This window comes from Mytilus galloprovincialis, chromosome 13 (assembly GCF_965363235.1).
Source record: "Mytilus galloprovincialis chromosome 13, xbMytGall1.hap1.1, whole genome shotgun sequence".
NCBI classification, from domain to species: Eukaryota; Metazoa; Mollusca; class Bivalvia; order Mytilida; family Mytilidae; genus Mytilus; species Mytilus galloprovincialis.
The window spans coordinates 64,918,555-64,984,726 of record NC_134850.1 but is presented as its reverse complement, the minus strand read 5'-3'; the positions used below and the strand labels follow the sequence as shown (position 1 = coordinate 64,984,726).

The window sequence follows — 66,172 nt, the reverse complement described above, 5'->3', positions numbered from 1 at the left end:
CCTCCTAAAAAATATTCTATTACGTATAGACGTACATAAAAAGTAAACATAAATAAATAATAATACGTGATATCAAACCTGAATGAGGGAAAGGTTATTACTATGAAGCCCAGATCATAAAAACACAATTTGTACTTGATATCAAACCTGGATTAGTAACATACACTTCATACTTGGAATCTAGATGGAATCATAACCATATTATTCATGCTTGAAATAAAGCTTGGGTCAAAAAATCATTTCATACTTGATATCTTGCATGGGTTAGAATAAATACTATTTATACTTGATATCAAGCATGCATTGGAAACATATAATATATATTTGAGATCAAGCTTGGACCAGAAAAACACTATTTATACTAGATATCAAGCCAGTATTAGAACATACAATTCATGCTTGACATGAAACATGGGTCGATATCAAGCCTATTTGATATACGAAATATTCAGGTAATAAGCGTACTTTACCATTGACAAACGTATTACTTTTCAGAAAAAATGATATCGGGAGTCGTTTTCTTGACCTGATAAATCACTACTATGTAGAAGACGTTACCAAGTATGCTGTAAATTTGGAGTATTTTTCTGGTATCTCCATCAGATACGCTCGAGACCTGATGTTCTGTGTTATTTCTAAGGTGCGGTCGTAGTTTATTTTGTAAACAGACGGAAGCTAATTTTGAACATGTGAGTAAGCTCAAACTATGGGTTATAAATGTCAGAAGAAAGTAGTGTTAGTCGTACTCTAACTTGGTGACACTGAAATCCTTTTCCAAACACAAACACAGATATATCTATAAAGCTGTGATATTCGTTTCAGATGACTGATTTCAATAAATATGTATATTTCCTTGCATTAGAAATTAATATTATGTACACAGATGTTACCATTTAAAGCTATTTAAAGCGGTTAGAGCGACCTACATTTTATAATTTTGTTTGTTCAAACACTGAAACTTTGCACTCTTTGTAATATAGTTCAATTCTAAACAAATAACAATTTCACCAATCGGAACCAACCATCGTTTCAGTAAACTAGTCTTGCATCAATGTATGTTATATAAGTTGATTCAAAAGTAGTTTACAAAATCTCAAACAGCAATTAAGAAGATACAAAAAAGTAAAAACAAAAAGTGAGCATAATCTCCAAAGTGATGAATGCAGGTGCAAAAACTTGAAATAGACAGTTATCGAAACTATAGCTTTTGGAATAGTATATCAAAACTGGTTTCATTCAGTTTGGTTTGCTGTGTTCATATTCATATTATTATATTTTTTATCCCCAGACTTGATATTTTTTTACTTTTACATGCTTAAGAAACGTGTGTTCTATAAAAACATATAAGTCATCAATTCTGCAGACGAAATGCCATTAATTAAATAAACCAGATACATTTTTTATATATATGCAAATGTTTATATAAAGTTTAATTCAAATAGTGAAGAACATGTATAAAAACAGGAAAATATACAAGTTAACGCAATCAGTTTATAAATGTTCGGGGCATGAGCATTCTTGTAATCGTAGACGCTAAAAATTTATAGAGTGGAAATTTCTATAGGACTTGGTCGGGATCTATACGGCTTCAAGTAAACTGTTAGTCTAAGTCTTCGAGGGTATCACCAGCTTAGTAGTTAGAATTTCTGTTTGGGCATGATTCATTGATTTAAAACATTCCTTTCTTTAATTCGTTGATTGATTCAGATTTTTAGGAATATAAGGTTTCGACTCCATGAGGAAACATCCACCTCATGTGAATTGACTATTCTTGTTAGATCCATTTGGTTGGTCCTATTTTAGCTTTTAAATTATTTGATGAAATTGAGAATGGAAATGGGGCATGTGTCAAAAAAACACCAACCCGACCAAAGAGCAGAAATTATTGAGTATTCTTGTACATCCTTCCTTTTACCATTTTTTGGTTTGAGAATTTCTGATGTAGATAAACCAGCGCACTGGACTCTTCAAATTTATTGACTTTTTTTTCATTCATCATATAAAAAACAGCCCAAACTTACATATAGACATAAACACACAACAAAGCAAGTTATAAAATCGAAATCACGACAACCAACAAGGATATGCAAATATTAGATAGCTTTCATAGGCAAGTTTTTGGTTGACTTGTATGCATTTTAAATTTCGGCATGCATTGTTATCATGTGAACTTTTGTCTTTTTTATCATACTTATAATGTTCAGGTAAGGAAGTGCTTACCTATAAACATTCAAAATTCGAATACAGTGTGCATGCAAGGTAAATTGTCAGTTGTGGAAAACAACATAAAAAATGAATAACAAATATGCGGTATTTAGAAGATTATATTAGCTATGCAACTATTGAATGAATTTGTATCAGATGTGAAATTTTATCAAATGTTTCCGCCTGGCTATAAATTGCGCGGTTTATTCATTCACGGTTTAGATATAAATTGACACTGACCTTCCTTCTCAGCCATTTTGTTCACATTATAACGACTAATCAATCTAGTATCTAAGATTGTCCTTATCACTACGGAAAAGTTGAACGCTTGTTGTCCCACATAATTCCTTTATAGAATGGCACGATCGCATGATGTTTACTAAATACATTCTTCTCCAAACAATATTAGTGACAACATTAGATCATGATGGTTGTAGTTTCATCATAATAGTAGAGTTATTATGATCATCATGAAATGTTTTTACTTTACAGAATTGAAAGATCAATTTCAAATTTTATTCTAAACTAACCCCACTCGTTTAAAAAATAAAAATTCGGTCGTACTGTTTAATGACAAATACCGGGAACCAGTACTGAAACATCTGACATTTAGCTTCAGGAGTTAACTACGGTAGTATATTAATTTTAATCATGAGATAGATTACAATTGATAATAGTACCCTCCAATGTTATGTTATTAAATACAATGACCTGTCGGATATTGAGCCTGCCGCGAGTTACATTTATCATATGATTATTGTAAACAGATGTAAAAATAAAGGACAGAACAAACAAAAAATAAAAATATATAATTGGGAACAATCGTATAGAAAACTTAATAGTAAAAAGGCTTAAGCGATACCAGCTTGTAGTATTTTTTGTTTGTTTTAGGGATCTCAAATTAAAATACCCAAAAAACCCTATTTCAATGTCGTTTGAAACAAACCGAAATCATTCAATTTGCATTTTTTGCACAATCTACTTCGTCTTGTAATACTAAACTATAATTCCGAAAACTTCATAGGAAGATGAAAAGCTGCATGTATATATACATAAACAAACATATTTATTCTAAAATTTATCTGACGTTGATTTACTTATACTCGCATAAGATCACATAAGAATTGATTACTTTTGTTTATGAATGCTTGCTTCAATTTAATATTTCTATCAGTTTGTATAGAAGAAGACTTCATTGGTGACCAAAATGTGTTATTGATTATATTTAAATCATGATCGAATAAAATAATTTAAACTAAATTTTCAATGGTTGCAATTCAAATCAAATCAAAATAAACAATTTTTATGAAAAATATGCTCTTTTTTTTTAAAGGAATTTTATTGTTAGAATTTATATTGCCAAAGATATGACCTTCATCAAACATATTGCCAAAGATATGACCATCATCAAACAAAGTGATTTTGTCTATTTTCTACCCTCTTTTTGAAATAGGTGTTTTTATATTCAATTTAGCTTTATAAAATGTGGTATGTAGGTTTTTAATTAAGAACAGGCAACCGACATACATATACCTCTACCTGGAGTAAAAATACAGATATATGAAAACATTCCTACTACTGAGTACATGGTCTTGTAATCCCTTGAAATTGTCAAATTTTATAGAGCTGTAATGATGAGATACATACGATGCACAGGCACTCGTCTCAGGAAAAAAATCCTATATATACCTTTGTTATATAAAGCTATTTAGGGAAAACAAATTCTGAGACGAGTGCCTGTGATACGATGAAACTAATCGACTCATATATACCACTTCGCGGACAGCGTAGAGTATAAGAAAAATTGGATAACAGCTTTTTATTCATTTGAAATTAAGAATACATCTTGAAATGCCTCTATCAAACAATATGTGCATTGAAGAGTGAGTATTCATTCAATATATAAATACAAAGATGAGGAATCATTGCCAATGAGTCAACTATCCACCATTCATTTTTCATACATATATTAGGCCGTTAGTTTTCTCGTTTGCATTGTTCTACATTGTCATTACGAGACCTTTTATAGCTTACTATATGGTATGGGCTTTGCTCATTGTTGAAACCAGTACAGTGACCTAGAGTTGTTAATTGCTGTGTTATTTTGGTCTCTTGTAGAGAGTTGTCTCATTGGCAATCATACCACATCTTCTTTTTATATAGATGTAAACAACAAAGGGCTAGTGTACATCTATCAATCATGAGCTATTACTCATACCGTATAGTCAGCTATAAACAACTTCAGTACAATACTAGTAGATTGTTTGGACTGTCTAATCAATATGCCCAGTGGTATACAATTATTAATTTGTTTTATGTATATTTTATTGGGCAATTTAACCTTGACAGATGTATGCCCTTACCTTAGGATGCTGATGATTTTTTTTTCAAAAGTTTTTAATTATTATTAGCAGCTGGTTACCGGAGAGCAATTATTTTATTACAAAATTGCTTGTCTCCGTCGGGACTAGAACCCGGGTCCACTCTATAATTATAAGGCGGCGCAACAACCGACTAAACCAAGGAGGTACTTCCATAGCATAACCGCTTACGGCTGACTAGATATTTACCACATTTCTAAGTGAAGCAATCCCGTCACAGCTTTTGTCGTTCAGGACAATGTAATTTTATTTTCTCCACTTTTGGGGGAATACTTATCAATGCTATGGAAAACGCATAATATTGCAAATCCATCACGATGACACTTTCGTCATAATCAGTACATTTTTAAAATTAAATATGATTTCCTACTCCGTTTTTTCTTATTGAGTTCCTGTTGATTTTTAGCTTTTAGTTTACTTTGTGATATTATTGTGTCTTTTTTCATGTTGTCTGTTTTAACCGTGACAAGGCTGATCGTTTAGTTGCTTAACGTCCAGTGGCAATTATTTCATACGCCTTTACGTATCAAGAATAATGTTCGGCTAATAATTTGTAGTGTCCCCTAGGGATATTTTGCCTCTTTTTATCCAATGTCAATTTAGAAATTATTTGATAATTAGGGACTGATCGAAATATTTCTATCAGTGAAAAAATAACCTCAAAAATGTGGTAGCGGGTTATCAGAAAGTGTGCACCACATATTTATGTTATGTCGAATATACAGAGAGAAAAAAAAAGGTTTTATGAACGTCATAGCTTTAGCCTGAAGTCAAACACAATTTCCGTATTTATTGATATAATATTAGTAATTGTTCAAAACAATGGTAATTACCTAGTTTAAATTTTTTTCACAAAACCTGAATTATATTTGATATTTATTTTAGGTATTAGGATTGGGTATAACAACGCAATAAGTAGCTTGATATTGTCCTTTATGGTTATTTGTACAACACGGCGTCTAGATATACATAGTTCATGCATTGATGGTGCAGACTTTGATATGTAAAAAAAATATGCAGAGTACTTGAAATCTTTTTCCCTGGTGGTCCTTAAGGGAAACCTTTGCGTTATAACGCAAATATTTAAAATATAACGCAAACCTTTCTACAGCTCAAACTTTTACGGTTAAAAAAACGCAAACCTTTGATAATTAAAAACCAATTCTTCAGAGAACAATTGAAGGTCTTTCCACCTCGATAATAAGAATGAAATTTAAAAAACGATGTTAGAAAATGTCACTCCTTGTTGATGTTATTTGGTTCTTCAAATTGATATAAAAAATAAGACTAATAGGTATATGCAGAAGACTTGAAATTATTTTTAGCAAAGGTCAAAATCTAGAATGTCAAATTGACCTTTGACCTTGACCTCAATTTCAAGGTCATAGGTCAGGGATCTCAAATCAAAAGACCCCAGGTCAATCATTTGTGTGGTTGTGAAGAAATACTGATTTCAAATACATAAGGGGAGAAAACTCCTATAAGGGTTAACCAAAACACTTCGACTGAAATAGATTGAAGTTGCGCCTTTTTGTAAACAGCAATTTGGCAAACAAATCATATCATTTACTGTAACAGTTTCTTTTGAATAACGATAACAAGCAAAATTCAAAATTTATAACATGACCTTGACCTTTGACCTTGATCTCAATTTCAAGGTCATAGGTCAGTGAACACAAAACGGAAGACCGGAGGCCAATCACTTGTATGGTTGTGGAGAAAAACTGATTTGAAATACATAAGGGGAGAAAACTCCTATAAGGGTTAACCAAAACACTTTGACTGAAATAGGTTGAAGTTGCGCCTTATTGTAAACAGTTATTTAGCAAACACATCATATCATTTACTGTCACAGTTTCTGTGGTATAACGATAACAAGCAAAATTCAAAAATTTAGAACATGACCTTGACCTTTGACCTTGACCTCATTTTCCTTCAAATGGACCAAGGATTTCATATCAAAAGACTGTAGGCCTCTACGACTTATAACGTATGAATTGATCCAACAAATCGCCTATCTTAAATTTTCAAAGGGAAATAACTCCCTTAAGATGTCTTCCGATCACTAAAGTCAAAATAATTCAAATCATTCTTAAGAGTAGACGACCAATTTGGTGAAAACAGTTTGCTAAAATCTTTTACGGTTTTAGAGATATAGCGATAACAAGAAAAAGGGGACGCAGGGAGATAACTCCTATAAGAATAAGTGTTCGGTCACACAGGGTGAGTTTCGAAACCCCCATTACTGTACAACATCATTGGCCAAAAAATTCATTCTATATGTTGTAAGACAAAAAAGCATCTCAGACGGCAGAAGAAAAAAAAAAAAAAAAAAAAAAAAAAAAAATAATCAGAAGAAAAACAAAAGGTCTTTCCACGAAAAGTGGAAAGACCTAATTAACGACAACTTTGCGTTTGCGAAATAACGCGAATCGTTGCGATGTAACGCACACATCCTGATTTCAATTTTTATTAAGTTTAGTATAAATGTCTATCTTTCATTAAATTTCGGTTGTGATTTAGTTAAGAAAATAACAATAGATACAAGGCGAAATCTTTATAAATACAAATATGCATATAGGAATAAGCGAATATACTTGAAGTGCAATTATACACAAATTATAAGAATGGTTTCATTGGCGGATCCAGGGGGAAGGGGGGTTCCGGGAGTTAGAACCCCCCTTTTTTGGCCGATCAATGCATGTGAATGGGGACATATAGTTGGACCCCCCCCCCCTTTTTGTCCTGGGTTGGGACCCCCTTTTTAAATTGGCTTGATTCACCCCTGGGTTTGGGTATTACCAAAGTATATAATTCAACAAGAAAATAGAAATGGTATCATAGGTATATATTTATTGAAAGGCAAAATATGTCATTCTTGGTAAATGTACATCCGCTTTCACTGTAACAGTTGTTCATCTGTCACTTTATAATTATACTGTCAAGTACCATGCTTTTGTTAATTAGATTAAGATACCTTGCCCTTTCTAAGCAAGAACTGGGCTTCGTCTGTTCGTCATCACTCCACCACCCTTATTATTCAGACAGTCAGCATATACATTACAAATGCTCTCCAGATTAACAAATCTAACCGACATCAAACTTGATAGTTATCATAAACATAAACTCTTTTATAGATAAATTGCCAAATCGTTTGAAAACTTGCCTTTTCGTCATCACACCACTTTTGTTATGCAGACCTCTAGATTCAAACAGTCACCATAAACATTAAACAATAAGTAGACACATTCAAAATTGAAAGATATAAATCTTAACCGCTCTTTTTAGATCAAAAATATTAAATTGCTTGGAAACTTCCATCCCTGTTTACATTGATATAATACTTGGAAAACTTCCACCCCTGTTTACATTGATATAATACTTGGAAACTTCCATCCCTGTTTACATTGATATAATACTTGGAAAACTTCCACCCCTGTTTACAGTGATATAATACTTGGAAAACTTCCACCCCTGTTTACATTGATATAATACTTGGAAACTTCCACCCCTGTTTACAGTGAAATAATACTTGCCTATAATTACTCATCAGTCGTATTATTCATTATGGACTTCACTGCTTTCTATATAAATTTGCAACGTCAACACAAAAAGTTGTTTTTGCACGTAAAGCATACTCTTACAGATTTCTGAATTAAGTCCTTTTAATCACGAAAACTTTAGTTAGATTTTGTTTTTAATTGTCTATCCAGATACCGGCGAACATATATCTCCAGGTATAATTTGATATCCCATAAATCTTCGATTTTCCTATGTAATATTTTTACTTATTTATCTATATTGTATCCATATATATGACTCAGTTCAATGCAAGCTGTTACCAGATGTCGCTTTTATATAAAATCTATACACATGTATTTTTCATGTATACTTATCAATTACTTTAACAATATAAACAAACATTTGATACTTAATAATATTTTTAGTTTAAACAAATTTGTTTAAAATCTTATATCTGCACAGAGATGTTGTGACATCCAAGTTTTGGCCAATCCTGGTTTCTGCTACAACTCTCGTTAGATCCAACTTATAACTAAATAATACTTTTGAATGATTTTGGATTTTGGTTTCATATTTCAATAACTTATGTTTAATTATATTTGACTTTATGCATCATTTTTATAACATAAGGCAAACTTTCCAATTTAAACTAAGAAAATTTTGTTTGTATATTGTTGCTTTTTTCGCATTATTAAAATTATTTTCACAAATTTTTCTGATATGTCTTTTTTGACCTGGATAATTGATGTCAGAGCAACGTTCTCTCAAAAAATGTGCAGTGCACAATTTGGCAAATTATTACTTTGGCTATTATCTTAGATACCAAAGAAATGTTACGGTGATATATGACTCTCTTCATTTCTTATAGTTTTATTCTTGAGTTTCATAAGTTTGATTTTGATTTTCTCTAAATGCGTAACTCATCCATTCTCCAATGCTAAATTGATTCAAATCGATTTCATCAATCTACGATCCCTGGAATTCTAAATTATTTGCTCACATTTAAACTCTATGGTTGAAACAGAATTTGCATTAAAAATGAAATGAACGCGGTGCAATAACCGTCAATGCAAACCGACATGGATTTTATTTTTCTCCTGACTCATGTGTACAGTATATGATTAACTTGATAAGTCATGTGTTACTTTTCAGTGCAATACAGTAATATTTGAGAAAATCATCAACACTGCGCGCAACGTCAAGAACTAAACGATTCAATAGAAGAAAAAAACTGTGGATGAACTACTAGAATAGAACATGTCCCAAGCCAGCAGTCTCTAATTCAGTTGTTGTTGTTTGCTGTATAACAAATCTGTTTTTAGTTTAGTGTTTTGTACATGCATTAGGCCTTTGGTTTTCTCGTTTAAATTGTTTAACATTTTAAAAAAAATTTAATTTCAGAGCCCTGTTCGATTGCTATGTAGTATGGGTTTGTCTCATTCTTGAAGGCTGTAAGGTGACCTGTAATTGTTAGAACTACTGAATTTAGTATTAAGTGGCGATTTGCCTCATTGACAATCCAACCATATCTATGGCACGCCTGAACCACTTTAATAGATAATCTTAGATTATCTCAGATAAATTAGGTTTATCTCAGATAATCCCGGTTTATCTCACTTTTTTTCATTAAGCTCAGATAAACCGGGATTATCTCGATTTTTTTCAAATAATCCCGGTTTTTCTCACAATTTTAAGATAAACAGGGATTATCTGAGCTTAATGCATTTTTGAGATAATTCAATATTTTTCTCAAAATATTAGATAAATAATTATCTGGAGATAATCCGGGATTATCTGAAAACTCTGAGAAAAACGATTATCTGGGGAAAAAAGAGAGACTCCGAATCATTAATTCGACCAATAGAAAGACACGACACATCGGTAAACATTTTGCAAACAAGCGCCATTTTTAAAAAACCAAAACATGTTGTAGTCACCATGAATCGTCTCCAAAGATCTCATCAACCTACTGTAAGCAGTGTCTTAGATCGTATCAGTAACACTTTAAGAGGTATTAAAAGACAATATTCTGCCAACACATTGGAACCTGAAGCTGCACATAGACAGGTAGATGAGGTAAGTCGGTTAAATTGTTTAGGTTGTCAGTGTATAAAGTGGGTCTCATTGCATTGGGGGGGGGGGGGGGGGGGGGGGTCGGGTTCTAGCGTGATGCGGGATTTCCGATTTTTTGTAAGCGTAACAGAAGTTTAGTTAGAATGTATAAATGTTCTATTGATATTACTTTTGTCTATATGTATACTTATAAAAACTATTGAAAGATATATAACAGTTCATAGTTTGCCAATTTTGCATAGTACACCTATAATTTTTTTTAATGAGTAAATAAAAAATTGTTATTACGGAAATTATGCCTGTAATAACTTGAGGGTGTTATCACTTCAAAACAGTTGCTCAGGCATACATCATGCTTATGTCACAGGGTACTATGGCCACTTGATCTTCGTAAATAGGGCGTTGAATATGTGACGAAATATAATGTTGCAAACCATTTATTTCACACTGAAAGTACATAATTATAATAAACATTTATTTCAAATGTTAACTTGAAGTTTCCTTATAAATTGAACTATGAATTGTATATAAGTACATGCATGATAAGGCCTAAAAGAAAATGTGCTTACCTGAAAGTAGGGAAAAAGTTAGGTCTCCCTTATGTAGCGTGCATGCTAAAGTGTGTGAAACTCGCATTAGTACGAGTTCACCGTATATATAGTGCTAGAAAAAGTGGCGGGGTTGCATGCATAATAACTTTGTGCAGAGTAGTATATAGAATAAAGTCTTTTTCTAACTGTCCGTCAATGAATGAACGTAGTAAATATATAGTACACACAACATATAGTGTAGTACTAGTATATAACTGTACCCTAATAAATAGCTACGGTGACACTTAATTACAATGTATTTTAATTTATTGTAAGAAATAATGACCAGAGCATGTACAAATGTACTGAGGTTCTGTCCAAGATTCTCAGTAATTCCCAAAGGTTTTATATAATAAGTTACATTCCTTTAATCGCTGAGTTTTGTTATCACAGCTAATTTTATCCATTGATAGCCTTGTCTCATTGATTTTCCATGGTAAATAAAAAATGTATTAATTAAATTAAAAATTAGTTATCAAGGCTATGCATTTAGTTTCTGCGCAAAGTCTCAAGAGTTCCCTAGAGCTCACTATAAATTGAATAATTTTACAAATAACAAACATATATATGTTATTACAGATTTAGAAAATTTAAGGAATAAAGAGTAGACGACTCATGAAAGTATCTGTAATAACACACAAAAGTTATTCTCTGTAATAACTAATAACCCTATAGAGTTATATCTCTAACTGTGACATGTAAGATGCTTGCTGAATTTTGCAAGTAAACTGATACCCTATTGGCTTTTGAATTGTTACCCATCATGTATACGCCATATTTTATATAATTTTTACATATAAATTAAAGACACTGTGACTATCAGGACTGTACATGTGTTTGCTTTTTTCCTCAGAAAAGAATTTAGTGCACTACAATGTACATATTTGTTTGTATTTAAGGTACTTCGCAACTTAACAAGATTGGAAGGCAGTGATTCTCTACCAGATGCAGATTTAAAGAGAGCTATCAGATCAGTTAAAGAATTTAAAGAAAATTTACCACACCATAAGGAAACATCAGAAGAACCAGAGCTAAACAGATATGGTAAGTTTACATATACTTATGAAAACTGTGACTTGTGATGTTCCATACCACAAAGGGAACGGTTGGGATTTAGTTTTGGGGTAATGACACCAAAGGGGCTTGACACTCATACCACATGACATCTTCTTATATCTAATAGCTAGGGTGTGTTGAAGTGAAAGGATCTATTCAAAATTGTACCACAAAGTTCCATTTCACAAAGGGAAAACACAAATTAAGTTTTGTGGTAATGCCCCCAAGGGGTGATGAGGATTCATTTTTTTTTTATAAATTTTTGAAATTGCTGAAAGCACCATTTTGTGCAATACACATCAGAATGCATTGAGTATGTAGATTTGTATAGAATCTTTGGTTAGCATGATCGTTAGATGAAGCGTGAAGTCATTTTGTCGAGCCTTCAACTTTTGTTGAAAAAGCGAGATATGTAAGGATCCTACATTTAAAATGTTGGTAGTGGCAGCCACAAATATTCATGCTGTGGTTAAAGTTTTTAAAATTTGAATAACTTTCTTAACGACATGAATTCACTTCCTAACTTGGACAGCTTTATTAGCTCACCGGTTATGCCATCACTTGGCATAAGTTGTTTGTCGTCGTAAACTATTTCAAAGATCTTCTCTGAATCTGCTTGGCCTGGGCAAATACCTTCAAACTTTAACTTAATGTTCCTTATATCTAATTTATAAATTATATCCAAAGTTTTAATCCATCGACAAACATGGCCACCATGGCTAAAAATAGTCTAGATGTTGGGCTTATATAAAAAACTAAACTTTTAGAGGAAATCTGACATGGGGTGAAATTGTTCAACATGTACAATACAATGTATCAGTCCTGATATTTTCAAACGAATAGAACAACCCATTGTTGGGCTGCTGCCACTAAATTGGTAGTTTTAAGGAAATTTTTCAGTTTTTTGTTATTATCTTGAATATTATTATAGCTAGATATAAACTGTACCAGCAATGATGTTTAGCAAAGTAAGATCTACAAAAACGTTAAAAAGTCCATATTTGTCAATTGACCCCTTTAGAAGTAAATACCCTTAATGACAATTTTACACAATTTGTTCTTCAAGTTTGCTAACCTTTAAAAATCTTCTTTTGTGAAATACAGGTGAGCAATTCAGGCTCTTGACAGCCTCTTGTTATGATCATAAGATAGTATCTCGAAGTAAAAAAAATTTAAATCCAATTTTTTGTATGGACTGAATTTTTGATAGGAAACATTACATTCACTTTGTAATTTAAGTTTTTAAAATTTTGATAACTTGCTTAAACTATCCTGGATTACAGAAGCTTGTTTATGATCAAAAGCTAGTTTCTAGAAGATAACTTTGTAATAATTTTGTTCTTTATTTAGGTGTTTTTTTTTATAAACAGACTGAGTTTTTTTCTAGTTAACAATAACATTGCATACAGTCTGCAGTTAAAGTTTTGTAAATTTAAAAATATTTACTAGATTCATAAACTATTCTAGATTTTTACCAAACTTGGACAGAAGGTTATTACAATCAAAAGATAGTATAGAGAGAAATATTTTTATTTATTGTTTTCCGTATTAACTCACCTAGCCTGAAAGGCCAAGTGAGCTTTTCTCATCACTGGGCCTCCCTCGTCATCCTTCATGGTTAACTTTTACAAAAATCTTTTCTCTTCTGAAACTACTGCCGTACTGGGCAAAATGATTACTTAAACCAATCTTGGCCACAATCAACATTGGGGTATCTAGTTTAAAAATGTGTCCATTGATCCCACTAACCAACCAAGATGGCCATCATGGCTTAAAATAGAACATAGGCCTAAAATGTAGAATTTGTCTTATATAAATATCTCTGAAACCAAAGCATTTAGAGCAAATCTGACACGGGGGTATACTAAACAGGTCAACATCTACATGTATCTGCTCTAAAATTTTCAGATGATCAAGACAACCTGTTTTTGGGTTGCCCCTTACAATGCCTTAATTGGTAAAAAAGCAAAATTTTGAGTTGCCTCAACCAAATTTTTTGAAACTTGTACACATCTGCTTATAACCACAAAACACAAATCAAGTTGAATTTGGATAGTGTCACTTTAATCATCATAGAGTTATGCCCCTTTATATTATAATTTATTTATTATACCCCACGCAACAGGTTGCGAAGGTTTAATTGTTTTTGGTCAGTCCGTCCGTCAGTCCTGTTTCTTGTCATCGCAACTCCTCTCAAACCACACAACAGAATTTCACGAAACCTTTTCAGATAATAAGGACATACTATGTAGTTGTGCATATCGACGGGAAATTGCGATTCAATTTTTTTTCTAGGAGTTACGCCCATTTGAACTTATTTACTTTAATGTACTACTGCAACAGTTTGTCACCGCAACTCCTCTCAAACCACACAACAGAATTTCACGCAACCTTTTCAGATAATATGGACATACTATGTAGTTGTGCATATCGACAGGAAATTGCGATTCAATTTTTTTTCTAGGAGTTACGCCCCTTTGAACTTATTTACTTAATGTACTACTGCAACAGTTTGTCATCGCAAATCCTTTAAAACCACACAACAGAATTTCATGAAACTTTGTAGATAATAAGGACATACTACATAGATATGCATATCGACAGGATATTATGATTCAATTTTTTTCCAGGAGTTACACCCCTTTGAACTTATTTGCTTTAATGTACTACTGCAACAGTTTGTCATCGCAATTTCTCTGAAACCATACAATAGAATTTCATGAAACTTTGTAGATAATAAGGACATGCTATGTAGATATGCATATTGATAGGAAATTACGATTTTTTTTTCTTTCTCGGAGTTGTGCTCCTTTGAACTTATTTGCTTCAATGTACTTCTGCAACAGTTTGTAATCGCAACTCCTCTGAAACCACACAACAGAATTTCATGAAACTTTGTAGATAATAAGGACATACTATGTAGATGTGCATATTGACAGAAAATTATGATTCAATTTTTTTTTGTTATACAATTTTCTTTTCTTACACTTATTTCATTTCTCCAATGACAATGTGGGGACGGTGGGGTATGTGAGCACGCTCACTATGGTTCTTTAATTTTTTCTGTCCTGTAACTTAAGTTTGCCCAAACCAAGGGTTGTCAAATCTCTACACAAAACTATGTATCACAAAACTCAAGTATAAGGCCAAAAAAAAATATGTCTGTTTCCTGTTGCATAACTGACAGGGACTCAAAACCCTGACCTGGTATTTTTCTTTAAATTCTGAGAAACGGTTGTTTCCTTCCAATCCCGATTAAGATCCAGATTCCGATCTTACTATGTCTAAACAATCAAATTGGCTGCTCCCAACACAAGTGGGCTACAATTAAGGTTTAAAAAATGGTGACATTTAATTTACCTTGGATGGTGTGATATCCAAAATAATACATGGTAATTCAGTTTTATATAAAACAAATTTTAATGCTGTATGCCAGCAGGGGAATCATCTGTGTCAAAAGGGATGCATTGCCTTTTCTCCATTTGTTTTATATAATACTGAATTACCATGTATGATTTTGGATATCATACCATTCTAGGTAAATTAAATGTCCCATCTAAAACTTTAAAGATCTTTGACCAATTATTTTGTGTCATAAACCTATAATGTGTCAAAAATCTGATCACAATCCAAATCATACATTATCATGATTATCAAGCTTAAATATTCAATATTCAACTGTTTAAGAATTTGAACATGACATATTATTTTTTGAGTTATTTTTCTGTGTACTTATAGGCCAAACCATACCAAACCAGTTTGGTAAAGGTAGAAACCAGCTAGACATTGACATGACAAAGTTTCAACAGCTTCTACAACTTGGGTTTACTGTTAAACAGATTGCTGAAGATGGACTTCTTGGTGGTGTTATACATGTTAACACGCTGTATCGTAAACTAAAAGAAAACAACATACAGATAAGATCCTCCTTCTCAAACATGCCAGATGATGAGCTTCAGGGATTAATCTCAGATTATAATAGAGATCATCCAAATGCAGGTTAGTATTATAGTTTTGTATACTGTATACATGTATCTTATGAGAGGTAAGTTTATCAGAAAAAAGGTATATGATTGAAGCTGATCGACATTTAGCTATGACTCAGCATTGAAGGCCATACTACAACATATAATTGTTATCTTCAACAACATTGTGTTTTGATGGAACATTGCCTAATTGCACTCATGCCACTTCTTTTTATTTCGACTTGAGTTAGCTACCACCTAAAACATGTGGCATTTAGTGGCCAAACTTTCAAACTTCTATAGTATCTGGAACTCTCATCATAAAAGTTTTGTTGAGCCAATGCATTAACAGTAATTATATATATATATAAGCAGGGTAAAATATATAACATTATCTTCAATTTGCATGCTCAAATTAAATAACATTGATTTATTAATACTGGTTAAAGATTAGACTTTCTATTTCGCCTTGTTCAATGTTGTAAAAGTAATTTAAAAGGTTTGTCCATTGTTAAATGTGTTATGCATTGTAGTACTGCATTAGTTTCATTTGACAATGTAATAGCAAAAAAGTATGAAAACCCCTTTACTATTTATTTTAATAGGTGCTTTAGAGGTCCAAGCCTATTTAAAAACTAAAGGAGTAAATGTTCAGCGTCAGAGATGCAGAGACATATTAGGCAGAGTAGACCCACTTGGAACTGCTACAAGATGGTCATGTACTATTCAAAGGCGTCAATACAGTGTCCCCACTGCAAACTCAGTTTGGCATGTTGACACTCATCATTCACTCATCAGGTTGGTATTGGTTATCATGATTATGACTGTGGCTACTGAATAGATATCTTATGTGGATGTACATTTACATGCAGATATAGGTGAACAGTTTCAAGATTAAATGATATAAATAGTGATTTAGTGTGAAGGTCTCTCAATCATGACATGTGAATCGCGATATAGTCCAATCGAAAATATACATTTAACATAGATCATTTTTCAAGGATTTAAAAAAGAAGTTCTTGTTCCTGCTGTACAAATGTACTTTTACATGTAGGTTCATAGGCTGATCCAGAGGGGCCCTGCCCCCTCCCCTTTTTTGGAAAAAAATTATGGTTGATTATATAGGGAATCACTAAAAGTTTAGAAAAACATATAGAAATACATAAAAAATTGTTTATCTTTTTTATGGAGATTAACATGTAACATTATGTACATCCTTGAGATATTTTTCTGCATGTGTACAGGTTACCCTGATTATTCTGTATGTGTACATAGATATTATCAGTGATTTTTTACTTGTGTTTATATAATAAATATATATTTCTAACGATAAAAAATATTTATATTATTAATTTATGTTCTTAACAAAAACATTTAAGAAATGAATTTCATAAAAAGCAAATAGAAATTTTATTTTGCACTCAATAATATCGGTGTATGTATAAATCAGTTATAACAGTCAAAAACAAAAGTTGTGTATGTTGAAATCTTGCAGAAACAATACATTGGATTGCCCTCATTGTCATAGCAATGTAAAAAGTGTTTGTGTATAACACCTGGCTGTTAATGCACAATTTTTATATATAATAGTTCTGATGGGGTCAAAAGATGAAGAAATTTTGATGCGAAGGCGTTGAAAGGTTTCCTCTTCCTGAGTGCAGTTTGGAAAGAATGAGTTGGCAGTGCCACCTTTTAAATTGTTATCATCAGTCAGGCCTAAAATATCTATTCATTAAATTGGCTTACACACATGGGCACATGCATCACATATAGGAATAGATTTTTATTTATAGATATATAAATAATAGAAAAGATATGAGCTCAATAACCAAGAATAAGTCATTCACTGAGATAAAGAGATGAAAGTTTGCAATTTTTTTTATTTAATGTTTTTAATTTTTCAGATGGGGCATAATTGTGCATGGCGGTATTGATGGTCACTCAAGACTCATTCCATTCCTAAGGGCTTCAACTTTCAACACATCAAAGGCTGCTGCATGCTTTTTTGTTCAAGGTGTGAAGAACTATGGAGTACCCAGCAGAATACGAGCTGACCATGGTACAGAATATGCAGACACTGGACGGTTCATGATTTCAGTAAACGGTGAGGGAAGAGGAAGCTTCATGACTGGGCCTTCTGTCCACAATCAAAGAATCGAAAGATTATGGCGTGACATATTTATCAAAGTCCTTGATGTTTTCTACAAACTATTTTGTCTTATGGAAGAACAGAACATTCTTAACACTACAAACAGTATCCACAGATGGGTCTTGCAGTATGTTTTCGTACCACGTATTGACTTTGCTTTAAGAGAGTGGATGAATACCCACAATAACCATAAGATCAGAACTGAGGGTAACAAAACACCAAATATGATGTGGTTCAAATCACTTTTACTAGGGAATCCAGAAAAGAACACCAGCATACGCAACATAGAGAATCCACCCGATGAGCGTGTTGATGAGGTCATTCAAACTTTAAACCTTGAACTGAATGGGACAATCTTCTTAAAACCAAGAGACAACTGCCCATTAATAGAAGATGAATTCACGGAATTAAGGAATACCATTGACATAACAAAATATTCAGTATCACATGGACTAGACGTGTTTAGAGATGTTATGCTCCATGTTATGTCTAAACAAACTTAAACACTACTTTTTCATATACAATGTATAACTGTAAATGTAATATTAAAAGTATAAGCTTTTATATAAATGCAATATTTGATATAGGAGTAATCTCCTTCTTTTGTATTAAAGCATATATATATATATACTGAGATTCAGTGCAAATGTATATTTTCGGTGTGCAAATTGCATGGTTTCTCCATCAAGTTATAAAAAACGCCTATTAAATTGGTGAGATTAAATTATTTTTGAGCAATGATATCAGTATGTATTCCTTGACAAGATTTAACCCTTGCATTGTATACCAGGAATTATGTGTTTTACTGAACAGAATATGAAGTGTATGATCTAAGCTGTCAGTCTCTCTTATTTGTGGTGATGCTGTGATAAATGAATTCCTGTTTTTTTCTCTTTCAAATCTATAGTTTAAATCCTAGTATGCCTAATAAGGCCCTTAATTTTACTGCTAATAATTTTGTATACAGCCTTAAACACAGAGTAAAAGCCCACACTTTATACTTAGCTTTGAATCATTCCACAGTGACAAGTGTAAAAAAATGCCAATATGCAAGCAGCCTCATTTATATGCACAATTTAAAACAAAATCAAAAGTAAATACTGATACAATGACAACCCCTTATATTGGCTTATGGACACAATATGTCCAGATTGGGAACACCCTACCTTAAACTGAAACTGTACAAGTGGTGTTATGACAGTAGGTAAAAATTAGTTGAAAAAGGCTCAGATCAATGCACCTCAACAATAAACAAAACAATGAATAATACTCAAAGTTATGATCTTATAGTAATATCCATTTTTGTTGAGCCTGCATTTTTGTTCCATATCTCAGATACTATAAGCAATAGGTCTAGTACATTCAGTGTATGTAAGGACTGTAAGGTGTACATGTCCAACTGGCAGGTGTCATCTAACTTTGACCTCATTTTTGTGTTTGTGTTTTGGTCTTTTTCTTTAACTATTAACAATAGGTCAACTCTGTTTGTTGTATGGATGAATTGTTAGCTGTACATGTCTGCTTGGCATTGTTAATCTGACCTTGGACCTCACTTTGATGGTTCATTGGTCAATGTTTAGTTTTCTTGGTTTCTGTAAAGTGTATGTGACAGTTGTAATGAAGCTTTATAGTAAGGACTATCAACATGATATCAATGATTAGTGAAGAAGGCGAGACATTACAGTGTGTGCACTCTTGTTATACATTTCCACATGTACATAATAATTTTCATAAATCAAATCCTAACCAATATTATCCAGGATACATCAATCTTTTGTCAAAAATGTAGATATCCTAAACAGTCCAAGAAATCCTAACTATTTGCAATACCAAAATAAAGTCCTGACCGGTGATAGAACCATTTATAGAGAATACAGCTATGTAGATTTCATATTTAGTTCTGTTTTATTTTGGCATTGTCTTAATTCAGAAATGACCACATTTGTGCATTCAAAATGTATATATGTGGTTGAAATTTTATCCAAGTCAACATGAGTTAGAACTAGAGTATTAATTTTCTATATAAAATACAATATATTATATACTATAAATCAAGTTGTTTTTTTACTATCTAATTGTATCTTTATTGTGTAAACAGTATGTAAATTCTATGTATTTATGCTAATAAATGTTCTTTTTCTTTATACTTGTATTCTCAATATGCCCCGTGTGGGCCCTTAATTGGTATTAAATTATATCTTATCTTTTATATAAAAGAATAATTTCCTATTCTTATTCTGTAACATTTGAATATTAGGTTCTTTTAAAGTTGAGATACTTTTGTTTCTAAATTTGGTCAATGGTCAAAGATGGAATAACTTGATACTTCATACCCTTTATACAAATACAAATTTTATGTGTTGTATGTCTGTTGTCCAGTGACTGAGACATGTGAGAAAACAGACGGACGGACAAACGAACGAACGGAGGCACAGACCAGAAAACATAATGCCCCTCGACTATCGTAGGTGGGGCATAAAAAAGATAACTACATGCATATCTTCCAAATTGCACATGTTTTTACAGTGGGTTTCACCAAGTTGAGAATTTGTGAATGGAATATCACTTGTGGTAAATTATATGTTTAATACTACAACCACTAGTTCTACTTTATTTGATGTAAGTCTTGATTGTTCATTAGGTTTTATTCCACCTGGTTCTAAATTTTTGTTGAGCCTGAGACTTTTGCAAAAGTGAGACATATTGATCCTACATTATGTATACTTTGGACATATTCTTGTTCTATTTGTAAAGGTCATAACTCTGGAATTGTAAAACATTCATGGTTATGAGAATTGTGATTTCTGTGGATTCATTATTATTCTTTGGATACCAATTGTAATGAACTTAGTGGGTACACAAATGACATATTTTCTAAAGGATTATACTCCAAAAAAAAACCAGAACTCCCCAATGAAGATCACATACGGTGGATACATGTAAAAAAAGATGTAGTTACAGGTCTAGCTTTCAATGCAGAGCTTTCACAGATGCCTGTAGAAATCTATAAATGGTCAGTATTTAAATAATTATCAAGACATAACCAATAACGTGATTGAAAGACAATTTCTTCGTTTTCTTTGTTCACTTGACCGGGAAATTGGGGTGAAAACTGTAATTTGGCATTAAAATTAGAAAGATCATACCATAGAGAACATGTGTACCTACTAAGTTTCAAGTTTATTGGACTTCAACTTCATCAAAAACATCCTTGACCAAAAACTTTAACCTGAAGTGGGGCAAACGAACAGACAGACAAACGGACCCACAAACCAGAAAAACATAATGCCCCATTACTATCGTAAAAAACAGACACTAGCGTCAGCAACAAATGACAAGCAAAATAAGAGGTCACACTGTTATGAAAAAAGAACTGGATGGGCAACAAAATCAATGCTCTTAAAATATGTGTCTGGAAAGATAATCTTTTAAAGGCATGTCTTGTTTGCTTGGTTACTTCAGTTTCTCAGGTGCTATAGGTTATTAGTCTACTTTATATGTTGTATTAACTGGCTTCCTGATTCATATAACTCTTTTGTTCAAACTAAGAATTGTTTCTCTGATACAACTAATATGTTATCTATGTATATGGTGTTAAAAAAACTTAAATGGTGTAACTGTCCATTTATGGACACTCACAACCAATGTGAGCAGTAAACAAACTACTCAATTTTGCAAGTTTGACATGGATATTTAAATAACATAGATAATAGTAACAATTAGTTTGAAGGCTGATAATTTTATTTTTCATCAAGACACAACATCAATGATAATATAAGCAGCAATAGTTAAAAGCCTTGTTATAAATAGTGAGTCAGAACAATAGACTTTGAAAGTGAAATAATTTTATTCATTGTATAGCAATATAATATTTCCCACAGAAAGTAACCAAAAGTTAGCGTGCAATAAATTCCAATATTGCACTAGTGCAATAAATCTTCAAAATTCATGATGTCATCAATGTCAAAATCTCAGTTTAAACCAATTTGTACTTTCAAATATTATATTGCTATACAATAAAAGGGTTATTGCATGAATATTGGGGAATATTGTCCCTCGTAGAACATATATTGCACTCACAAGCTCGTGCAATATAAAATTCTACTCGGGACAATATTCCCCAATATTCATGCAATAACCCTATATTATCACATTATCAACATCATTTGATAAATAAATTAAACATAAAATAAGTATGTACACTATACTGTGGATTCATTTATGTTCGTGGGTACCAATTTTCGTGGATTAAGAAAATCTTGCATGTTCGTGGATATTTAATTTAATGGTTTTGCCGAGTCTGTATATATAAACCTTAATAAAAGTTTGTATTCGTTGAACATTTAATTTCGTGGTTCTGCTGTACCCACGAAATCCACGAACATTGGTATCCAATAAATAATAATGAATCCACAGTATATTTGGAATCCAAATAACAATGAGCCACTTAGCACTAACAAACATATCAAAAGGTCCTAAAAAATAACCCTTTTTTATCATAAGATATATATGATATATAACAAAATTAAAAGTTTAACTTGAACTATAAAGTTATAAACTATGTACAGTATATAAATTTTGGAAACCAAAAAATAATGAACCACTGAGCACTTCCATATAAAAAAGAATCCAAAATAAATTGTTTTTCCAAAGAATATATTTTTGATATATCAGAACTTAAAATTGAACTTGGACCTTTAACTATGTACAGTATATATTTGGAATTCAAACACTAAATAGCCACTGAGCACTATTATTATATTAGCATAACAAATACCTCTTTTTTCTTTTAAAGAAGCAACAAAGGTATTTACATATATCTTAAAATATCATAATTTTAATCATATCTCTTATTCAAACTGATCATTGAAGAATGTTGAGACTAGAAGCTTAAATATTCCTATCACATATTTCTACTATATATAGTTTACATGTATTAATTAAAAATGTTAACTTTGCCACTGAGCACTACTTTTTTTCTTCAGTTTCATCAAATTTATTCTTCTTTTATTCAAACAAACAGCAATAATGCATTCTTAATTTTCAAATCTTTATAAAAATAAAAGCAGATGAGAATTTTGCTTTGAGAAAATTGTTAGGTTAACATAAATGTCAAGAACATGAAGCAATAATTTTTAGTGTCATTCATAGTAACAGACCTTTTTCTACAATACAATTTATATGGAGTCAAACATTGCACTAGAACTATGTGATAAATACATATTGAATTCTTCTATAAGTTCATCGGCAGAAAAATAAAATCGACTTATTTGAAGAGTAGCTGAACAAGTGTTCGCAATAGGTCTTCTGTTGAAGCCTTGAGTGGAATTGAAAGAAACGTAAAGCCTTGGTATACATAAAATGTCACTTGATGTCCAAAACTTAAGAAAATGGAGAAGTTGTTGGTTGGAAAGGCTTCTGATGAATCTTTCAAAATAAGTCTTGACCTTTTCTTCTAAGGAGCATAGGGTTGGGTCATCTGATGTTGTGTAGGATATTAGGTTGATGACTTTCAAATGTGTCGGTTTGTATTGATTCATTAAATTAATAATCACATGTTCAGTAACACCGTTCCATAACAAATGGTAGCAGTCCATACCCACTTTAATCTTTGAAATAGGAACACATGGGATAACAGTCATATTTATTTTCGCCAAGTCAAGAATAGTCTGTTTAACATTAGTTTTTGTTGGTACCTCAAAACCTCCATATGTAGAGATGAGATTTACAATCTCTGCGTGTAGGCCTTCCCAGTTTGTGTTTGATAATAGATGGTTCACAAGGTTACTATCTGTTTCAGTGATAAATGATGAAAATGTTTGCAAGAGGAGTTCATCAGTATATATGCCATTGCCAGCAAAGATGTAAAGGAGCGGTGAAATTCCTTGAGGAAGATAGTTACACAACACATATGCATGACTGATGATTTTACCTATTAACTGAAGGGTCCCATTAAATAAAGTTCTTGCATCAACTCTAGGGAGTTTATGAAGGTTCCCGATGAAGAACTTCATAATGACAGCCATAAAAAAAACGGAAAACATTTCCCTAGTCACACCCTCTAAGTCTAGAGCATTTTCTTCCCCAACAAAAGTACAGTTGATGTGGTGGTGAATAATGTCTGGGTGCTCTCTGTAAGTAGTTAGTACATCTTCAATGATGTCTTCTCTTCGAATAGTGACATTGATGGCAGGAAGAAGGCCTTCTTGAATCCTGTCTCTTCTTGTTTCTAAATCTGTGAGATCTGAAAGTTACAGTCACAATTAAAATGCAATCAATTGGAATAAATCAAAATATTAGACCCAACATAAAACATCATTTAGAAAAATGTTACTTTTACATTGTATACATGTAAAACAGATCATTGAATCTTTGTGGGAGTACAAAATGTACTGATTTTGTGTTCTTTGCTGAGTGAACCCTCAATCGTGGTCAAAACCTTAATGTTGCATATATTTTGAACCTAAAATAAATAGAAATGGGGCATGTGTCTCAAAGACATGAACATGACATAGCACAGAAAATCCATGGGTCTTCACAACAGGAAAACCAGCCCCTATAGTTGGCTCATTTGCTAGGCCCTTAATAATGCAGAATGTTTCAGTGTATGAAATTCACTTTATAACATACATCATACCTTAATTTCAACATGATTTTGCCATCATACAGACCAAAGTTTTGATATGGCTATGGTATAATTCATGAGATAACTTAACGAAAATAAAGAGGGAATGGTTTATGTGATACAGATGATGATCCCTGCATGCATTACATAGTAAGTTATACCGGGACATAACTAATGAATGATTAAAGTTAAGCTACTAAAATTTGTACTTTATCTGATTTTCGTGGTTATAAATATTGTGTATTAGTCTCATAACATATGATTAAGACTGACTTAAGGATGTTCGCCGGTCATGTTTGGTATTTTTGTCCGATTTTCTGAATCTGTTTTATCCATCAGAATGCATTAAAAAATTTTGCTCATTGACCCCTATTTTTCTTTTTATAAATCTTTTACATATGTAATGATAAGCAATCTGTAAAGGTCTTACAAAATCTTTGTTATTTTTTATTTTTTTTTACAAGCACATTGACATATCATATATATTTTTTTTGCTTTTTTGGTTCCTTTATAAACCCCTATCAATATAAACTCTTGTTTTAAAAAGCTTGTTATTGTAAATCTGTGTGGCAAACTTCCTTAAGTCAAAGAACGGAAACTTTTGGATTTAAACACAAATGAACCAAAGGATGAATGTACTGACAAGGATAAAACTTTATGCCACCCTCCGTTAGGGAGGAGCACAAAAATATATAAGATATCAGTTTATGAGATATCTTGAAGTTAAAACAAATAATAAAACAGCTTGCCATATGTATTTGCATTGTTGATGGCAATAATTAAGTTGGGACAAATAACTTTCCTAGCAACTAGGTCACCTTGTCTATAACAGGAATACTTGTAAGTCTCATGATAATCATACCACTACATCTTTGTTTTAAAATGTTCCCTACTGATACAATTTAAAATTTGCCGTCAATGTTTCAATTTGTCATAAAACCATATGCTCCGCAGGGTGCAGCTTTATACGACCGCAGAGGTCAAACCCTGAACAGTTGGGGCAAGTATGGACACAACATTTAAGCTTGATACAGCTCTGAATTTGGATTGTGATTAAATAGACACAACATAGGTTTCTGACAAAGAATGAATGTGGTCTAAGAACTTAAACTTAAAAACTAAAAAAATTTAAATTGGATCAAAACTCCCGAAATCATCCCAACCTTCCTTTTGTGGTCATAAACCATATGTTAAAATTTCATAGATTTCTGTTTACTTATTCTAATGTTATTGTGCGAAAACCAAGAAAAATGTTTATTTGGGTCCTTTTTGGCCCCTAAATCCTAAACCGTTGGGACCAAAACCCCCAAAATCAAACCAAACCTTGCTTTTTTAGTCATAAACCTTGTGTTATAATTTCATATATTTCGTAAAAAAAATTGGGCAAAAACTCCTATTAAATAATTTCTTACCATTTACATTAAGGAGGTTGATAGGTTCTGAATCTTCAGGTTCTTCTTCAGAGCTGCTATCATCAAGGCTTTCCTAAAAAATGAAGGTGAAATTCAGAATCTGTCTTTATAGTGTACATAAAAATATTTCCAAAGTGACAAGTCTTTTGATATAGAACCCATACAAATTAAACGAATACAAGTGTGGTCGCATACAAAATGTACAGAAAATAACTGAAATATTGGTTGAATTCTTAATTAACTTAAAAATTATGCCCATTATGTTTTACCAAATCTTATGAACTGCAGACTGACTTCTTGCTTGAGTCAGCATCTTATACTTCTGCATGGCAATACATCATATTTTGAATATTGGGCATGAAATGATCTTACGATTTGTAATCAAGCTTTTTATAGGTTTTGATATAGTGAATGCCTTCATACATGATGAACATGCTTAACAATCATAAAATGTAACATGTGATTATTCTGTTCATCTACAAGACTTTAACTAAATGTTGGCAAGGATACATTGAATTCTAGTGAGGCAAATACTTAACATACTAGTTTTTTTTATGTTTTGATGTTGAATGATAAACGGTCCAAAGAAACTTATATCAGTGCTTTGATCATAAATAAAGCAGACATATCAGTAAATTTAAATGCCATGCAATCATTTAAGTGAATTTGGTTTTTACGGAAGTATAAATTATATGTTCTCAATGTTTGAAAAAAAATTACATATTCCAAATTTAAAATATAAAAAAAAAAAAAAAATATGGGATTTAAATGATTTCTATGATAGTTTGGCTGTTGACACATTATGCATAATATAAAATCTTAAATTGTCATACTCCAGTACACATTTTTGTATATAGTTAATAAATTGGATTATAATATCTGTATTTTAAATTCAGAAATCATCAAATATTTCTCTAACAAAATTTCAAGCACACTCAATCGTCAGGAAAATAAAACGTTAAAATCAACCTAACTCTTCTTAATATTTTAGAGAAATTTTAGTCTGTTTCCCAAATATATTTTTCTGGGTTCAAATAAGAAAAAAATTCCAATATAAGAAAACTGTTGCCCCAAGCTACCATAGAATTAATCTAATTTCATTTATGAATATCTACCTCAAGATTCTCTTCAACAATGATTCTGGAGTTCCCTGTTATACCAAGGCTTTCTATAGTTGAATCCTCTCTTACCAGTAGCTGACCACAATACACAAGCTTTGCCAAAACAACATCTGTACATGCCTCTACATACAGGTGAAGAGTCTGAAGAGTTGAGAAAATAAACTTATAAGTAATTCACAGACCCAGCAACAGCATTAAAGCATAAATTCATTATTTCAGATTTAGAAGTAAGGATTTAATACAATTTTTTTTCCATTTTTACGCTAGAACATATTGTGTAATTGTCAATTTTTTATCCTCTCTTTCTGATACGATGTAAAAATATGGTGGCTAATTTTTTATGGCTTGAAGCCGTAATTTGCCGATTGTCACCTTATAGAGAACAATCAACAAAGAATCATGGATATAAAGCAGACGTATAACACGTACAATCAGATAAAAATTTATTGCGATCACCCAATTTTTACAAGAAGGGTCATGCTAAGGTTACTTGTCTTATTTTGCATGCCAAAAAATATGTCGTAAAATGCTTCCTGGAAGCACGTAATTATAAAAAAAAATCTTCTAAATGTGGACAAATTAATTTAAAGCAATTTTTCTTCAGAAAATTTTATGTGTACATCAGTTTCAAAATGTAAACTATCCATTAAGTTATAAAAACATGTGCATATTTGTTTTTTAATTTGAGGTTTCATATGACTCTAAGGTCAATACTCTATCGTAATTTATGTCACTTGGTCTCTTGTGGAGAGTTGTCTCATTGGCAATCATACCACTTTTTTATATTGCTTATCATTAGCAACCCAATCATCAATACATTCAAAAACTAGTTTCATTTTAATAAGTACAATATTTTAAAACGTGTTTATGAACACTATTATCAATAACTTTAGAAAAATAAATGTTTACAGTAATTTATAACATTCATTAGAGAAAAAAACTAATATTTAACCAACAACTTCTAGAAATTGGGAATTCATTAAAGGAGTAGGTTCAGTAAGACCCCTTTTTGGCCCCAAAATATATCAGTTTTACAAAATTGTTAAAATGTAAACCTTTAGTTATTTATTGGACAGTAGAATGCTTCTGCTACATAAATATGGGCTGTTTTTGACAATACAATGGACATATATCCGGTACTCGCACCATTAAGTCATGCTAAATTACTGAAATCCTCATAATTCTAGCATTTTAGTTAAATTTTAGACGGTTTTCGTGTAAAACGAAAGTGGCCGCATTCGTGTTCATCCTTAATATTGAAATGTAAGTTGTATTTTATGATAATACATAACATATATAAAGGTTGAGGATGAACACGGATGCGGCCACTTTCATTTTTACCAAAAACCATCTGAAAAGTGACATGTTTCGGCATATTAGGTAGATTTTTCATATTTGAGCTTGAATCGGATCGTTTTTAATGACTAAATCTGTTAAAATCTTTCACACAAACTAATTAATTCAAATAAAATAGACATTTAAGTGTTTAAAAAGTGGTAAAAATCTTTCGTCAGATGAACCTTAAATTTGAGGCCAAAATCGGTCCTTAACGGACCTACTCCTTTATTTAATCATACAGAACTGACAAAGTAATTGTAATGTAATCAATTATATTGAAGGTAATTGGACCCATCTCTGAATATATGTACTGTATCCCCAGAGTAAACAATAAGTAAATAGTTACCTCAGAAGATGTTTTCTTAGAAACAGTCTTTTCTAAAACTGTCTGATCTGGTAACACAAATACTAGAGAGACGTGATCCTCAGCTAGAGATGTTATGAATAAGATGTGGAGATCTCCAACAGCCTTTATTTGTAGCTGAAAACAAAAGGAATATATTATGCTCCACCCTCGTAATATTACTAAGTGTCATTTCTTTCTTAAGCAAAAACGTATGGATTTCACTGCTTATTTATGTAAAGCATGATATGCATGTCTTTTTTCAAAGGATAAAGTTCAATCAAGTTTCAATTTTATATCAGAAATTCATGAATAATAATTACAAGGGTATTATCTATAGGTATAAACTAAAGACCCAAGTTTTATGAAAAGCTTAATGCTGGGAAATTTCCCCTTTTTATGAATTACATTGTCTTACTTAGAAAAATTAAATCTAAATATATAAAAATTTAAAGATAGAAAAAAACAAGTTTTGGAAAATAAAACACAAAATTTGTACATAAAAACCTGAAAGGAACATCATATATTCATAAATGTAAACAAATCACCTAAGTTTCAGGCAAATATGCTATTATATGTAAAAGGTTTTTGATTTATTGTACGACATGTTGAAGACTGAGTGGCAGACAGACTGAGGTATAGACAGACGGACAGACATCAGTATTCCATAAATAGGCATATAAAAATATATTAGAGTAAATTGTCACCATTTCTTTATTGACAACTTTATTTTACTAGTGTATGTGGTATAGAAATTATAAAAAGTTCAGCCTATATAAAACAGCACAAACAATAATCAAATGAATATTCTGTATAAAATGATATCTCTTCAATTACAGATTCTTTTATCCTGTGACCAAGCATAATGCAGGTATCAAATGAGAATATTCTATTTCAAATACTAGTTGACGGCAAGAACATTGAAATATTTTTAAAGCTAATAGTCTATGAATTTGTGCTGTTTCAAAGAGCTGTAACAATTTCTTGTATGATTCCTGAGTTTGAGCTGTTTATCAAACCAAAAAAAAAATTATTTTTTCTTCCCAATTTCTTAGTTTTTCAAAAGTTTTATCACATATATCCATTTTCTTGATTGTTTACCAGTAATATTTCTTTTTCTTTAAAATAAAAATTGTAATGTGATAATTACAAACCTGTTCTATTGCCTCTTTTCTTTGTTCTCTTTGCCTAGTCCTTTCGGTACGCTCCAATGTTCTGCGAGCTCTTGCTGCCTGTCTAGACTCCTCCTGTAATTCAGAAAACATTATTTATAAGCATGTAATATTGTAAAGAAAAGTTTCAATGTAAACGACTCTAAAACAAGATAATAATAGAATATTCTCTAAAAAAACATTCAAACTAGCTACAAACGTTTAACAGAATAAATCTGTATAAGAATGTCACTGTTTTCTTTTCCAAGTGTCCCAAAGTACAAATTGTGAATCTTAATAAACTTTAGTAAGATGTTTTCTTTCTTCAATAACATGACCTTTATATACTGTTTTTTACAAACTTTATGTTCATGTGTAGCACATATATGTAAATGAGACGTAATTTTTTTTTTTCTTAATTATTTGATAATTTTGCAAATAGAAAACTACATATTATTCTAAATTTAATATGAAACTTTTAAACTAAAAATAAATAACTAAATTGAATAAAACACAACCTAGTGTGTCTTACAAAATCAATAATAAAACTTTTTGAAATCAACCTGATATATTGACCAGGATACATTAAAATATTTTTTTATACATAGCAAAGGAAATTATACATTTCTTCAGTTAGTACCTAACCCTGTGGCTAATATTTTGTTTTAGAATGAAATGTCAAATTGAAGAAACAACTATATGGAACTCAGATGAATTAAATGTTATATTTCCTTAATTTGAAATCAAATTTTTAATCTTGTATTACAAACCTTTTCCCTGTCTGCTGCTAGGGAACTTGCAAAGTCAATATCTTGTTCATTTACTAGGTGCTGCCTTGGATTGAAGGTCACCTGGAAAGAATGAACAAAAACTTAAGACTGATATAAAGACATTTTGTGAAAAAACAATTTTCAGAACTTATATAACCATAATAACTATAAGGGTAGAAATGCCCTTTAACAGTAATTTTCAGTTTAAGTTTTATTCAAATTGGTTTAAAGATGCTGTGATTCGTCCAAATAACCTTATCGTGAATCGTAAGAGGTCTAAAATAATTTTCGTTAAAAAAATTTATGGAAGAAATTAGAAGATATAGGTAAAAAATAGTCATTTGTTAAGAATTTTCACCGTTGTTTGCCATAAAGGTATCCCTTTTGCAACCCTCATGACTATATTCAACAAAAATATTTGGTTGCTGCTTAAATAAGCTTGTTTATAGACCAGGTGTCAACCTATAAACTATTTTGTCTGGAAAATTGGTTCTAAACAAGACCTGTAGTAATATGTTACAAAAATCTTTATATTTTTTCAATGGAATTGATATTTAAGAAAATGTATTCCTATATTTAACTAAAAATCATATCAATGCCTTTTAAATCAGAATTAACTAGAACTCTTGTAGTCATTATGGAAACGTTTTGTACAAGCCAATCAATTTAAAAAATAATAATAATAAATTACCACTGGAGTTCCCGATGAGATCCAGGTCTGATGATTAGGTGTAGCTTGAGTAAGTTCATGTTCCGTAGTAGTAGGAGAAGGTGCTAGTACTGGTGTGGCTGGAGTAGATACGGGTACTGGCCTGGCTGGAGTAGATACTGGTACTGGCCTGGCTGGAGTAGATACAGGTACTGGCCTGGCTGGAGTAGATACTGGTACTGGCCTGGCTGGAGTAGATACTGGTACTGGCCTGGCTGGAGTAGATATGGGTACTGGTCTGGCTGGAGTAGATACTGATACTGGCCTGGAAGTTGAAGGCTGGGTGGATGTTGCAAGTGCTGCAGTTGAAGTAGGAACTGTTAAGCTGTTTGTAGGATTCTATAATAAAATTTCATTATTTTTTAAATTTTACCAAAAATAAGGAATATTTATATATTAATAAAAATGCTTAAAAATGCCATTTAAATTTTCATTGTATCTGTCATATTATGTTTCAAAAGCAAATAAATGCATTTGACCCATATGTTCCATTTAAGTCATTGTGTCTAAAAAAATTATTTCTTGACGTATATAGAAATAAAATACAAAATTAGGTCCAGTAAGGGTAAGGTTCATCTGATGAAAGATTTGACATTTTTTTATCACTTATGTGTCTATTTCAGTTGATTCTTTTAGTCTAGGTGAAAGATTTTACTGATTTACTCATTCAAAATGCTCCTATTCAAGCTTAAATATGAAAAATCTATCATTCATGCCAAAAAATGTCACTTTACAGATGTTGGCTGCAGCCGTGTTCATCCTCAACCTTCATATATGGTTGTATAATCATCAAATACAACTTTTATTTAAATATAAAGATTGAACGCAAATGCAGCCACTTTTATTTGAGACGGAATCAGTTTCTAAATTTAACTAAAATGCTAAAATTGAGAAGATTTCAGTTAATTAGCATGTCTTAATGATACTAGTACCTGATATATGTGCATTCTATTGTTAAAAACAGCCCAATTTAAGTAACAGAAGCATATTTCTTTCCAATAATTAAATTAAACTTTACGTTTTAACAATTTTGTAAAACTGCTAAATTTTGGGGCCAAAAATGGGTCTTACTGCACCTACTCCTTTATACTAGATTCATTTGACAAGATTTTAAAATTAAAAAACATAAACAACTTGTGTAAAATTTTCCTTAAATGGCAATAACCCCTTAAGGGATCAATTGACATTTAGGTCATATAACTTTTTTTTTTGTAGATCTTACTTTGCTGAACATTTCTGCTGTTTATATAGTTTATCTTTACCTTATATAATATTCAAGATAATACCAAAACTGCAACAAAATTTGCAAAATTAACCAGTTTAGTGGCAGCAACCCAACATTGGGTATTTTGGTGTTTTTTTTTTAATTTCAGAGCTGATAGAAATTAACCTATTGATAATTTTATCCTACGTCAGACTTGCGCTAAAAGCTTTAATTTTTTATATGTAACCAAAAACTGCTTTTTACCCCTTATGTTCTATTTTGAGCAATGGCTGCCATGTTTGTCAATGGATAAAAAGTTTGGAAACAATTTATAACCTTGATATCTTAAGGAACATTTATTTAAAGTTTGATGGTATTTGGCCCAGTAGTTTCAGAGGTGAAGATTTTTTAAATAGTTTACAACAACAGACACCAAGTGATGGCAAGTGATCACTGAAAGACAGACCAACAGACATTATAAAATAGTGATGAGGGGTTGTAATAAGTATAATATAAATAGTAACTTACCACTAAATTTCCTGTAGCATCCTGAAAAAGAAAGAAAAAATTAAGATTGTGTGATTTTGTGTGAAATTGAAACATTATATACACTACCATAACTAGTAATATTTAAGTGGTAATATATTTCTGACTATTAGTTTGATTCTATTCTAATTATTTTCCTACTATGACAAATTAATAACAACTTTTTACCATAATTATATAAATCCTGCTAAAAGTTGTTCAAAAGTCAAACATTGCAGTAATTCAGTTGCAGCTGGAGTGTTTCTTATAATCAGGACTCAAAAGAGCAACTTTGAAAGGAGTAAAATGGCCCCTCTTTTTTTTACCTAACTTGGATGTAGAAATCAACGTTTTAGAATAAAACTATGACAGAAATTGTTCTATACAACTTTGTCATGTCTTTAGGTCAACTTAAAACATTTCTTATCTTGTAGCAAATATGACCCTTATAATTCAGGCCAAATATGACCCTTATCGACTTTACTCCTTCACTGGCCAATAATTTTGATGAGATTGGCTAATAAGCATAAATAAGTAAAAAAGTGTATAAATTTTCTAGCCAAATATTAAGTCATTTCATTCAGAAAAAAATAAAAAGTTATTGCATTTTGCATTTTTCAAAAGATTGTGATGGAAATCTTTGGAAGGAGGATGAAAAGATGGTAAAACCGACATACAAGCAGATGCATGATTAGCCCCACCCCTACAGTGAGGGCATAACAAGTGCCATAATTTATAACCAGAAACTATTACTTTTTTCAATTAAATGCTAATACTAACAATGACCACTGCCCTTTCCTCGGTCTTGATATCTATATCACTAACGGAAATCTTAATACTAAAATTTATGATAAACGAGATGATTTTTCATTTCCTTTCGTTAATTATCCATTTTTAGATGGTGGCGTTCCCTTGATTTTATTTTATTATGACTTGTCATCCTGCCTTTTCTTTTACTCAAGACTTATGTCATGTTTCCCCCCAAAAAAACTCAAATAGTAAGCTCCCTCAGTAAAAAGTTATAAAAAAATGAATCTAAAATAAAGTACATACTTGGATTTTTATTATGACAACTCCTTGGTACTTCAGGTCCTTGAAGTGTTGAGGATGAAATGGTGCCTCAGTCAACTTTCTTCTTTGATTCTGGGTGTAAAGGTTGAATGTCTTGTTCATTAGCTTTGGGAAAAGGCTTTGCAACATTTCTTTTAATTCATCTTCACTTAGGTGGAGTGCCACAGGATGGTTTTTACCCTTGAAATTGCTGTAATACATCACTGGAAATCCTATGAAAAAAACCACACTATTTAACAATAATTTAACCCTAGACCTGAACTAATATAATACCAATTTAAAGAACAATTGCTTACAAATTAAATCAAGGTTTACCATGAACCAATCACATTAAATCACTGTATATATTAATTTCCACGAAAATCAAAAAATTTAACCTTTAACCTCAGTATTTAAACCTTGAGCATCTCCATTTAAAAATCCATTAGGAAGGTGTCCTTAAAAACCCACAGAAGATTTAAAAATTGATTTTTTGTTTAAATAAGAATTTGTTAACTATACCCCTAATGCAATAAAAATTTCAAATTTTCATAATAGAATTTGAATCAGAAACAAAAAGATGTTTCTTCATGCTACACATACATGATTTAAACATTGTCCTTATACAAACTCACAAGTACAAAAAATCTAAAAAACCTATATAAAAAAAACCTTTGCATTATAAATTAATTTCATTTAAAGGGGCACTAGCTGTCAAATTCATGTTCACCGATTATAATCAAATTCTCAAATTGGATCTATAATAATGTAAAACATTTATTCAAACTTTTAAAAGACTAAAATAAACAGTTAACAGGACATAGCCATGAAAATATGTAGCTTTGTTTCGTGTATTTTGGTCTAGATGCCATCAAATAATTACTCAGTTGACCTCTAAAGTCATCTGATGACCATATAAGCGATGTTAACATAAATATAGATATAAATAGATTTCTCTAATTCTTTGTCAATTTATCCCTTTTTGAACCCATTGTATAAAAAAAATTAATCAACGTGTAGTTCGTTTGATATCAGTTCTTCATTGGTTAAAATCCGATTATGACGTCGAATTTTCTTGATTGTTTCTGAATTTCTTATTGTGATGGCGCGAAAAAAGGCAACCATGCCTGATGACGTCACATAGAAAGAACACATCTTTTTGCAGATCAGTCGTAAAGAAGGTAAAAGTTTGCCTGTTTAGTTTAGTCATTAACAGTTTATCATTGTTATTCTCACTTTTAGGGTACCAGCTCAAGCAAGAAAAATCTTATTTTTTTAGATGTCTAAAGATAATCCATAATAATATAAGGTTAATATACAAGACTTTTTGTACCAGCAAAATATCATATCTCTCATGAAGTCATTTTTTATATGTTAACAATTCATCGATAATTACATGAATTATTCAAGGGACATTCTGAACAATATTGATAAAAAATTAAAGAGGGAATGTGTCCCTAAGGACACACGATGATGCCTGATCTATAGTAAATACCTTAAGTGATGCTACAAAAATTTGAACTAAACCTGACTTTTGTGGTAATGAGCATTATATACACATTTCATAACGTTTAATTACAGACTTAATAAAGTAAGACAATGGAAACAAACAATAAAAAGGGGCATAACCCTAGAATGGTGAAATGACAACCAAAATTCATACTTGACGGGTGTTTTGTGGTGATGGACATTATCTTATTGATAGATTCTTTTATATATTTTGGAGTTTGGTATTATGTCTGTTATCATTGAACTGGTGTACATTTTAGGGCCAGCTGAAGCACATCTCCAGTGTGTGGTTTTCTCCCATTGTGACCTTTGGCTGTTTTCTGCTCTTTAGTTGGGTTTTGTCTCTTTGACACATTCCCCATTTTCATTCAAAATTTTATTGTGTAAAAGTTTCATAACATCTAGTAGATTTAGTAGAAGCAAAATAAGTACATGTAAGAAAACAGGAACGGAAAACTCAGCACTTTTTCCTTTTGGTAAAGGGGCATAACTCTTTAACCGTAAAAGTGACACCAACAAAATTCAAACTTAATCCATGTTGTGTGGTAAAGACATTGTGTATAAATTTCATATCATTTGGTTAAGACAAACTTAATTAATTAGCTGAGAATGGAAATGAAAAAATCAATTTGTCAATATGTAAAGGGCATAACTATAAAATGGTATAAGTGACCCCATCAAAAATCAAACCCAACCTGTGTTCTGTGGTAATAAGCATTGTGTATAAGTTTCATAACATTTGGTTGAAAGAACTTAACCAGGTTTGGACAAACAGATGTATGTAAAGACTGACAAGGGTGAAACTTAAACGATAATGCCCCCTCCACTACGACAGGGGCATAAAAAAATGTGGCTCAGACAATATCAATTACTCTGGTATTATGATGTATAGATTTTTTTTTAAATATTTAGTTGATGCTTTACATACCATATCCTAAATTTTGATGCCTCTCAATAAGTGGGTCTGGTTTTGTGAACTTGGGAAGGTCACTGCCATCTGGAAGCAGATAAAATCTTAACCGGACTACTTTTGCTTTTGGACCTGGTTTCTGTTTTGCTGTCCTTGACCTCTTTGCTGGTCTTGAGTAATTTCTGAGTAAACCAATATCTGCAATTGCTGATTCAAGGCGTTCCTCATAGGTCTGGTTGGGTTGGAAATCATCATCAGAGTTGTGATCTGTAATTGTAAAAAACAAATGACAATGGTTGTAGGAACAATTAATTGAAAGATTAAAGGTCTTTCAACAATATCACATGGTATTCATAATAATAGGAAGTGCAAGAGTTTTGTGAGAAAACATTAACTCTTTGCATATTAGCACTGGATCATACAAAATTCAGAAAGTTCTAGTCATTGACATTAATTTGTCTGTTCAAGCCAAAGAAAGTTAAATATTTGAGTTCAAGGTCCCCCCTTTAAAAGTGAAAAAATAATCGTTGATTATATAGGGAATCACTGAAGCAGGATTGGAAAGGGCCTCCTCTTAGAGCAGTCAGACTAGGTGCTTCAAATAGAGAACTACTTGGCATGAGTTAGAGTATATGTTTTATCCTGTTCTGTTTTATAGACAAATTTTACACAACATTTCATACCATATTTTAAGAAAGTAAATTTCCACCCTTAGCCTTCTTGTGTCTAGTGTACAAGCTTTAGTAACCATGTTATGTCAAGTTTCAAATATATTCTATAGAAACATATAAAAAAGAATTGTTTTACTGCTATGAAATATAGGGTTAATTTCTGTTCAACCTTTTTTTTAACTCATTAATATATATGCACCTGGAGGTGACATATTAATATGTTTAAGAGGCATAATGCCTTTTCATTAAAACTGTATTTGGTTTATATATATTAGTTCAAATCCTAGCAAGAGAAGAAAAAAGAAAAAAAAACAGATGCTCCGCAGGGCGCAGCTTTATACGACCGCAGAGGACAAACCCTGAACAGTTGGGACAAATATGGACACAACATTTAAGCTTGATACAGCTCTGAATTTGGATTGTGATTAAATAGTTGACACGACATAGGTTTCTGACACAGAATGAATGTGGTCTAAGAACTTAAACTTAATTAAAAACTTAAAAATTTTAAATCAGAGTCAGACATTTACTATTATGGTCCAATATCCTAAATCTAAATACATGGTTAGATTCAGCATATCATAGAACCCCAATTTTTAATGAAATCAAATTATGTTCAATTTTAGACCCTTTAGACCTCAATGTAGACCAGTTTGGTAACCAGGCCCAAATATTGAAGACATGGTTAGATTCAGCATATTGAAGAACCCCATATATTCAATTTTTGTTGAATACAAAGAAATTTTAGTTTTGACCCTTTGGGCCTTAATGTAGACCAATTGGAAAACGGGACAATAATGTGCAATTGAATATTTCTTGCTATTTCGCAAAACTATGCAATTGAAAATTTCTTGATATTGCGAAATATTGTGAAATTGAAGATTTCTTGCTATTGCACAATACTGTGCAATTGAAAATTTCTTGCTATTGTACAATACTGTGCAATCGAAAATTTTTTGCTAATGCACAATACTTAATATAATAATTTTGGACCCTGATTTGGACCAACTTGAAAACTTAGACCATAATCAAAAATCTAAGTACATGTTTAGATTCAGCATATCAAAGAACCCTAAGAATTCAATTTTTGTTGAAAACCAGCTAGTTTAATTTTGGACCCTTTGGACCTTAATGTAGACTAATTTGAAAACAGGACCAAAAATTAAGAATCTGAATACACGGTGAGATTTGGCATATCAAAGAACCCCAATAATTCATTTTTTTATGAAATCAAACAAGTTTAATTCTGACCCCTAATTCGTTGGACCAAAACTCCCAAAATCATTCCAAACCTTCCTTTTGTGGGCATAAGCCTTGTGTTAAAATTTCATAGATTTCTATTACCTTATACTAAAGTAATTGCGAAAACCAAGAAAAATGCTTATTTGGGTCCTTTTTGGCCCCTAATTCCTAAACTGTTGGGACCAAAACACCCAAAATCAATCCCAACCTTTCTTTTATGGTAATAAACCTTGTGTTTAAATTTCATATATTTCTATTTACTTTTACTAGAGTGCAAAAACCGAAGTCTTCAGACAATGACGACGAAGTGATACCATTAATATACAACAACAAAAAATTCAATTTTTGCGGTCGTATAAAAATTGTGAAAGCAAAGGAGTAAGTTGGTAAGGGCCATATTTGGCCCCAATTATAAAGTTCATAGTTAGAAGACAATAAATGTTTTAAGTTGCCTTAAACACATGTTAGAAAGTTAAACAGAACTGTTTTTGTCAAAGTTTAATTCTAAAACGTTGAATTTTACATCCAAAAAGGTCAAGATAAGGGATTTTGGTGAAATTTGACAAAATCTGCTAGATTCCAACCAAATAAAGGACCAAGAAACATACAGTGCAGGCGTCGACAAGCTTAAGATTCAAATAAGACATGTGAAATGTCTTCACAAACATTATTTTAAAAGATCTTTGTTGTCGACGAATGCGCTCTATGTTTCCTGTCCAACAATCTATGGAAATTTACCCATTTTCATTGATTTTTTCGTGAAAATCAATATGAGTACATCTTGTGACGTCATAATGAAATAAATAAATTTGGTGAATTTACTGTCTTCTGATTGGTTAAAATAATTAGCTTTTTTTCAATGTTATCAATTTTTATGGCGACACGCCCACTCTAACATTGTGTATTCATACGCAAAAATCTGTGTACGTTGTTATTCGTATTAATATATATCTTTGAGCCTTATTTTTGATAGAAATTTATTTATAATGAATGGCAATAATTTATTTTGAATTTATTGAACCATAAAATTAATTTTTGACTCTTCACATTTAACATAATCCGCTTTGCGGATTATTCAATGTGAAGAGTCAATAAATTCCATAATTAAAAATAATTCCAAGTTCAAATAATAGCCTGTTATATGAGAAATACATTCAGTCAGGGGTACTACATGACAAGTGTATTTTATTTACTTGAAGAAGTAAAAAAAAATATACACATATAAGTAAATTTGTAGGATACTTATACAAGTGAATTTTATTTACTTGTATAGGTAAAAAAATTATTGGCTTAGTTATGTCCCTTAGGCATTCAGAATTTTTTACTTGTATAAGTAAAAAAATCATCCTTTCTTCTTTTCTTGAATTCTTAAGATTTCTTTGCTCTAATAGAATTTTAAATTGTGTACCCTTTGCAAATGTCTTTACTAATCATTTAAGTGTAATTTCATGGACAATGAAAGTCTCATTTGTCTGTTATCTTCTTAACACTGCTCATTTACAAGCCCCAAAGGAGCAATTTTTGATTGCCTTGCGCAAATATACAAGATCTTTGCTCAATCAGTTTCTTTGATGAATTTATGAGATGAAACATTGAACTTTAATGAAAAAATTTGAGCAAACCTGGGAAAAATCATTAAAGGCTTGATTTTACACCTCAAAACTTGAGGATTTTTGTGGGATTGTATGAAAAATTTACTTATACAAGTAAATTTTTCAGAAAATTAAGGGGAGATTATTCAAAAATTATTTATTTACTTATATGTGTATATTTTTTTTCACTTCTTCAAGTAAATAAAATACACTTGTACAAGTATTACCCCTGACTGACATTTGTGAGAAGTTAATAGACAACTTTGCCAGTTTTTTTTTGTTGGTAGACAATTTATTATGCCAAATTCGGTTAAAAGATCTTGATAATTCATAATGAAAAATTAAAATATGTATTATGCATACTTTGCTGATCAATCACACCAACTGTGTATATGAAATGATAAAATTCCTCTGAAAAATTAAGTTTAACTAATTAAAGAGGTCATATAGCTGTTACCCCCACCTTTTTTGTAGCAAAACTGAATACCAATTCATAATTAAAATACATGAATACGTTTATCGATGTTGAGTGGCTATTGACATTCAATTTGTTAGTGTCACATGAGAAGCCCTAATACAGCCCTAAATTTGGTTTGTGATTAAATATCTGACGCAGAATCGGTCTCTGACACAGAATAAATGTGGTCTTAGAACTTTTTTTATTTTTACCTCTTATGGTCCAATAAAAAAAATGGTTACATTCAGTATATCAAAGAATCCCAAGAATTCAATTTTTGATGAAATCAAATAACCTTTAATCTTTTACCATTTAGACCTCAGTGTGAACTAATTTAATAATGGAGTCCAAAAATCAAAATACATGGTTAGCTTCAGCATATCAAAGAACCCCAAGAATTCTATTTTTTTTTTGACAAAAATGTGGACCAATTGATAAAGGGGGTCCAAAAATCAAAATACATGGTTTGATTCAATATATATCGGAGAACCCCTCATAGTCAATTTTTGTTGAAATCAAGCGAACTTTTATTTTGGACCAACTTAAAAACTGGACGCAAAATCAAAATTCTAAATACATGTTTTAGATTCAGCATATCAAAGCCCCCCCCCCCCCCCCCCCCACTGATTCAAGTCTGGTAAAAAATAAGATTAACCTTAATTTAGACCTATTTGAAAACAAGACCAAAATAAAAAATCAAGGTTATAGATTCTGCATATTATGAAGTATTCCCAGGTGACCCTGTTAAGGGTTTCATCATCCTCTGTGGATGGAATCTCCTATATATTCAACATGGCCCCATCTTTTTGTTTTTAATATTATCATGACCTTCTTAAGACAATAGTTACATATTATCATGATGTACAACCATATAAGTTCACGAGGATGCAAAGGATTTCACCATCACTTTTGAGAGTTATATCCCCTTGAAGCAATTTTTTTTATTTGGATTTTTCTTAAAAAGTAATAGAGATGGAACATTTACAAGAACTGATGGCAATATTTATAAATATATACACTTAGTTTGTTATCAATCCTTATAATGAGTTATTTTCCTTAAAACAGAAACATTTGGATTTCTAGAACTGGAAGTTGTAGAGACTAGGCACATCCACCAAAATCTTACATTCATGAGATCTTCAATAAGCACTCAAAGTCAAAGGTCTTTAGCCAAAAAAAATGACGCTGCTATTTCAAGCTTGTTTATTCAAAAATGATAAAAATACACACAGTGTGTCAAAGATCCATTCCTCCCTAAGAACCTCAACATTTCACACATTAAGCCCAAAACTCGCCGTTCAAAAGTTACAACAAGATAATTCTAAAAAGTATATTTTTTAGTATTTCTTTGAAAAGGTAACAGATATGAACCTACTATCAATTGCAAAATTAATCAGTATTCTAATACCTGCAATTTGAGGTCAACGTCAACTCAGGATCAAATTTACCCTAATCTTCAAAGTGTACTATAACCTTGACCTTGTGACATGTGAAAGCTCAAGTAGTCATGATTTAAACGGTGGTTGTCCAATGTCTCTATAACTTCCAGTTCTCAAGTTTGATATTGCATCATGTATTTTATTCATTGTGACCTTGATGAACCTTAAAATTATTTCCCCTAAAATGTTGTCCTTTCACAGTAGATCATCATGATCATTTTTCTACAGATTTGAGAAATCTATTGTTGTTTTTAATGAGATAGTGCAGTTTGAAATTTTGCGAGTGGAGGCATGTTTTTCTAAATCATCAACAGTTTACCACCTAAACTTTTTAGAAATTGAAAAGTTTTACATGGATATAAGTTTGACCAAATGCCAAAAACATTCTATGAAAAATACCCCAAAAAATCAATTTGAAATTTTTATTTTTTGCATCGACTTTGTAAGTTTCATAAGTTCTATGTATATAATTGATATTGCATCATTTTTGGCACTTTGATATATCAAATTAACGTTGTAATGAGCTTATATTCATAAATGAAAATTTTAAACTCCTTTTTTTCCAGTGGAAATGGTTAGAGTATTAAGTGCAAAATAATCAAACTTGTAAGGTCATTGTGTATACAATTCAAATATGAAATTCCTCTCCTAAAAAATAAGCAAGATGGGATCATCAAATGCAAAACATCAAACCTTTCAGATCTTGTTTTTGCATAGCAAATGAAAGATCATAAAGTCTTAATGTCAAATATCGTAATAACATTTGGAAATTGGTTGGAGTCATTAAGTGTAAACAATTCTGATCAAAGCGACCCAGTCCAGAAACTTCAAATGAGAGTTATTTCCCCTTCTGCATTAAAATTATTGGTAAAAATCTATCTAGGGTCTTTTGGTATTAGATCATTGTTCAAAAAAAATATATGCTCAAGTTGAAGGGTAAAGGTCATTTTTAAATTTGAATTTAGGATTATTTTAAATTCTGTCCAAACAGTAACTCATACCTGCCAACTGTCACTATTTGCGGGGGATTTCCCCCATGGAGGCTCCCAAATTGAAATTTTGAAAGAGCAATTTTGTCCACAATTTAAACAAAACAATTAATTTTACAATGACTCTAGGTTTATAAAAGTATAAACAAGCCAAAAAACAACATTAAAATGTATTTGCAGGCCCCTTGAAGGTTTTTTAGGACTATGTCAGCCATCTTGAACGCAAAACCCCCATGGGCATTTTGAAAAGTTGGCAGGTATGGTAACTAGTACAGACCTCAATTTAACTAATTGAAAGATTATATCTTCATCGAATGAATATCAAGCACAATCCCTCTTGTTAAAGGCTTAGTATTATACCATCATAAAAATATCCTAAAACACCATATTTTATTAGATAAGGCATGCATGTAAGGACAGCATATTTACACTTAATTGTTATTTGCTAAAATTTAAGAGTATGCTAATTAGAGTTTCCTCTCCTCTTTTTAAGAATACATGTATGGTGATAAAACTCACTAACCAAATTTAATTAAGTTAGGGTGATTTGATTTGAGATCCCTGACGTTCTAGATTTTGACCTTGGATTTTACCTCGTATATATATAAACATAATACAGCCTTGGGATTTTTTGCATTAGATTGCAAGCCATTTAAGGGGGATCGCGGGTATAAATCTTGGTTGGTTGACCGTTACCAGACACATTTTTAAAACTTACTAGATACCCTAATGATGATTGTGTTTGGTTTAATTTGGCCCAGTAGTTTCAGAGGAGAAGATTTTAGTAAAAGTTTACAGACGACGGAAGAAGGACACCAAGTGATGAGAAAAGCTCACTTGGTCTTTTGGGCCAGGTGAGCTAAAAAGGGAACCATTAAAGGTAATTATCTATAAATAAAGTATAGTTTTGATGTAAAATGAATAATTTCAACCTACTTCCAGAGATGGGGTCGATTACTTTAAAATGTAATCGATTAAATTACAATTACTTTGCTAATAAAATGTAATCGATTACATTACAATTACACCCTTTTTCATATGTAATCGATTACATTAGATTACTTTTCTTTAAAGTAATCAGGATTACTTTAGATTACTTATGATTACATTGTATATTGCAATATCAAAGTTTTTTTTATAATTTTTTATCCTCACATTTAAAAAAGCTAATTTTGGTGATTTTTTTAAAAGCCTTTATTATTCATCTTAATTAAAATAATTTATAGACAAGTACACTGTAACATGTGTAATTTGATAAAATATAGCTATTACAGACAAGTGCATGTCCTTTCTCTAAGTAAAAGATATAACTTTCTTATTTTCTACAAACTTTAACCAACTGCCTAATTAACAAAAAACCTGAACAAATAAGGAAAAATTAATTAAGTATAGTTTTATTGTCTGTTGGGACATAATTGACACATCCATTAATGTTTTTACAGGTGTTAATGATCACCACTTCCATTTTTTTAACAAACAATAGGTGAGCGTGGGTATTAAAATTTTATTGTCTTAACAACAATATCAATGAATATCAATAAAGTTTAAAGAAGTTGATTGTCATTATTTTGTTTGAAAATTTTTAATACTTGATCTAATTAATAATTATTGTCAGGTGAAAACACAAAGCCGCTTTGTAACTTAGGAAAGTATATTCATTTCTCTTTAAATTAAGAAACAGTTTATTTTAATAAAATATATTTTGTACTAATGAAACTTCAGACGTCACCTTTTGTTTACTATGCATATTGTTTGTAATATTATGCCATATGTATACACTGTACATGTACTTGTTTGTACTGATGAGCCGTAAGGCTCAAAGTTAATAAAGAATAAAAATTAGAAAGCACATATTATACACAAAACTTATGGAAAACAAAATTTATTCAATTTGTCAATAAATGAAATATGGTTTTAACTTCCATTTTGAATTAAGTGAGCTCATATATTTATGTCGACCATCAAAGTAAAACTGGAACTAAATGTTTTCTGCATTTAAATTTCAATGTAGTTATGTAAAAATATTGGTTAAATTTATATGAAATTGGAGTTAAAATCAGAAGTTTTCAATCAAGGAAAAAATGCTTTCAAGGCATATTCTTGTATCATAAGAGCTCAATCTCAAACAAAATATTGGAAAGGCAATTTCCTTTAGTAAACTGTTAACAAAATAAAACACTTGGTTATACAAATTTGTTATACAGATGATACAATTTATCACATTGAACAAGGTCCCATCATTGTGTATACCAGTTTCATGATTTTTCATTCAAGCTTTACATTTTCTTATTTTCATATTGTCTATCAAAAACTATTTTCATATACACTGTATATACAAGATTTGTAATCAGCAAGTAATCATATGAATGTAATCTTAAAGTAATCTAAAAGTAATCATGATTACACCTGTTTTTTGCAATGTAATCGATTACATTATGATTACTTGTAATCAGAAATGGCATGATTACTGATTACATAGGATTACACTGCAAAATGTAATCAATTACAGCTGATTACGATTACTGATTACGATTACCCCATGCCTGCCTACTTCATGTACTTTGAATAAACTATTACAGTATTACAATCTGGAAATCTGTACAATAAAACAGGTTAGACTAACCTCATACATGTCATAGCTGAGACACTTGTATAATTGTCAAATTTTTAAACAAGTATTTTTTTCTAAAGGTTAAGATTGATAAAGAATTTAATATTGGTATATCTTTAAGTTTCAAAGAGTGAAAAAAAGGCAAGAGCTGAAAAGCAACAGGGGCCAAAGCTAGTATGTACAATATTTCATTATTCAAATATTGCATATTGGATTTATTCTACAGATTTGTAATCATCATGATCATGGTAATGTTGATACTTTTGTATGGATTTGAAGTCTGTAAATTTGGTTTAAAGCTTTTGAAATGAAAACTTGTGACACTAATCTCTGATACTAAAACCCAACTTCTTGATATATATATATATGTGAAACTTGGTCAAAATACACTTGTATATTTCAACAAATAAAAAATATTAATTTTTGGCAAAGTTGTTACCAGAAATGAAATTCAACTCCCTGTTATTTTATTTAGAATGTAGGACAGACAAAACAGAAAGTCACAGGACAAAAGCCACAATTCAGTTTTTAGATTATTTTTTTTTGGACAAGAAAAAAATAATTATGGAAATATAACTTTACTGTTTTCTTGAACTATTATATATAAAGCAACTTTGTATTTAAAATTTATTCAATAAATATCAATAATGATTGAAAAATTGTTATATAAACAAAATGTCAATGTACAGTTGTAGCTTGGTACTTAAATGGCTTCATGGTGCTAAGAAATATAACCTTTGCATGATTTAAATTTAATAAATGTTCCTTTTATCAAAGCTTAAGATAAAAATGAATATATGTTATAAAATGAAAATATTTCAAGATCTTTCTCTTATTTGTTCAAACGATTGTCAATAAATTATTTGTGACTTCTTTATGTCCTGTGCATATTTGTCCTGTGACTTAATTTCAGTCCGTTTACCGTTTTATCTAATATATACTATTTTTTAATACAAGATAAAGGTTGGTTTACATTGGTTAAATCAGTGTTTGATATATCACGTTGAATAATGGTTATACGTTTGTTTATAAATATGTAAATGTAGTATTGTGCTTATGTTTCAGAAATAAAGATATATATTTATGTAATCTATAATAAAAGTTTATTGATTGCTTAAAAGGTGCATATAACCTTAAAGAAAGGAAGGAGGATACATGACTAAAATAAGAGACTGGGAATGATTTAAACAGACTTTTCCTCATCATGCTCATGAATATGAATAGTGGTATAATCAAGAGAAATTCATATTAGATTCTATGAGAAAGAAATCCATAATTCTTAGTGTATCTTGGTTATTAGCCAAACATAATAATAATATAAGGTACACATTCTTCTTTCTTGCAAGTGAGGTGAGTGCTCAGAGTCAAGACCTTGGACCAAAATTTAAAATCATGAGTTTTTGCAACTTAAACTTAAAGTATCTCCAAGAAAACAGTTAAAATGGAAAGCATACCTGTACTTGTATCAGACTATAAAAATATAGTGTTAAATAAATTTGAACAAGGAATCTATATACACATTCAAATGGTAAAGAAATTTTTTAAAAACTCACCACTATTCATCTTGCTTTTTTCTGTTTAATGATTGTATGGAATAACAGGGATTTTATATAGGTAATGAAGCCATACACCTGTAATGACTTGTTTATTGGCCTTTTGACTCAAAATAACCAGTGTCAATTAAAAACAATGGAAGAGGATGTTCAAAGGTGCTATAATTGCTAATTAGTATCCTTAATGACAATATTATCAAGTCGGCAGAGGACCCTTTACAATGCCCTTTACAATAAATTAATTAATGACAGGTGCATAGGTACACACAATATTATTAACTGAGTGTGTTTTTTTTGTGTTTGAAATTAAATAATAGAATATGCAATCATTTCATTAATCAATTGTCAACTGTTTTGACAAGGACTTGTCACCTGAAATCCCTGTTAATCCATATAATAATTTATTTATGAAATTGTTAGATCTTTTATTAAATAAAAAATGATTCTTACCTTTTCTATCGTACAATCATAAACAGTGTTGTCGGTTTCAAAACGAAAGTAAAACGTCGAAAAATTGCCGTCCAATTAAAACAGTTGTTACATCGTCCTTTGGTATATTTAGAATCCGAAATAAACATAGATTATCTGGGAAATGAGATAATGAATTATCTGAAATTCAGATAATTAATTATCTGGAGATAAATTAGGATTATCTGAAAATCAGTCAAATAAACCTAGATTTTTTTAATATTTTTAAATAAACCGGGATTTTCTCCAGATAATGAATTTTCTGTATTATCTGAGATAAACTAGGATTTTCTCGAATTTGAATTAAGCTGAGATAATCTTAGTTTATCTGAGATAAACCGGGTTTATCTCAGATAATCCTAGTTTATCTGAGATAATCTAAGATTAATTAATAAAAGTGGTTCAGGCGTGCCATACATATCCTCTTATCTTTATATTATGTGCGAGTAAAGCAATCATACCACTCCCTCTTATCCTTATATTAGGTGTGAGTAAAGCAATCCTACCATATCCTCTTATCCTCATATTAAGTGTGAGTAAAGCAATCCTACCATATCCTCTTATTCTTATATTAGGTGTGAGTAAAGCAATTCTACCATATCCTCTTATCCTTATATTAGGTGTGAGTAAAGCAATCATACCACTCCCTCTTATCCTTATATTAGGTGTGAGTAAAGCAATTCTACCATATCCTCTTATCCTTATATTAGGTGTGAATAAAGCAATCCTACCATATCCTCTTATTCTTATATTAGGTGTGAATAAAGCAATCCTACAATATTATCTTATCCTTATATTAGGTGTGAGTAAAGCAATCCTACCATATCCTCTTATCCTTATATTAGGTGTGAGTAAAGCAATCCTACCATATCCTCTTATTCTTATATTAGGTGTGAGTAAAGCAATCCTACAATATTATCTTATCCTTATATTAGGTGTGAGTAAAGCAATCCTACCATATCCTCTTATCCTTATATTAGGTGTGAGTAAAGCAATCCTACCATATCCTCTTATTCTTATATTAGGTGTGAGTAAAGCAATCCTACAATATTATCTTATCCTTATATTAGGTGTGAGTAAAGCAATCCTACCATATCCTCTTATCCTTATATTAGGTGTGAGTAAAGCAATCCTACCATATCATCTTATCCTTATATTAGGTGTGAGTAAAGCAATCCTACCATATTCTCTTATCCTTATATTAGGTGTGAGTAAAGCAATCCTACCATATTCTCTTATCCTACATATTAGGTGTGACTACAGCATTACTACCATATCCTCTTATCATTAAATTGAGTGTAAGTAAAGCAATCCTACCATATCCTCTTATCCTTATATTTAGTGTGAGTAAAGCAATCCTACCATATCCTCTTATCCTTATATTAGGTGTGAGTAAAGCAATCCTACCATATCCTCTTATCCTTACATTACATGTGAGTAAAGCAATCCTACCATATCCTCTTATTCTTATATTAGGTGTGAATAAAGCAATTCTACCATATCCTCTTATCCTTATATTAGGTGTGAGTAAAGCAATCCTACCATGTCCTCTTATCCTTACATTACATGTGAGTAAAACAATCCTACCATATCCTCTTATCCTTATATTAGGTGTGAGTAAAGCAATCCTACCATGTCCTCTTATCCTTACATTAGGTGTGAGTAAAGCAATCCTACCATATCCTCTTATCCTTATATTAGGTGTGAGTAAAGCAATCCTACCATGTCCTCTTATCCTTACATTAGGTGTGAGTAAAGCAATCCTACCATATTCTCTTATCCTACATATTAGGTGTGACTACAGCATTACTACCATATCCTCTTATCATTAAATTGAGTGTAAGTAAAGCAATCCTACCACTCCCTCTTATCCTTATATTTAGTGTGAGTAAAGCAATCCTACCATATCCTCTTATCCTTATATTAGGTGTGAGTAAAGCAATCCTACCATATCCTCTTATACTTATATTAGGGTGAGTAAAGCAATCCTACCATATCCTCTTATCCTTATATTAGGTGTGAGTAAAGCAATCCTACCATATCCTCTTATCCTTACATTACATGTGAGTAAAACAATCCTACCATATCCTCTTATACTTATATAAACCCTGATCAGTTCTATATTTGAATAAAATGTGAATCTTTGTGTGTAACATTTGTATACCTGCAACACCTAAGATCATCCCCAATTTTTGGTGGGGTTTGTGTTGCTCATTCATTATTTTTCTATGTTGTGTTTTGTGTACTATTGTTAATCTGTTGGTATGTTCTTTTCAGACATGGTGTTGACAACAGTTTATTTTCGACTTATGAATTAAATGTCATTTTGGTATCTTTTGCCTCTCTTGTAGTGTTCTGTAGATGTACAGTTTGCGTCTTGATCAGTTCTATATTTGAATTTAATGTGAATCTTTGTGTGTAACATTTATACCTCCAGTATTTATATCAGTTGGTGCTGTCGATCGTAGTTTATGAGTTTACAATATTTGAGGTGCAGTTGTTATTTTTCTTCCTCCCTTATACTACATTTGTTTCATTAATGAGGACAACCTGAAAATTGTGTAATGAAACAAGTTTGAATTTTAATATAAAAGAGTCTAACTGATGGGATTTATGGTTTTACCATATTTTGGAAACATCTATCAAACTTCGATTTTATTGGGGGCTTGACACAATCTTAAACTTTACGTGTTAATGTATAAACTTGCATCGAAGACCTTTTAATAAACACCGCGAAATAGTTTGTATTTGAAAGAGAATGCAAACCCTAACTTTTTATAGATTTTTTTTGTTTTTGTTATAAACATGTTTAACCCCGCCGCATTTTTGCGACTGTACCAAGTCAGGAACCTCTGGCCTTTGTTATTCTTGTATTATTTTTAATTTTAGTTTCTTGTGTACAATTTTGAGTTTAGTATGGCGTTCATTATCACTGAACTAGTATATATATTTGTTTAGGGGCCAGCTGTAGGACGCCTCCGGGTGCGGGAATTTCTCGCTGCATTGAAGACCTGTTGGTGACCTTCTGTTGTTGTTTTCTCTATGGTCGGGTTGTTGTCTTTTTGACAAATTCCCCATTTCCATTCTCAATTTTATTATCTCTTGGAGGGGTTACACAATTTGTTTTCCTAAATGTTTCAAACTTGCGGTGGCGCCATCTTTAAGCATATGATTATAAGTGGTAATTATATGGCCAGAAATATGACATAATGATGCTGCATACTCAAAGTACCGATACCAAGCTTTACATTTTGAGTGCGGATTAAAAACGCTTTGAAAATTGTGTAAGTTTAACAATAACTTCAAGGAAAATGAGCTCTGCGTGGCTCTCTTATCGTTCCCCTAAAGTTTTACGACATATCTAAAGAAGCAGGGACTTTCTATACCAAGTCCCTGAATGAAGCGAGCCTTTTTACCATTAATGTTGCACTGTTACACAAATGTCCAAGGTAAGGAGGCGGGTTAAGGACTCACAAACATGTTAAACCCGTCACATTCTGTATGTGCTGTCCCAAGTCAGGATTCTGTTGTTCGTTGGTTGTGTTTGTTTGTTGTCTGCCGAAGTTTTTTTTTTTTTTGTGTGTATTGTTTTGTCACAAATCAGATCGTTGGTTTTCTCGTTAGCGATAATTCACATGTTCGGGATCTTTAAAGATTATGCTGAACACCGACTACCGAACACGCGTGCACACGCTGAAATGTCTAGCCTGCTTTTTTTATAATCAAAATTGAAGTATAATCATGGGGTTAAGCATGTTAAGGTCAAACAAACAATGCTAGACAGACCCGTCACTTTACAATCATTCGAGACACCAAATACAGTTCGGTACCACGATTTCCCGAGGATTACAAAAATTAATTTACATCCACAGGACAAATTGACTTGTCCGAAAAACATGATGTTGTTGCTTTATATATCTGATTGACTGACAAACCGATGAAATATTAACATCAACTGAAAGCAATGCACATGAGGTCAAGGCAAAATGAACCCTGCCAGACAGACATCGTTTCCCCTAACAATCATTTTTACGCTAAACTTTGTATTTTCTACAGATTTTCTCTGCAGAAAACCAAATCAGTGATGGTTGTTTGTAAAAAAAAATCCAATTCATCGTTCATGCGCTGTTTGATTAAAAAGTAAGACAAAAAGATAAAAAAAAATCATAATATTTTTGTTTGAAAGTGTTATAAAAAAAAACCACATATTCATATTCATGAAATTAAACAGCTCAGCCATTTTGACAGTTCCCGGAGTTTTTCAAATGGTAAAAAAATAATTAGAAATCCGCCAATATCAGAACATCTGGTATCATGATCGGTAACTTATCCATGTTATCTTTCTTCCTTTGTTTGTAAATATATCTGACTGTTAAAAGTTTAAAAATTACCAGTTATGTTAATATGTTCTCCGTTGTAGAATAGTTACCCTTTTGTTTGGAAAAGATACCAAAATTAAAATGGAAGTAACAGTTACATATATTCGTCTGTCGCTGTGTAAGCAGTAGTCTTACCATTCTGTAATATGTTAATATGCTCTGATTATATGCTCTATGGTGTTATTGTTAAAATATTTTTTTTAAATGTTAGAGTTACCCCTCTTTGTACATAACAGGTCAACTGGCTTATGATTATATAAGTTTTCTGATGAACCATTTCCAATCAGAATGGCAATTGTGAGAATGGATGGATGAAACAGGGACTTAGTATAGAAAGTCCCTAGATGAAAGTATTATATGTCTGTCTTTGTTATGATTTATATGCCTGTTTTAGAATTTGAATTCTACTGTTTAAAAGTCTTTTCTCAGACTAAGAACCTTTATAAGTCTGTATACTTGTACTATTCTTTCTAGATTTTTTTTTTATCACAGAACCTATTAATGATTATATTTTTGTTCTTAAGTAAACACATTTCTTCACATGACAAGGTTTGTAATATTTTTTAATTAATTTTATTGGTTTTTTTTTGTTTTAAAAGTTTTAAGGATTATTTTAGATTTTGGCAAAACATTGTTATTCTACAAATTCTGACCACAAACAATTGATGGCAATTAAGAATGCCATTCTGTATATTATGCTATGATACCCAATAAATTAATCGCATAAAACAGTGACTAGTGGGATGCACATTTGCAGATTGATATAGCAAGGATTTGTATAGTAAAAGAACCTTCTTACTATACAAATCCTTGGATATGGCAAAATCATTGATATGGACAGACTAGGATAATGGTATGTATATCATATCAGTAGTTCATCAGGACTTTAAAATTGCCTACATCTTGCTTTAAACTTGGTAGACAATAACATTTAAAAGTCTTTGTAAATATTCACTGCAAAAAACTAAGTAAATCTATTAGTAAAATACTGAAAAAGCAAAATCATATTTTCTGAATTTGGTTACACATTTCATCTCTTTCATCATAAGCATTAAACTGCAGTAGACACAGAGATTTGTCTCGCCCTTATGTTATTAAGTATACTGCAAATGTTTAAATAGAAATGCAATCTTTTAACGTGTCAACTATGCAGAACATACAACGTAACTGCTAGTACTCTCAGATCTGTGTCTTTTTGTTGTTGTACCCAGCCTGACGTCCACTTTGAGAAGTATTTTTATTTGAGTATCCATCTGATGAGTTAAGTTTTTTTCAACTGATTTTTATAGTTTGTTCATATGTTGCATGGATACACCACTGTCCCAGTTTAGGAGGGTTGTGATCCCGCTAGCATGTCTGACTTTGCCATATTCTGTATGTTTGCACCTGTCCCAAGTCATCAGGAGCCTGCAATTCAGTGGTTGTCATTTGTTGATGTGTTACATATTAGTCTTCCATTAATTTTTTGTATATAAATTAGACCATTATTTTTGTTGTTATTGTTTTACATTTGTCATTTTCAGGGCCTTTTATAGCCGACTATGTGGTATGGGTTTTGCTCATTGTTGAAGGTCATACAGCGACCTATAGCTGTTATTTTCTGTGTCATTTGGTCTCTTGTGGAGAATTGTCTCATTGGCAATCATACTCCATCTTCATTTTTTTTACATGACTGAAGGTGCAGGGCCAAATAACCTCTTTGAAAATTGCAAATGCTAATACAACTGCATAGTAAATACCATTGACTTCTCATATGTAAGTTCCCTTTAAACTGACAAACACAAACTTTACCATCTAAACAATGCAAAAGTCAATAAACTATGGGTGGCAGTGTCATACTAATAGGGAATGCTATTACAATTGCATACTAAATATCATTGACTTATATAGCACTAGTGGTTACTGTAAATTAAGAAAATTATTGTGAGGTTTTTATTATTGCAAAAATGGGGCATAGTTGTAAAACCAAACAAGTTAAACTCGCATTTTGAAATATTTTATATGAATTAGACAGTTTTTTTTCTCAAATACACATTTAAGTCTAAACTGACAAAATTGCAATAATAAATGCACGCAATAATTTCTGAATTTACAGTAATCATAAACTGATCTAATCACAACTTCAAAATGTAAAGGACTGAGGGTGCTGGGCCAATAAAATGCCATGGGAATGAGATGCAACACCTTACTGACAATCACAAAACATGTACAGCTCAAGTTTCAAAGTCAATAGACCATGACTGAAGGGGCAGGGCCTAATAATCTCCATAAACTTGAGATGTGCCAATGCTAAAACAACTGCATATTAAATACCACTGACCTACCAATTATGGTTCTCCTTGAATTGACTTATTATCAAACTTATACATGTAATATAAGCAGAGATGTTTTATGTGTGCATCCCCAAGGGTGACTGGGGTATAGAAATATGGTCGCTTGGTCTTCTCCCGACCGGCAGTAAAACGCTTGCTGAAGTGGGGCGTCCGTTTGGCTGTGCGGGATGTATCAAGTTCGCAGTCACGTCCGTCAGAAGGGGAAGTTAAATCCGATGCCTCGTGTAAAGAGAGTGCCACGCTCTTTGCACGTTAAGAACCCTTGCAACAACTCTTTGAGGGGTCCATAGGTGGCCTGTTGCAAGGCAAAATTTCTGTCCCTATCCAATATACCCTCATTTTCCGGTGGCAGTCCAAATTTCCCCGACCATCATCCTAGATGGCCTCTATTACAACAACCTACATATTGTATTTATTGTGAACTTGTTCTCGTCCTGAATATGCATGAAATATTTGCCACTGGACGTTAAGCAACCAACAATCAATCAATCAATTTATGTGTGCATGGCTCTCCAATAATTGGGAAACAAAACATATGGAATAATTTGGAATAGCACTTTATACTTATACATTAACTATTGCTGAAATCATACCACAAAAATAGTCACAATTTGAAATGTTCCAAAGGTACAGTCCAGAAATGAATTACTAGGACCCTTTATATGTGGACTAACTAATTATTTGGGGGTTTCCATGTATTGATTTACCATATCTAAGTTTAGTTCCTATCAAGGTTCTGTGTGCGACAATACTCACTAACTTCTGCACTGCTTTAAGTTTGTTTTGGTATATGTGACCTTGAACTTAAAGACATCATATTTGATAGGATCTTTCTCATTAAATAACATATATCCAAATGTACTAAGGTGAGGTCTTGGTGGTGTAGTGATAGTAGTTCAACTACTGAAATCACTAGCCTGTCAATGCAGAGGTTGTAAGTTCTAACCCTGCATGTGGCAAGTGCACTTGACTCATCTTAATGGACTATAATTGTCAGTTTTCCTGTCGAAGGTTGTGATTCTCTAACACACTACCACTAGCCAATGAATCCAAATAAAGATTAAATTGCAGCAAAATTCCTTGAAGTTTACCAAAAAATTTGTAAGGGTTCCGCGGAACCCTGTGTCTCGCCTACTTTTGCTGTTAATCACAGGCTCAACAAAAATGAGGAAAAAAATCAATAAAAATATTCCTCTGGATACTATCTTTTGATCATAAACAAGCTTCTGTCTAAGTTTGGTACAAATCCAAAATAGTATAAGAAAGTTATTAAAATATTTTAAAACTTACCACAGAGTGAAAGTGTTGTTTCCTAGCAGAAAATCTAATATAAAAAAGAAGACGTGGTATGATTGCCAATGAGACAACTGTCCACAAGAGACCAAAATGACACGCACATTAAAAACTATAGGTCACCGTACAGCCTTCAACAATGAGCAAAGCCCATACCGCATAGTCGGCTATAAAAGCCCTGATAAGACAATGTAAAACAATTCAAACGAGAAAACTAACGGCCTTATTTATATAAAAAAAAATGAACGAGAAACAAATATGTAACACATAAACAAACGACAACCACTGAATTACAGGCTCCTGACTTGGGACAGGCACATACATAAATAATATTGCGGGGTTAAACATGTTAGCAGGATCCCAACCCTCCCCCTAACCTGGGACAGTTGTATAACAGTACATTTAGTCATTTAAAAGTAAAATACTGAAAAAAATGGATTTTTTTTTACAAAATTTACTTCTGGATACTATCTAATGATCATAAACAAGCTTCCGTCCATGTTTGGTATAAACCCTGGATAGTTTTAGAGAGTTATTAACATTTTAAAAACCTTAACCACAGAGTGAATGTAATGTTTCCCAGCCGAAAAACTAAGTCCATTTATAAGTAAAATACAGAAAAAATGGAATTTTATTTTTACAAAATTTACCTCTGAATACTAGCTTTTGACAATAAACAATCATCTGTTTAAGTTTGGTACAAACCCAGGACAGTTTAAGAAAGTTATCAAAATTTAAAAAAACTTTAACCACAGAGTGAATTTTATGTTTCCTGGCAGAAAAACTAAGTCCATTTATAAGTAAAATACGGAAAAAATGGAATTTTATTTTTACAAAATTTACTTCTGGATACTATCTTATGATCATAAACAAGCTTCTGTCCAAGTTTTGTAGAAATCAAGTATAGTTTAAGAAAGTTATTAAAATTTCAAAAACTTTAACCACAGAGTGAATATATGTGTACGCCGCCGACGGAATGTAGGATCGCTTTATTCGCTTAGTCTCACTTTTTCCACTAGTCGAAGGCTCGACAAAAACCTTTCATTTCCTTTTTTGGTCTGTGGCCTTCAACATTTTAACCTCAAAATCAACTAGATCAACATATCCTTAATTAATATTCTGATTCCAGCCAACCAGTCTATAAAATAAGATGTGGTATGATTGCCTATGAGACAACTAGTCTATCGATGCTCCAAAGTTCTAATAAGGCTGATTATTAGCAGCTATATGTTGCTATACAACCTTCAACAATGAGCAAAATCCATATTGTATATCAGAAAGTTGACTATAAAATGCCCAGGACAAAACAAGGGGAGATAATTCAAACCAAGAAAGCTATTAACAGACTAATTTATAACCAATTAGTTAATGAAAAACAAATATGACAGACGAGTACTTCTTCTAAATGTGTCCTTGGCATTGAAGCTGCAAATACCACTTTTCTGTCTGACCTTGCCTCAAGGACATAGTCAATCATCCAAACTGATGAATTATGCTAGGGTCAAGATATTTGTAACAAACTCGTACCTTTGAGGAGGAACTAAATAAGCACCTTTCAATTTTTCAACAAAACAGAAACATTTCTATGTAATTCCATGGTCTTTATTAAAATATGACAAATCATAGAAAAACATGCACCCTGCATTAAAAAACCCAATAGGGAAAAAGCATGGGTGTGTTATTGTAACAGATATTTCACATGTTCAATTGTCATGAACAAACAAGGTTATTACTTGCAGTATTTTACTTGATTTATAATACTGTATATCATATTGTGATTATAACATGTACAATGTAAACAATATCAGCATTTAAATAACATTTCTTTTCTTTTACAGTGGGAAAGTTAAATTTAATCAATTTCATGGACAGGGTTTTTCATTTTGTTAGATAAACCTTTGTTCAACAGGCAAAATTTTGTAGCATATAAAATGCAGATATATATATATATAGAGGTAGATTTCCATTTAGTATAAGACCGAGCTGACGAAACACTAAATTTTTTTAGTTTAATAAATCTTAATCAAAAGCACCTTTAAATATTGGAGATTAATCTTGTTACACAGAAATTAGTATCTTAATAATTCTGTGACACTTCATTAAAATCAATCAATCATTACTCCCAATAAGACACCTTAATCTATAACTACTTATTAAAAGGGTGGGGGTGGGGTGGGTTGGGAATGGAAGTGAATCAGAAACTTTAAATAAGGCTGTCGACTAAGCTGTAGCCATTATTCTGCAGTCATTATATTTGGGACAAGAAACTGGGCTGGGGGCAAATAATATCAGATGCATTTTTGTAGATGATGACTTGTAAATATAATTTGAAATCCCCATGTCAAACCAAACCCCTTAATGCATTATCTAGACCTCTGTTTACAAGCTTCTTTTTTTTTACAGAGCTCTAAAGAATACTTTCATCTTACTTTATATACATCTGATATAACTTATCTAACTTACATTGATACATAAAAAAACTTATATATTCTTAATTGTTGACCTTCCGTGCAGTGACAGAATTTACAAGTATGAAGAGAAAAGCAGGGGTAATCCCTCCCCTTATGCCTCAATCTCAGCCTGCTAGTCTCTCCATTCACCAATAAATGTTAGTCAAGAAGGCAACTAAAGCAGTTCTATAAAAAAATAACAAAACATTTTATACACAAAAAATATCAGATGCATAAAAAAAAAAATCATTTAAAATATACCGAAAATATTTAACCCACATTTCATACCACCCAGTTATTATCTAGAACTCTGTTTACAATTATTTTATTTTTTTTCTTTTCTTTTTTTTTTCTTTTTTCTTTTCTTTTCTACATTCATTTTTTTTTTTTTTTTTTTTTTTTACAGAGCTCCAAATAACAAGTATACATCTGATATGAACACCATTTGTACAAAACCTTGACCAAAGAAACAAACCAGTATGAAAAGATAAGCAGGGGTATTCCCTCCCCTTATACCCATTTCTCAGCCTGCCCGAGTCTTCCCATTCATCACAACTGGTGTTCCTGATAATTTACAGAACACTATAAAAAAAAGAGTGTTGTACATCTAGATTGGACATAGTGTGATGATAACTATAAAGGTCATATACACTTGCAGTGCATCCTTAATTTTGTACTATGCTGAATACTTGTAGCTAATCTTTAACTCTTATCAATCACATGTGAATAAATACAATTTGAAATTCATCGAATAGCAGCTTTGTCTGTTTTCCCTGTTTGTCCTTCATTCACAGAAAAAGGATTTAATTATTTTAATGAAATAATGTGAAACTCTGTCTCAAATAAATGTTTATACATTTTCCATTCTAATGATAATACTTCTTTATAAATAGTAATCATAAATGTATTCAAGATTGCATAATGAAACTACATGTACAAAATACCACAAATTTATTTTTTTACTTTTTTTTTTACATTCCACACAGATTTATTCTAATGTAACCAAAACATCTTCGAAAAAAGAGATTTAAACCAATGGCAGCTGCCTGATTATTCTCACTGGTCACACTGAAGTCCTCTACTTTAAATACTTCATGTATGACCATTTAAGGGAGAACTGTAGGCCTCTAAAATTCTAATGTAATCGACATGTCGGGTTAAAAAGACATAAATCTTTACAATTGACTCTCTCCTATCCTTCCTCTCTCTCTCTCTTTCTGTTGATTTTAACAAGAATAATAATACACTATATTGTTTGTCAATAATTGTTTCCAAGTTCATCTAAATGGCAAAATTCTTCTGTATCAGTTGATTTGTAAATTCCCAAGCAGTTAATCTACAAAGAAACAACAAAATTTCAATTAAAACATGGAAATTATAAATTCACAAAATAACATATTTAATTCTTATTGATATGTCAGAAATTATTCATACCATATATATATATAAGATTGATTGATTGATTGTTGCATGCTTAATGTCCAGTGGCAAATATGTCATGCATATTTAAAACAAAGTGGGCTTAAAGGAAAGTTACCATGACATTTTAATTTTTGCTTTAAACATAACCTATAACTCAGAAATGAGAGTATTAAAACTTGCTAGTTAGTATTGCTAGTTAATATTATCAATGTTTCTTTTTAAAATTCAAACATTGAAATAATTTGGCCAAGACTTTAACAGTATGATAAACAAAAGTAGGATGATAATCAAGTTTCCATTGTATAACTGCTATTTGGCAAAAATACATAAAATATGAAAATAAGTAATCATAATGAACGAGGTTGTTAAATGTGATATGCTTTTTTAGTGCTTCTTTATTAAAAATTTGTTTGTTTTTGTTGCAATTAAGATTGTGACACTGTGTTGACTGCTGAACCCGTATTTTGACATTTTTACTATCATGTTTTATTCACGCATTGTTGTCAATATAATGGAATTTGTTGGGATTTTCATACAAGTGAGATGTTTAGCGCTATAAAACCAGGTTCAATCCACCATTTTCTACAGAAGAATATGTCTGTACATTTTTGTACCAATTAATTCAGGAATATGATATTTGTAGTCAATTCTTTTGATTTTGCCATTTGAATAGGGACTTTGTTTTGAATTTTCCTCGGAGTTCAGTATTTTAGCGATTTAACATGTGTTTATTACCATTTTGTTTTACTGTAAACTCACCTTGAAGTTGGTAATATAGTACTTCCAGGTCCTACTGTCCTCAGATCTTGTAATAGATCACATACAATTCTTATTTCATGGATATCTGAAGAAGAAAAAATTATGTTGAACAGCCACATTCTTAAAAATGCTTATTATAATTAAAAGTAGGACAATTTTTCACCCGAGTATAATAAAACATCCAATCAGGTACATACATGTTGTTTTAAAATTTACCAGGCTGCTTTTTTTGTAATGAAGACCTTTGGCTCTATTACACATTTATCTTTTTCAAACACTCAAAATAAACTAAATACTTATATAAGGTTAATAAACATCAGTGGTTGTCGTTTGTTTTAGTTTTACATATATTTTTTTTCGTTAATTTTTGGTACACAAGTTAGCAAGGCCGTTTATATTTTCTCGTTTGAATTGTTTTACATTTTCATTTCAGGGCCTTTTATAGCGGACTATGTGGTATGGGCTTTGCTCATTGTTGAAGGCCGCAGAGTGACCTATAATTGTTAATTTTTGTGTAATTTGGTCTCTTGTCGAGAGTTCTCATTGGCAATCATACCACATCTTTTTTACATCAACATGTAATCACATTCAGTGTAATGTTATGTATTTTGAGTATAATTACCTGGTCTTTTGTATGTAAGAGCTTCAGACCCAGTTGTGATGCGCCTTTCTGTGAGATTTATCAGTTTAAAGTCCACTAGCACTGCTCCATCTACATGAATACTGGTCACATCAATATAAATGTCAATAATTCACTTGCTGGTTCCAAGGCTGGTGTCGATATTTACTTGTCGGTCGAATTCCAAGGCTGTTCGATCCTGAATTTAGTCTATTCACTAAAAGTCAGTCAGTTCCATCATTTGAATATTTCATTGTCCACTATTCTGACTGGTCACATATAACATCATACAATAAGTCCATTAAGTCAATACATTAAAAAACTGGTTATTATTAGAATATTGCATTATCACTATAGTTGTTACCTATTCAATTCCACACATCTTCTATGCTGGTGCCTTTACTGGTATATCTTTTTTTTAAATTGGCAAAAAAATCAAAAGTGGTTATTTACTGGGGGGGGGGGGTTCAGAAAATTTTGAATTTGAGATTAAAAGCAAGCTTTTTCTACTTGCTAATTTATAAAAGTTTATTTATAAAATAATTTTATTAAAAGAAAGGGTAACTTTAATCATAAATTGCTGTAAATGTTAACTATCAGCTGTATTGGAGCTTACAAAGTATACAAGTATACATAAATTGTTATTTGGATGGAGAGTTGTCTCATTGGCACTCACACCACATCTTCCTATATCTATAAAGTATACATAAATTATTATTTGGATGGAGAGTTGTCTCATTGGCACTCACACCACATCTTCCTACATCTATAAAGTATACATAAATTGTTATTTGGATGGAGAGTTGTCTCATTGGCACTCACACCACATCTGCCTACATCTATAAAGTATACATAAAATTCACATGAAAGAAAGAGAACTCTTGCAGCCTTGTGGTTCAATCTCTGGTGAATAGTTCTCAATGGCATTCTAACCACATCTCATTGGCATTTTAAACACATCTCATTGACATTCTTACCTCATCTCATTGGCATTCTTACCAAATTGTATTGGCATAAATACCACAACCCATTTACATTCTGAGTGCATCACATTAGCACTATTACCACATCTCATTAGCTTTATTACCACATCTCATGTGCATGCTTAATGCAACTCATTAGCTTTATTACCACATCTCATTTGCATTCTTAATGCAACTCATTAGCTTTATTACCACATCTCATTTGCATTCTTAGCACATCTCATTAGCTTTATTACCACAAGTCATTTGCATTCTTAGTGCATCCCATTAGCTTTACTACCACATCGCATGTGCATTCTCAGCACATCTCATTAGCTATATTACTACAAGTCATTTGCATTCTTAGTGTATCTCATTAACTTTATTGGCACATCCATAAGCTTTATTACCACATCTCATTGGCTTTCTAAGCACATCTCATTAGCTTTATTACCACATCTCATTTGCATTCTAAGCACATCTCATTAGCCTTATTACCACATCTCATTTGCATTCTTAGTATATCCCATTAGCTTTACTACCACATCGCATGTGCATTCTCAGCACATCTCATTAGCTTTATTACCACAAGTCATTTGCATTCTTAGTGTATCTCATTTACTTTATTGGCACATCCATAAGCTTTACTATCTCATTGGCTTTCTAAGCACATCTCATTAGCTTTATACCACATCTTATTTGCATTCTTAGTGCATCTCATTAGTTGTATTAAAACATCTTATTGGCATTCTAAGCACATCTCATTGGCATTTTTAGCACATCTCATTGGCATTCTTAGCACATCTCATTAGCTTTATTACCACATCTCATTGGTATATTGACCACATCTCATCTTTACATTCTTGATTGATCACTGGACCAATTATTTTATTAATTAAGAGAATATACCTTTAACAGATTTTTAAATTGCTTTTCTGAAAATCTTTCCCAAAATATTATCAGAGTACCCGTTATAAGATATTGATCCAAAGTTGTTGTAAAGGATTTATTTCAATATGTTTATCTCCCCTTGAATAGGATATTGATCCAAAGTTGTTGTAAAGGATTTATTTCAATATGTTTATCTCCCCTTGTAAAGGATTTATTTCAATGTTTATCTCCCCTTATTTCAATATGTTTATCTCCCCTTGTAAAGGATTTATTTCAATATGTTTATCTCCCCTTGTAAAGGATTTATTTCAATATGTTTATCTCCCCTTGAATAGGACAATTTGGTAAAGGACGTTTTTTGTTTAATCAGACGTCAACACTTTTAATCAGCAATACCTCAAACCAGTACAAACATTTCAACAGAAACTTTGGACAACATTTACAGACACTGAAGGTGGGTGGTTTTTCAGGTGCCATTTATATGGCTTCTGCCACCAATAAAAACTGGCAGCCTTGTAATAGCTAGGAGTACAACAAGTGGCGCTGAAACAGTCATATCTTTCCAGAATAGATAAATAACTTGTAGTTACTGAATTATGACAGGCTAGACTGGCTGTTGTTATACAAATTATTAAGGGAGTTTTCTAAGGCAAACATTTATTATGCCTCATTTATGAGCATTATGTTTTCTGGTCTGTGCGTCCGTTTGTTAGTTTGTCCGTCCCGCTTCAGGTTAAAGTTTTCGGTTGAGGTAGTTTTTGATGAAGTTGAAGTCCAATCAACTTGAAACTTAGTACACATTTTCCCTATGGTATCATCTTTCTAATTTTAATGCCAAATTAAGAGTTTTATCCACCATTTTCAAAGTCCAGTACTGAACATAGAAAATCATAGTGGGGATGGGGCATCCGTGTACTATGGATACAATCTTATATGTCTATACCAAATAATGGGGGGGAGAAAGGGTTCAGAGGCGGAACCAGAAATCTTTAAAAAAAAAAGGGGGATCCAACCCAGGAGAAAGTGCGGGTTTTAAATAGATATCCCCATTCAAATGCATTATCATTAAAAAAAAGGGGGGGGGATTCCAACCCCAATCCCTGGATCGGCCACTGGGGTCACAAACATTTTAGACTTGGGAAATAATTTTGAAATGTAATAGACCCATTATTTTAAAACAAGGACTTTCAGACTGGATTTGCATACCAAAAAAAAATTGGTTTGTATTCCTACTCATATTCATATTGTTAACAAGAAGTTCTCTTTTTTGACTGAATACATTAGCTTTACAAGAAATATCCATCTACAAGACTAGTACCTTAAACCCTTATATAAAAAATCACTCCATCAGTCTCTATTCTCTCTCCCCTATCCCCTCCCCTCTCATTTCTCTCCCTCTCTTGTCTTCCATCCTTAAACCTATTTAATTAAGTACCAATTGTTTGTAATGGTTAGTGTTGATACTTTAAGAATAAGATGTTTTTATATTAAGATACAAGTCCTGTAGAGGGATGGATAATTTTGCATGGAGACATACTTTTCGATTAAATATTTTGATAAACTTTTCAAACCAAAATATTTTTAAACCAAATATAAAAATTTATGTTTTCTGTTACTACTAGGAATTGAACAACAGAATGAGTAACAGTTCAATTTCAAATAAACAAAAATAAAATGAATATGAATATTTTAAAAAGAATACTACTAATTATAACCTTGTCAATTGTCCTATGCTTGCCTGATGTGTTGGAGGTAAAGGGCTCTATCCCATGTATGGACAAACCAAAGACTTTATTTAAAAGGGATATTTGCTGCTTCTCCCTTAAGCAAGTAGTATTTAAAAGTAAGAGCAAAGTCTAGTTGCCTCTGAGTCAGAATAATGTATCCTGCAAGGGTTGGAGATCTTTCTCCCACTAACACCCTTTACTTTGGGAAATTCCCAAAATCATACTGATAAACCTCGCATTACGAAATTGGTATCTTAAATGTTCTGTTCTGAAAGTAATCCTTTAAAAACTGTAAAATGGTTTTTGAATAGCTGATACATATATGTTCTACGTCTGATTTTTAAGGGCAATTTGATCTAAAATTTGAAAATTTGAAAAATTATTTCACCCTTTTTTAACTTAACATCAGACATGAATTATGGTTTTATTAAAATTTAAAGGGAATATAGCATTATTCCTTTTCATTTATAAATTTCCATATTATTTTCTCATTGGCATCCTTACTACATCTCATTGGCATTCTTACCAAATTGTATTGGCATAAATACCACAACTCATTTACATTCTGAGTGCATCACATTAGCACTATTACCACATCTCCTTAGCTTTATTACCACATCTCATGTGCATTCTTAGCACATCTCATTAGCATTATTACCACATCTCATGTGCATTCTTAATGCAACTCATTAGCTTTATTACCACATCTCATTTGCATTCTTAGTGCATCCCATTAGCTTTACTACCACATCGCATGTGCATTCTCAGCGCATCTCATTAGCTTTATTACCACAACTCATTTGCATTCTTAGTTTATCTCATTAACTTTATTGGCACATTCATAAGCTTTTTACCACATCTCATTGGCTTTCTAAGCACATCTCATTAGCTTTATACCACATCTTATTTGCATTCTTAGTGCATCTCATTAGTTGTATTAACACATCTCATTGGCATTCTTAGCACATCTCACTGGCATTCTTGGCACATCTCACTGGCATTCTTGGCACATCTCATTGGCATTCTTAGCACATCTCATTGGCATTCTTGGCACATCTCATTGGCATAATGACCACATCTCATTGGCATATTGACCACATCTCAATGGCATAATGACCACATCTCATTGGCATTCTTTAATTAGTTTAGAGAATATACCTTCTGGCAGCCTTGTAATAGCTAGGAGTACTACAAGTGGCGTTGAAACAGTCATATCTATCCAGAATAGATAAATAACTTGTAGTTACTGAATTATGACAGGCTAGACTGGCTGTTGTTATACAAATTATTAATGGAGTTTTCCGAGGCAAACATTTATTATGCCTCATTTATGGGCATTATGTTTTCTGGTCTGTGCGTCCATTTGTTTGTCCGTCCCGCTTCAGGTTAAAGTTTTTGGTTGAGGTAGTTTTTGATGAAGTTGAAGTCCAATCAACTTCAAACTTAGTACACATGTTCCCTATGGTATCATCTTTCTAATTTTAATGCCAAATTAAGAGTTTTTTCCTCCATTTTCAAAGTCCAGTACTGAACATAGAAAATCATAGTGGGGATGGGGCATCCATGTACTATGGACACAATCTTATATGTCTTTACCAAATAGGAAGGGAGAAAGGGTTCAGAGGCGAAACCAGCAATCTTTAAAAAAAGGGGGATCCAACCCAGGAGAAAGTACGGGTTTTAAATATATATTATTTTATCTTGAAA

The 66,172-nt window shown here is 31.7% G+C and overlaps 2 protein-coding genes and 1 long non-coding RNA gene across 4 annotated transcripts; 1 reads left to right on the top strand and 2 right to left on the bottom strand.

The window, feature by feature from the left end:
* The first annotated feature begins 9,916 nt into the window (after window positions 1-9,916).
* On the top strand, window positions 9,917-18,578 carry LOC143056719 (uncharacterized). 2 transcript variants are annotated; one of them, XM_076229869.1, is made up of 5 exons: window positions 9,917-10,184; window positions 11,671-11,815; window positions 15,566-15,826; window positions 16,398-16,590; window positions 17,697-18,578. In XM_076229869.1, the coding sequence occupies exons 1-5, from the start codon at window positions 10,047-10,049 to the stop codon at window positions 18,442-18,444; spliced, it is 1,485 nt and encodes a 494-aa protein (XP_076085984.1). In that variant the 5' UTR covers window positions 9,917-10,046; the 3' UTR covers window positions 18,445-18,578. The 2 variants fall into 2 exon arrangements, with proteins under 2 accessions (XP_076085984.1, XP_076085985.1); XM_076229870.1 differs by lacking the exon at window positions 16,398-16,590 and having other exon boundaries at window positions 17,697-17,833.
* A 4,504-nt stretch (window positions 18,579-23,082) lies between these two features.
* LOC143056176 (uncharacterized) lies at window positions 23,083-36,871 on the bottom strand. The gene is made up of 11 exons (XM_076229258.1): window positions 36,627-36,871; window positions 34,193-34,422; window positions 33,143-33,163; window positions 31,393-31,749; window positions 30,702-30,782; window positions 29,935-30,027; window positions 28,784-28,918; window positions 27,094-27,240; window positions 25,979-26,051; window positions 24,091-24,185; window positions 23,083-23,106 (listed from the first exon to the last, which is right to left on the bottom strand). Exons 2-11 carry the CDS (start codon window positions 34,409-34,411, stop codon window positions 23,083-23,085), a joined length of 1,245 nt encoding a protein of 414 aa, XP_076085373.1. The 5' UTR covers window positions 34,412-34,422; window positions 36,627-36,871.
* Window positions 36,872-59,019: 22,148 nt separating this feature from the next.
* On the bottom strand, window positions 59,020-62,967 carry LOC143056210 (uncharacterized). The gene is made up of 3 exons (XR_012972252.1): window positions 60,889-62,967; window positions 60,267-60,351; window positions 59,020-59,421 (listed from the first exon to the last, which is right to left on the bottom strand). It is a non-coding gene; the product is annotated as an uncharacterized LOC143056210 (long non-coding RNA).
* Between the last annotated feature and the right edge of the window lie 3,205 nt (window positions 62,968-66,172).

What these genes read in the sequence shown, in the direction of transcription:
- LOC143056719 (XM_076229869.1), top strand. Translation starts at nt 10,047, where the DNA reads ATGAATCGTCTCCAAAGATCTCATCAACCTACTGTAAGCAGTGTCTTA. An exon ending in CACATAGACAGGTAGATGAG is followed by an intron (nt 10,185 to 11,670) that starts GTAAGTCGGTTA and finishes TTTGTATTTAAG; the next exon opens with GTACTTCGCAACTTAACAAG. An exon ending in TAGAGATCATCCAAATGCAG is followed by an intron (nt 15,827 to 16,397) that starts GTTAGTATTATA and finishes TTATTTTAATAG; the next exon opens with GTGCTTTAGAGGTCCAAGCC.
- LOC143056176 (XM_076229258.1), bottom strand. Translation starts at nt 34,411, where the DNA reads ATGTATTACAGCAATTTCAAGGGTAAAAACCATCCTGTGGCACTCCAC. An exon ending in TAGCAGCAGACAGGGAAAAG is followed by an intron (nt 30,028 to 30,701) that starts GTTTGTAATACA and finishes TCTGAATTACAG; the next exon opens with GAGGAGTCTAGACAGGCAGC. An exon ending in CTAAGAAAACATCTTCTGAG is followed by an intron (nt 27,241 to 28,783) that starts GTAACTATTTAC and finishes TCAACTCTTCAG; the next exon opens with ACTCTTCACCTGTATGTAGA.